The sequence below is a fragment of the Urocitellus parryii genome, chromosome 2 (genome assembly GCF_045843805.1).
Source record: "Urocitellus parryii isolate mUroPar1 chromosome 2, mUroPar1.hap1, whole genome shotgun sequence".
Lineage (NCBI taxonomy): Eukaryota > Metazoa > Chordata > Mammalia > Rodentia > Sciuridae > Urocitellus > Urocitellus parryii.
This window is the reverse complement of record NC_135532.1, coordinates 42531790-42603878: the sequence shown is the minus strand read 5'-3', so window position 1 is coordinate 42603878 and position 72089 is coordinate 42531790. Positions and strand designations below refer to the sequence as shown.

Here is a 72089-nt window from a genome sequence, read left to right as displayed (position 1 = left end):
ATAAACTAAAAAGTGTATTACTAGGTTAGCCTAATACCGTGACAGCAGCCATCCAACTTCTGCAAGAAAATAAGAAGTTCAGAAGTCCTGGTCAATTTGGAAAACAGCATCTTTCCACACGGACAAACGCATAGGAGCAAAAGGAATCCTGCCTTAGAAGCAGTCACAAGAACCTCGGTGATTATAAAAAAGCACTGAAATTAAGGCTAATTAAATCCAAGAATCCATGGCAAGTTCAAAACAAATATACCAAACATGCAAAATTGAATGCTAAGAGCTGTTGTATCATAGAGAAGCACAAAGATAAAGAGGAGGTAAAGGAATCAAAGATTGCACAGGTGCTGAAGTCTTTGCAACATTCTGCTGTACTTTTATCTTAAATGTCCCCTAAGGTCCATGTGTTGAAGGCTTGGCACCTTTGGCAAGTGGTGGAACCCTAGTGGAAGGAAGTTAGGTTATTGGGGTCATGGTTTTCAAGTAAAGAGTGGGACCCCACCCCTCCCTCTTCCTCTCTCTTTTGCTTCTTGGCTGTCATATAACCATGTTCTACCTCACCTCAGGCCTCAAAGCAACTAAACTAGCTGACCATGGACTAAAACCTCTGAAAACATAAGTCAAAATAAATCTTCCCTTCTTATAAATTGTTTACCTCAGGTATTTTGTTACAGTAATGAAAAGCTGACGAATGCACATCCTTTCTGAGTTCTTGAACAAAATGGTCTTACCTCAGGCATGCAGGAAAAGGATATTCAGCTGCCCTAAAGTCTCCACAGTACATAGGTCCACTGGGAACAGTGACCTTCTCTGATGACACCAGGGAAGGCAGGGCACTGGGAGAGGGGAGCTCTGTCATATCCCGTTTCACTATATTTCTGCAAATTCTCTTTGTAAAAGCCCGAAATAAGGAAAGAGAATCTTGCCTGCTAAATTCTGCGTCTCAGTAGATAATTCAGATGGATGAAACCACAAGAAAGCGTCATAGACTTTCTTGGTGCCCATATGACATTTTTATTACCAGGGCAACTCCACATGTTCTTGGAAGGGATTTTGCATAGTGGAATTATTTTATGGTTCCACTTTTCATAACCAGACATCTTAGACACCCTGAGGTTGTTTTCAGGAATTTTATGTCATTTGTCATACTTTTTAAAACCACCACAATTTCTGCTAAGATAAAGGTGGCATAAAAAAGAGATAAATGATATTCTGCTAGTCAATTCAAGAGAAGTTTGAGATGTAGAATAATTGGATGGTGAACCCATTATTGATTCCCAAACATCTTCTCCCTGCACCCTTTACTGGGGGTTGAGTGGGGCAGTCATGTGATATTGTTTTGATCAATGACATACCAGAAGGAGTCTGCTAGGGCTCTGGGAAATGTTTGGCCTTCCTGGTTGAGCTCATGAATAAGGCTGACACTGTCCTTATCCCCCTTCTTTCTGTCTTAAAGGCAAATTTGACAATTTCTTGTGATGGTGAGAAAAGATCAGGAAAATTGCCAAGGCAGTGACCTTGACATCACTGTGCTGCTGATAGTTGGCCACTCACCTCCAGACTTCTTGCTACATGAGGAAAATAACCCAGCATGTGCTAAAACCACAGTGAGTTGATTCTCTGCCACTCATAGCCAACTGCATTTGTGACAACACAAGATGTTCACAGGCTTCATGTGAAGGAGATAGCTTCGTCTTGAGCTGCTTCCAATAATATATAGCATTTAATTAAAGATCAAAATATTCCTAGCCATGAGTATCAGCATGGGAATGGCTGATGGAATGGCGCCTTGAAGCTTCTGGCAGACACTGAAATCCATCCACAAAAGGAAAATAAAATCACTCACTTTGCTTCTAAATTATTTGATTTATTGATTTACCACCAAGTATGTTTATAATTAATTCAGGGTTTCTCCAGTTTGATATATTGATTCTTTGGCTGTTAATCTTATTGAAACTTCATACCACTTCAATGAGTGGTATGAAAAAATCCCCACACTATAAATATCCTTTGGGGCTAGTGAAACCTTGCTTTCTTCAGAATGAAATAAGAATCTTATAATCTGTTTAATCTTCTTAATATGTCCCTGCTCCATTTCTTAGGAGCCAAAATATCTGAGACCCAAGTAAAATAAAAGATCAAGGCCATTGGTTTTGTTTTGTTTTGTTTTGTTTTGTTTTAGTACAGGGGATTGAACTCAGGGGCACTTGACCACTGAGCCACATCCCCAACCCCATTTTGTATTTTATTTAGAGACAGGGTCCCACTGAATTGCTTAACGCCTCGCTTTTGCTGAGGCTGGATTTGAACTTGTGATTTTTCTGACTGGGCCTCCCAAGCCACTGGGATACAGGAGTGCACCACGGGGCCTGGCCAAGACCATGTTTTTAATAACTCTGGGCACAAGAAAGAAAATTTGCCTCCTCTCAAGTTTTTTTTTAAAATACCTTTATTTCACTTATTTATTTTTATGTGGTATTGAGGATCGAACACAGGGTCTCGCACATGTGAGGCCAGTGCTCTACCCCTGAGCCACAACCCTAGCCCCTCCTCTCAGGTTTATTCTATAAAGGAGCCCATTTTTTTTAGTGTGCGCCATAAGCCAGAGGCATCAGATAGGTCACCTGGGAGCTCATTAGAAACACAGAGTCTGGGTACCACCCCACCCCCTGAGTCAGAATCTGCATTCGAGCAAGAGCTACAGGCACTTGTGTGCATGGTAAGGTTAGAGAAGTGACACTGTAGTGATCCTCAGCCTACTCTTCATCATCACCATCTGCTAAAGAGGAATAATGATCCCTCTTTGTCCAGGACAGGAGCTGATGCATTGATGTGGTACATCCACAGGTGAGGACAGGTAGAGACAAGAGGAGAAGAGGAGAAGAAAAACCTGGACTCAGGGTTGGAGCTGGCCTCTGTCCCAACCCTGTGTGGCTGTGGTTCTCTCCCTGGTTTGCCTGACCCAGAAGCTTTCTATGAGGCGACGTTCCTCAAACTATGGGCTGCATGTTTTTTCCCAGGGGCTGGGGGTCTCCTTTTTATGGTGGTAATATTTTACTTCAATTTTGATGAAAATCTTGAGAAAAGAATTAATATGATCAGAATCACGTGGAGCCCTGTGTACATCCATACAATATGTGTACTTCCAATGAAGATGCTATACGGACAAAAATTTTGCAGGAGTTTGAAAAGAGGAAAGTGCTGAGAGGGTTGATTCCCTAATCCCATGGTCAAAGTTTTACATTCAAAAGAATCTGCTCCACTGCAGTTGGTATATATTCCTCTTGTAAGCAGATCCCATCATTCTATGTACAACTTGCAAAAATCCATTAGCAGCAAGCATAATAGTAAATATACAATGAAACGTTCTTTTCTGTTCCTTATTTGAGCAGTAATTGGATTTGTTACCCATTTAATGCATATTCCAGTTGTACTGTGATATGTTACCTTTATCTTCAAGAGTATAAGACAATTTTAGCGAACTAATTTTAAAATTGGACAGTCATGGATTTCTTGCTGACAGTTTTGCTTATGTATGAGGGGAACTAGAGTGTTATTGAACTAGAAAACAACATCTGGAAAAATGTTAATATTAAAAAATATCCTTAGGTGAATAATTAGTAGTAGTACTGAAATCACATTAGTAAGTAATATTGAAGTCAAAAGAGAAAAACAAAAAGTATATAAATTTAGACATGGGGCTGCACTTGGAATTAAATTTCAACACACAGCAACCTTCTTTATCACATTAAAATAGTTGATCTGAATCTTATTTTTATAGCTTTACCTGTACTTAATTTGTAAATTTGTTTTTGCTTTATAGTTGTGAAATAAATATGAGCATAAGGAGTTTATACTCACTTTATGACTACATATTTATATAACATTATGATAAAAATACTTTAATAATAATAATAATAAGGCTTGTGGAAATTATTTTCTTCTAAAATAAAATTTTCTTTTAAAAGAGATGTCCAGAAAAGAAACAAAGATTAAACAAATAAATAAATGATTAAAAATAAAAGAGATGTCCATTTCTTAAATTTGAGAATATCCCTTAAAGGGAACTTCTCAAGTAAAGTAGTTTTCACCCAATTCATGCATCTGCCTTAAACATATGCTGAAAGGGTTCTTTAATGGGGTGTCTTATTAAGATAACAAAATGTTTTGGCTAAAATAGCTGAACTCACACTATAAAATAAGAACTGTTAGCTCATTTATATTCTGTCTTCTTCCAAAAAGGATTCAGGTAGTTTTCAAGTATAAATAAACCATTGCAAGATACAAGTAAAATAAATGAGAGAAGTAGGGCAAAAGAAGGCACGCACAGGAGAGGCAGAGGGACCCAAATGCATGCTCTGAGGTCCTCCCACCTCAAGGACTTCAGGGTTCCGGGTAGAAAAACATGGGACCCTTGCTTGTCTTATCCATCCATATACCCCTAGCCTTTTTCAGAATGGTAAATTTTAGGTATTCTATAACTGCATGAATAAAATGAATGAAAGAGATGGGTCACAACAGGAAGAGAGGGAACAATGTCATGTAGTAAGACAGAAATAAAGATAATTTTTCAGCAAATATATAACCCTAGCTGAAATTGAGAGAAAAATTTTTCCTGGGAGTAACTGACTTGAGGTATATACTTTCCTATGCAGTTGACTTAGGCATAAGTGTATTTCAGACATCCCATACAAATAACTGGAAATAAGACCATCAATATTTATAGCTTTAAATGACCATCCAAATATACTGATACTTACAGCTAACGCAATAAGAACAAATAATGATACTACATCCAGATTTCCATTGTACATTCTGAAATCTGGGAAAACTTATCATTAAACCTAAAGAAACTCCAAACGATTCATTTCTAATTTGGGCACACAAGTGTCAAGTGTGTGCCTATTGGTGTGAATTTAGCTGGAGAGCACTGGATAGGTCACAGAAACACACTTTCTTCCCCCATATGATAAAGATGGGCCCTGCATCCCCTACCATTTATCCCTTATCTCACAGCCTTAGCACCATACATCTTTTCCCGAAAAGTGAACTCTGTTCAGAATGAAAATCTGCACAACAGCAACCCAACTATCGGATGGCATAGCAAGTCCCAGGGAGTCAGGCTGGGGATAACATGGCAGAAGAGTTACAGAGCACTTGTAAATGTCTCTTCACCACTCCCTGAGGTTCTGCCAGAATTGTCAACCATGGTAGCGGGCACTTCTGGGCTGAGGGATGGTTGTTGGGTAAAGGCAGGACTATCTAGGGTCCTTTCTTGGGGTTAGTGTACAGATGCTAGAGAAGGAAGCTTGCTCTCTCTGCTTGAGTTGCTAGTTTTGAATGCTGAGGTCTGGGATTATTGGAAGCCATCTTGGATGGTTAATTTTATGTGCCAACGTGGTGGACCATGGTGCCCAAATATGTAAGCAGACATTACTCTAGTCTTTCTGTGTTTTTGAGTGACATTAAATGCTTAAATAGATGGACTTGAGTAAAGCAGATTGCCCTCTGTAATGTAGGTGAGACTCATCTATATTTTATTTGAACTTGAAGGCTGAATAGGAAAAAGACTGACCTCCCTCAAGCAAGAAGATATACTCTAGCCTGATGCCCTTGGATTTGAACTGTAACACTGGTTTTTCTGTGAGTCTCCAGCCTGCCGGCCTACCCTGTAGATTTTGGATTTAACGGACTCTAAAATCCTGTGAGCCAATTCCTTAAAATAAGTACACACACACACACACACACACACACACACACACACATATATGTATATATATTTATATACACATCCCATATCTTATTGGTGCTGTTTGTTTCTTTGGGGAGCCCTGACCAATATGCCATCTTTCCCATCTCTTGAAGAAGAGCACCAATGGTAGAAAAAATGAAGCCAACTCAGAAAGACGGACAAATGGATGAATGATCTGATGAACAGGAAGAAAAATCATACTTGAGATCCTAGATCCATCTCCCCATCTGGACTTTCAGTTTAGCAAGAGCCAGTAAGTTTGCTTTTTACTTAAGCCAGTTGGAATTGCCTTTATACTGTCTGAAAACAAACTTCAATTTCTCTTCATTCGAATTCATTGACAAAGGATATATACACTGATTACATTCGTTTACAATAAATTTCACAGAAATTTCCATCTAAAAATGAGTTTTCCCCCACCCCTTCCATATGTTCTGCCTATATTTGACATATAACAATACTGTCCTACATGGTATTGCATTTTAAACATTCAGGAAAATTTTCTATGTACTTTATTTGAACTTGAAATTGTTTTTTTGCTTCTGTTTCAGTTTTTGTTTGTTTGCTTGCTTGTTTTGTTTGTAGGGAATGGGGTTTGCTTGGCTTGTATGAAATGATGCTACTCAAATCCTGCACCAGCTAAAGATGCCAATCACTTAATCATAACAGTAGTTGCATCTACCTTGTGGAGTTCATTCATTACATTTCTTCATCCAGGGTTCTCAGCCTAAAAAGTGAATTTTCCAAAGGTTTTTGGAAAATATTTTTTTTCTTTAATATTTCAGTTCCTTATTTTGTGCTAGAAAGCAATCTCAGCCTTTTTCTCCCATTGTTGTTGGTTTATTAATACAAATGGATTTATCTTACCCATTGCCATGTTTCTCACCCTGCTGTTAAGAAGAACAGATTTCCCTGTTGTATTTCAAGCCACCAGTATTCATTAATGATGTGGATCGTGTTGACATTAGTCAGTTTTGAAGCAAAATATGCTTTAGAGAGTCCATTACCTTCACATGAGACGGAGAAAAGAAAAATTTTCGAATTGCTTATGACTATTTATTAGAAGCAAACCCTCAAAGACAGCAAAATAGAGCAACCAGAATCTGGTTTTATATGAAAAAGAAAAAGCACAAATACATCATATGGTTATATGCAAAAAGAACATTGAAACTTTGAAAAACTTCTTTATTCCTTTCTAACTCAAATTTCCTGTTTCTATACACATATAATAAGGCAATTATTTCTGACTTACATAGCATTTGCTGTAAAATAAATTTACTTAAGTACAGCATATGAATCTTGCCAACCTTCCTGTATTACAAATTGTTAAAAAGAATTCCAACAATCAGTTTTAGGAGTTTGTTTTGCCACATTCTAACATCACATCTGTTAAACAAATTGTTGGGAAGGTTATAGTCATATTTTTAATACTAGTTCATCCAGGTTGATCTTGGATTTTAAAAGAGTCTGAATTACTTTGACATATTTTTTTTCCAATCTGAAATCTATACTGTTCTGACTCACTTTTCCCAAGAGTTTATGTGGAGGCATTCAGACTGTGTACATCTGTGTAGAGAAGTCAGCAGGAGCTGCCTAAGAAAGCTGTGTGGATGGCCACACAGTTTTAAATTATTATAGCCAGTGTTCTAGAAAAGCAATTGCCACCCATCCTTCCTAATCTCCTCATCTGCTCATTCTTACCTTCTTCATCACACAGAATGCCCTATCACTCTCAGAACAGGTGTAATTTGTGGCGATAATATCTACATAATAATCTGATGTCCTCTTTACCCGAATTGTGTTCTCACTGCACTGAAGACCAAACATGGGTCAGACCCCAGCAATTTTGATACTGGCAATTTTCTCCACTTTATTGCAGGATGATTGATATCTTGACTTTTCAAGAATGTAACCCCTGAGATGTCATGCCACAAACATCATCATGAGCTTTTTCATCCAAATGCCAAAGGTAAAACAATTCCATAAAAAAAAGTGAGAACTGTAGTACCATTTTGTAGGTGGAAGAACTGAAACTTGACCAGAAACTCTATCAATATCTGAATTCTGAACAGAATCAGATATTATGCAGACATCCCATGAAAGACCAGATAACATACAAATTTCATGAACACTAATGAGAGTTTTTGAATATTGGTAAAAAAATGAAGAGCCAGTGGAGAGTCACATCTAAGAGTTCTGTTAATTCAACAGCAAGACTTTTTCCAAGCTGATGTGGGTGGTCAAAATAACGGCCCCCTCAAAGCCAAATGCTACCCTGGGATACCCCCACAGAACAGAGAGGAGAAATGTGAAGTTTAATCAAAAAGAACTCCTCAAGAGCTAAAAGATAGCATTTATTGCTTAATTGTAGACAGTTCAGAGCACTGAACACATCTCTTACGTCTCAGGCACACTTTGTCTGATTTTGGACTCTTCTGCACTGAGTTGGAAGTTGGATGTCTTTTTTTCTCCCAAAGGAGACTAACTAGACTGCTCAGTGTTATGGTTCCATTTAGGATTTCTTTTCCAGGCCAGTAGGGCTAAGGCCGTATGGCATTCCCCTCCCAATTCCCTTCAGTGAGGCTTCTTTCTAGACCTTTGGCACATTCGGGAATGGCACCAAATCCCAGCCTTAAAAGGTCACATGTGCCCACATGAAGACTGGTTCATTTTGGAGATTCAGAGAGAAAGATAATGGCGGCATGTGCAAATCCTTGCTGTTGATGTTTCCCCTCTTACCGACATGACTCTAAGGCAAGTTGAATCTGAATGCTAGGCTACCTCTCTCGATTTAGCAGAGCCCTGAGAATTTTCTGCCCTCTAGGAGCTGGAATACAAGTACGTTGTCTGGCGAGACTTGTGAATTATCTTGATTCTCCACTCTTTTCTGTGGGTATTCTGGTCATTTCCTTGGCCTGTGGAGGACAGGGAGGGGTCTCATAGCCAATTAGCTATAGTCTTTCATCTTTCCCACCAATTGATCCCCTGTGGAATAGGATGTTCTACACAGGATGCGCCTGAAAACTAGCACTTATTTCCTAGATTGTTCTCCACAATCTATTCTCCAATCCCTTCCACTTAATCCATCTCATAGAGTCAGGACTGTCCGTGGGTGTAAATGGACAGTGATTTGTGAGAACCAAAGGACCCAGCTATTCAAACTAATATTTCTTTTGAGTCTGCCTCAATATTTATATGTTTTCAATATTGAAAAAAACACTTTGGAACATGAGAAGACACAATTCCTCAGGGCACTCAAGGTAAAGTTCGAATGGAAACATTCACCCAGTTAACACCCACTAACATTTTACCACAGTCCAGTTGGCCCCTCATATAAGCTCGTGGTATTGTTAGCTGAGACATGGAATCAACCTCTGTGTCTATCAGTGGAAAAATGGATAAAGAAAATGTAGCATACTTAACACACTGGAATAGCATTCTGCTTTAAAAAGAAGGGGAAAGTCCTGACATTTGCAACAATGTGGATGAATCTGGAGGACATTAAATTAAGTCAAATAAGCCAGGCACAGAAAGAAAAGTACTGTATGATCTCACTTGCATGTGGGATCTAATAAAGTTGAATTCATGGAAGTAGAGAGTAGAACAATGGTTACCAGAGGCTGGAGTGGGTGAGGATTGGAAGGGAAGGAATGAGAAGCTGTGGATCAAAGGGTACAAAGTTTCAGAAAGACAGGAGGAATAGGTGGAGATCTCTTGCCCAGCGGAGTGACTATAGTCAATAATAATTTATTCTATATTTCAAAATAATCAAGAATAAATTTCAACGGTTTTGAAATTTGCTCTGAACTGTCTACAATTAATTTCAAGAAAAGATAAGTGAGGTATTGGATATCTTAATTAGCTTGATCAATCATTTGTCATTGTATCCACATATCAAAATATCACATTGTGCCATGAGTGTATGGCTATGATTTGTCAATCAAAACCAATATTGATAATAAAGAAGATTTTGATACTAATGAGTAGGAAGAATTTTTTCCCATTTTAAAAATTTGTTTCTTTTTAGATATACGTGACAATAGAGTGGATTTTGACATATCATATATGGAGTATAATTTCGCATTCTTGTGGTTGTACATGATGTGGAGTTACACTGGTCGTGTACTCATATATAAATGTAGGAAACTTATGTCTGATTCATTGAGGAGGAAGAACTTTAAAGCTTATGTAGACCTTGTGCTTTTCAAAAGTGGAAAATGAGACTCTGAATTTAAATGACATGTACAAACATTGAAGTTTGCAGTGGCGAAGAATCAGAACACAGGTCTTTTGCTCCCTGTCAGAGGCTCTTTCTATTTTTTTGACTTGGAAAAGTTTAGCACAACCAGAAGAGACTGGGATATGGTATTAGTTATACCACAGGGAAGGGGCAGGTGCCGGGGATGCATATGAGCTCTGGATAATGGGAAGAGTGGAAAACAGAGTCAAAGCCCACATCCATCTACATGGACCAAATTCTTCTCACAACACTAACAGGCTCTGTGCCTATTGGCAGTGGACACAGGGACAGATCAGGGGGTCAGTAACATACATCTGTAAGTCACGGCCCTGAGGGAATGGGAATCAGAAGCCATGCTACGTTTGGGAAAGATTATCAACCAGCATAGGAGATCCTTGGAGAAGTAAGACTCAGGAGAGCCAGTTGGGGCCTCGCAGAGTAAGGCTACAAGTGCTCAAATAAGTCACAGAGCAACAGAAGACTAATTTTTCTCCCATATTTTGGTCTAGAACAGGCCCCATTAGAGTCAAGTAGTAGAGATCCACACTGCTAATCTCAGAGTCCAAATAAGAGCCATACCAAACGCAAAATTGGGTAAAGTCCCATCCTGACGTTAACACCTTGATATTATAAAGCAAATTATGTCCATTTTCTCTTGATGGGTGTGTGAGATCTTTTACAATCTTCTTATAAAGTGGGTAAGTAGTGTAGATTTCAACTTATAGACAGAAAAAAAAATCAATGTGGCCAAACAATTTACCCAAGAATATAAAATGCTTAAAAGATGAGCATAATCCATGAGTTGAAGATATAAGTTCTTAAATCCTGGATCCTGTCCATGGCTAACCTGTGGTTCAAATGGAGTTCCAGAAGTTCCAACATGCTCTATTCCTCTATTGTGGCTTTCAAATTAGTTTTAAAAAGTGTTTTTCAGTGAGCTAGGGTTGTGGCTCAGTGGTAGAGCACTTTCCCAGCTTGTGTAAGGCACTGGGTTTGATCCCCACACCACACATACACATGAAATAAAACTTAATAAACAAAATAAAGGTATTGGACTGGGGATATAGTTTAGTTGGTAAAGTGCTTGCCTTGCATGCACGAGGCCCTGGGTTCAATCCCCAGCACACGCGCGCGCGCACGCACACACACACACACACACACACACACAAAAGAGTGTTTTGCAGCGTCTGAGCTAAAGCCCATTTTATAGTTCAAATTTGTTCTTTCTTGATATTTCTTCAAACATCTATATAATCTTCCTATCTCACTGGCTGCCACTTTCCATTCGTCTTTGCCAGCTCATTGTCCTCTTCCAAACCCCCAGGTGTTGGCGGGCAGTTCAGAGCCCCGGGATCTGCCCCGTGACCTTATGTATCAGCTCCATCTCCAGGATCCCCACCTTGAGTTCTTCAGGCCTATTTCCTCTCCCAGCTCCAGACTCATACCCAGCTTTTGCTTAGTAACCCCATGGGGGTGGAAAGTAGGCATTTCACAGTTCATCGGTGCAAAACAGAACTCATGGTTCCATAGCCACTTCAGTCCCCAATCCCAAACCCACTCCTCCTTGTATTCTCCCCCTTGGTAAGTGGCACCTCCATTCGCCCACTTGCTACAAACCTGAAAGTCTTTCTTGTGTGTTCTTTTTCCTCACACACCCACATTTGGTCTGTCATCAAATTCCATCAATTCTACCTTCAGGAGGCATCCATCCCTGGGACCTCTTTCATGGCCTTCAGCCCTACTCAAGCCAGGCTCTTCTCCCCTCCCCTCACCCCACCCTTCTGATTAGATTCTGCAGGGGACCACTGGTAACCTTAGCAGTCATTCCCCATGCCGTAGTCAGAGTCGCCTAATACATCATTTTACCCACTTCCCTACTCCACAGCCTCCAATAACTTCCCCTTGCCTTGATAACAAACCTGACTTTGTGTAGCAGCCTACCCAGCTCTAATGATCTGCCCGCCCCCAACCTGTCAAGTTCAGCTGAGTTGTTGCTCTGCTCTTGCCTCCTTGCTTTCCTCTCCTGGGTTGGCTCTTAACCTTTTCTGTGCCATGGACGCCTTTAGTCGGCAGAGCCTATGGATCCCCTCTCTGAAGAAGGTTTTTAAATACCTAAAATGAAAGGCACAAGATGACCAACGACACGATTGCAACAAGATCTGGTTATCAGAGGATTGAGAAACACATTTGTGTTTCAGTAATACGCGTGCATCTTCAATGTGTTAAATAATAATAACAGGGTTTAGCAGTAGCTCTCACCACTATCATCGTTTTGAAGTCATGATGAAAACAACATTTCCGGATATTGGCGACAAATGCAATAGGACACGAAAGTGTCAGTGAGAGTCACGGGTGTTGCTGATATTGCTGCAGTTTGTTTGCCCGCAGTCATTCCTGGAGGAAATGCTAAATGCTGGTTAGCACAGATTTATTTCCCATCAGATTTCCGGGACCTCTTGATTCTATGCGTGGACCCTCAGTTGAGAAGCTTAACGCACCAAGCTTTTTCTTTCTTCCAGAACTTTATACTTGCTATTCTCTTCCCTGGAATGCTCTTCCACTAGATTTCTACCTTACTCACTCTCACCTCACTGAAGCTTCTGTTTGAAGGTCACCTTCTCAGAGAGTCCCTCCCCTCACTACCCCCCCATTCATCTGACATGTTCCTTCCCTTTGTTCTCCTTCATCTTCCCACCTTATTTATCACTCTTTCAAGTCACATTGTTCGCTTGTTTACTGGCTTCCTAAAGGGGACCTTGAAGAACATGGTATCTAGAACTATACCTAATACAAGAAGGCACTGAGCAAATATTTGTGGGATGAACGAATGACAATAAAAGGATGAACACAATTTATACTTTTAGATACATGATACTGTCTCTTCTGGAAAGAGATATTTTGTTCTGAATTTCAGTCAAAAGGTACATATTTCCACACATTTTCAAAAATGTTCAAAAGTAAGACTTTTAACGGGGAGAGTTTCATATTTTCTATTCTTATAAATATGGTTCATGACACAGCTTAGGCTTAGGCCTGGCTGCCTACCAGAGGATTAAATGTGAGAGCCCCAGAAGGCTGGCAAACCTTTACTGCAGAGAGCGAGCGATTGCTTGGTTTGACTATGCCACATTCAAGTATGGCAAATTGCTTCTAAAACTAGCTATTTTGTTTTGAATTTATGCTCACATTTTGAATGTGGCTAACCCAAAAAAGGGGCTTTCATTGATTTAACATTAAACCTCACTCAAAAGCAAATGGCAAACACAATGACTTATCACAGTATACGGAGGAAAATGAACCTTGTTTTGCAAAATTTGACTTAATGTTGAGGACATTGTGTTTGGGCACTGTGGGACTTCATGGAATATCCCATTAGTTATTTAAAAATAAGGGACCTAGAAATCAGGAAAGTGAACACAGGTTCAGAGATAAATGGATGATATTTTTGCACAGGTGATGCTGGAGCATTGGTAGTGGGTGGATTTCCCAGGTAAAAGGTATAGAATTGTATAGAAAGGTAAAGAATTGGAGAAGGAGCTCACATCTTCTCCAAACGAACCCCAGAAGAGGAAGAAAAAAAAACAGGAAGACTTGGAATCAGAAATATTAAATCGTTCAAGTATGGACTTGCTCAAGTATAAACTGACTTACTAGTTGCCTAAGGTATGTTCATTTTTGACTAGTTCTTGAAAAAAGGAAAAGAAAGAGGGAAAGACAATGAATGCACTATGGCCTTTAGAGAGAGAGTGAGCGAGAGAGAGAATTAGTATAACATAAAACTAACAAGTAATATCTGAAAAATGTGAATCATTTCTATTAGCAAATTATCTTACAAAAGCAAACACCTAAATGGAAGAGTTGGCAAAATGTAGAGCTTGATAAAGAAAGCCAGAGGAAAATACTAGGGCAAACCTCAAGAGGATACAGGAATAACTCGGAGAGCTAAAAAGGAAAGCTAAAGGAGAAACAAAAAAAAAAAATCTTATTAAATGCCAACCTTATCCCTGCTGTACCAAGAAATTGTTGGTGTTCCCAGGGTATTTGTTTTAACTAACCAAAACAATATTTTTTTTTATTCAAACAGCTGTATTTTGAACAGAAAACTAAAAATGAAGTAAAGCAGAAATAATGAAAATCTGAAACCAATATCCATGTCCTATGAACATGTAGTGAAACAGGGAATAGGTATGATCACCTAACTGCAGTTATGCAAGTGCTTTGACCAACAATCATTGGCAAGTAAATTGATCATCAATAGTATTTCCAAGTGGCAGAGAGTACAAATCTAGGGAGCATAACCCTTGTTCCCCATGAAAATTAACTGAGAAAAATTTTCCAACATTTAAACAGAACACATTTATGTCATCCAGTTGAACCTGATTGAATCTGGCTGTGAGAGCTAGAGCTCTGTCTGCTGAGCCCCCCCCCCTTTGCCCTGAGCACCTATTATCTGCCCACCTCCAGTGGCTCCAGGTGCCACCCTCCTGGAACCTTTACGGAAACGCAGGGGTCTGTGCAGCAGGGTTTGAAAAACACTTGGTTCAAGAAGACAAGGGATGTGTAACACGCAGAGTGTTTTGCTCAGTGACTGGATCCTACATGAATGTATCTGCCTATTAACTGGGATTGCTGGAAGCATCAGAAGAAAGCCAGCTCGGGGCCCTGATTCCTGTGTCTTCTTCCCGGCAACAGCTGCCAAGTGCGTGCTCATTCTAAGATCTGTCAGAGCCCAGCACAGCAATGAGAGGAGAAAGGGGTTTGGTGGGCATTTTCCACTCAACTTTCTAGAGAAGCAAGGTGGGAGGTAAAGAAGGGAAGCCTATGAAGCTTAAGCTTTAGGAACCTCCCACACCCCCAGTTAATGAGTGTCACCAACCCAAAGAACACTGAAGATTAGTTATTATGGAAAAAAAACTTGAAATACCCTGGAATCTTACAGCTTACCTATGAAAGAAATTCACTGGGGCTTGTCCCTGCCTAAACATTTACTTAAAGGTGATCAATAACATACCACAAAGTCCCAAATTGTTATACCATCAATAATTCTAAAAAATCATTTCCCACCAACCATGCTGGAAAAAATAACTAAATTATCTGGGATTGCTACAGAAATTGATGCCATGGAATAATGATAATATAAAGAAGCAATTAGTCAGTGTGCAGCACAAAGTAAAGAAATAAAAGTGAAAAAAAGTATTAGAGAGGTGTGCTGGGCAGTGAAACTATAAAAATTATTCTGATACTTTTCTAGGTTTGTCATTTTGTTTTTATTGATCAACTTTTAAAATTGTTAAATGTGTTGTGATTTCTTTTCTCATTCTAAATACATATTTGTTTTTGTAAATGACTTTGTATTTGACATTTTGTATTCTTTTTATGAAGGATAGTGCCCCAAATGGTATAGGCTCTGCAAAACCTGGAATCTGTACCTGTCTACCATGGAGGTCCAGAGGGGCTGGCCACAATTGAGTCATATGTACTGTCCTATCCTGCTAGAACTTGCAGCTTGCGGAACGGATGGGGGAAGCACGGTGAATGAGAAAAGTCAAGGAACAAAAGCAAGTCTTAGTTTAGATCACATTCATAACAAAGGTCAAGTAATACCCCCTCCCCTCAAACTAACCAGACCCTTTAATATCCATTTATCACCGTGGACTTAGAAGAAGAAAATTACTCATATAGTGAGAACCTCACCTTGCATCTAAGGGGGGATTCAACTCTGGGCCTCAGTCATAAACTGCTGGGGTAGGCCTGTAATGAAAAACAGAGGAGCCTTCTGGGAAAGAACTCACCCTAAGGAAAGCAGGAGCCTAGTGTTAGTAGCTTGACTTTACCATGAATTCTTATCACTAAAGGGAATGTGAAGTCTTGAGTATGGCAGACTATCTGTCACTAGCTTTTGCTTTTGTCTAAACATATGCTTAATTACTCACCACCCTGGGTCCTTTAAAGAGAGGACCATACTCCTCAGGCTCTGAAAGACCAACTTCCCTGAAGGCTTGTGCAGGTAAGGTAAATCATATGCAAAAGAGTATGTATAACTCACAAGTCGCTCAAAGTGAGGATCTGGAAGACATTGTTGCTTTCCAGTTCTCCGGCAAGACATGCAGCACCAGTAGGTGTGTGCTGGGAAAAAAGAGAGGCCTGGTGGACACAGCACCAGTAACTGTAGGTACCCGGCTGGAGCGTTTAACCACAAGTATATGGAGAATCCAGAAATATTTGGGAGACATGCTGCAGAGGCCTGAAGAGATCCTGGCTTAGCGAATGTGGGCAAGAACAAGTGAAATTTTGTTTTTTTTACTCTGAACTTGGGCCAGCCTCAGATAGGGGAGACATGGGGGAAACTAGGGTAATGTATGTAATGATAGGGCAGAGGAGTTGGGGTAATCAGGGATAATAACAGTGCAGATGACCTGTGTGTTCTTTGCCACAGACTTGCTATGTGACTCACACCTCTGCAAGCATCAGATGGATGATCTGTAAGATGTCCACTAGCTCTGAAATTCCATGATTTAAAATAAAAATCTTTGTGAGTCTTTATTATAAGAGATTCTTTTTGGAAAAGTAAGCATGCTGAGGAAAGGCAAGAACAAAGTGTTACTAGTACAGTTGCCTCCTGAAGTTTTTGTTAGTCTCAATAATGAGCAAATACAACCATCAAATGAGGACCCCAATGTAGGTCTCACGGTCCCAACACGTGGCATCCACTGGAGATTTGTCATTAGAAGAAGGGCCCAGTTACCTTTTGTCAACGTAGTGCCTTGATATTTGGGGAAGCATCTCATTGTGGCCAGGTAAGGCAAGATCGACCAGGCAATGACACATATGTGACTCTGGAAACAGCAGAGGAAACCTTTGTGTGTGCAGACTTGCTGCTTCTGAAGAGAAAGACAATCTGTTTTCTCCACTTGTGAGTTTATGATGAGAGAGAGAGTATTTTATATGACTGTATTTAATTGTGGATATTTATATGATCGTATTTTATATGACAAAGTGTGGCTGCTCATTGCATGATATAGTGAAATACCTTATTCAGGGTTTTCTCCCTGGTTGTTTTCTGAGATGTATTGGCTTTTCATAAGAAACTGGGAAATGTGATTCTTCAAAGAAGCACCAAATCTGAAATGTTTAAGACAAAGGGCCCAAGAGAAGGATTCCACCTCAGATCTGGCTTCAGATTGACGTTCTCTTTATTTTATTAAAGAGAATATATTCAAATGGTTGTAGTCATGCAAATGACTGGACTCCCACAGGCCTCTAGAAAGGGAATTTTAGAATCATGCCAACACCTGGAAAGCCCCCCCTCAGTTTCCGGATGAACCAAGTGACCTGGGGAGCGAATGAGCCACCTCTCTGGCGCTGCCCTTCTCAAAAGTGCAACGTGACCAGAACCAGGGCCACCAAGGTGCTGGAATTCAAAGAATGGTGCTTCTACCAGGATGGTAGGAGATGGCAGTGGGGGATGGGGAGTGGCATGGGCTTCTGGGACCATAGAATGCTGTGGCAGTGGTGTCCCTAAAGTTGTGCTGGGTCACCTGCCCAGCCATACATGGTGCCCCTGCTCTGTCCTCCTGGTCCCAACTCAGAATTATGTCATACCAAGTCCTATCACTGGCAGTCCCAGGAAGAGGATGGGTGGAGACCCTGGCCAGGCCTCTACCCTGCCCACGGCCTCTTCCTCTCCTAGGACTGCATTTGCATTGGAGAAATTGCTTCCTAAGCAGTTGAGGACTTCCCCAGATGCCCTGCTATTAGACAAGGATACAAACACCGGGAAAGTTCAGATGAATTCTCATGTACATTGGAAAGGTTAGACATGACAACAGGAAACTCGGGGAACACAAGGAAAACTGAAAAAATCCTTAGCTAATTGAGGAAGATGACAGGCTAGAATTCTCTAGCCTCTCGCTTCTTTGCCAAACATAGTTACTGTTAGGGAGAATATGGGCTGAAGTGCCGCAGTGTCTCTTTGAAGACGGTGACCTCCAGAGAGTGGGGGTCTTTGAGAGAGAGGCCAGGGGAGGATGCCACAAGAGTACCCACAGAAGACAAGGAAGTCAGATTTATTGTAGAAAAACCCACCTCACTTTCCTCAAGCACAGCCAGACTCACTGACCTAGTGATATGGCAGAAAATAAGCCCAAGATTCTTTAGCCCTGCCCATATCCACGGCCAGGAAATAGAATTTGGTTTGGATATAAAGAACAAGCAGGCTTTGAACTCTTCTCCTACATTTTGCTCTTCCTGCTGATGTCTTGGGTTTACTCACACACACAGGGCTCCGCTATTCACCTCTAGGGTCCTTGCCTCCAATTTATCTCCTATGTTCTCCTTTGTGCAATGCAGATCCAAGCAGGAAAGAGAAGGGGCAAACAAGTTAAGGTTTAGAACAGTGGATCTCAACCCTGGCTGCACTTGAGAATCATCTAGGGGGCTTTGTAAAAATGCCCAGGGCCCTGGTTTCCAACCTAGACCAAATAATTCAGCATCTCAACCTGGAACACAGGCATTGATACATGTTCAAATACATGTTCAAATGTTCAAAGCATTTTTCAACTCTGAAAATTAAATCAGTGATTCTCAAAGTTTCCTCAAGTCCAAAACTATTTTCTTTGAATGTTAACCTTTTAGGAGCCCACAATTCTGTTTGCATATTTTAGAGCTTGAAAAAAGCTTCATGCCCAGACTGCAAGACTGCACTTTGAAGAAAGTAAACAAGAATTTCTGGGGGTGGGTAAGGCCGGGCATCCGTATTTAAAATATTTCTCAGATTCTTCAAAAACTGAGCCCAACTGAGAACCAATGGGTTACATGATAATAATCTAACCCACACTGTAGGATCTAGGAGGGAGAGAACTGAAAGATAGAATGTCTTCCAAGCCAGGGATAAGAAATCAAGAGTTTGGCTAGAGCAGGGTTGGTGGTATTAACAAATCTAAAGATAGAGCATGTCGACCAAAGCAGGATATCTACATGGAACAGAGAAAGTGGGGTCAGAGAGGGGGAGTAGATGAGTGACCTCATAGGAACAGCCAGTCCTGTTTGGCAGGCCCATCTCCAGAGAAAAGATGAAGGCATGAGCTTAAGAACATTTGACACCCTTTGACATTAGAACCATCCTCCAACGTCCCCTGGCCAGGCTGTGTACTGAAGCTACTTTCTCATTACGATTTGTCTTCCTGTTGAGTTTCCCACAGGGAGAGAACGCATTAGTCAAGGCGACACAAGTGTCCACTCTGCTTAAAAGTTCTTCTTTCTCATTGCAAATTAATAAATTGTCTGTTGGGTTTATGCAGCAGTCTCTTGAGAGCTTGAGTGACGTGAATCTGTCCCTGAGAACCTGACCTATTCTCACATGTTGATAAAGTCCAGTTTCCAAGACGGCAGATCAATTTCACCAAAGTGGCGCCATCTCCAAATTCCTGGGACTTAGCACAGAGCCTTTTTCATGAAAATTCTCTGCCAGGTTGGGAACCCCTGGCAGATAGTGGTCAGTGTTTTTTATTCTTTTCTGTGTCACCAGCTTAGTGCTAGGACATTACAGGCAAGGGCAAGACTCCAAATATTTACTCTGGTCAATGGTAGTACCCTCTCTGCATGATGCCAGTCCAAGTGCTGGAATAGAATCCTGGAGGTCCCCAGGGGGCCAGGTGCTAATCAGATAGGCATGTGGTCTTACAGGATTCAGGGGGTCCTGGGGAAGGGATTGGTATGTCTGTGGCAGAGGGAAACTTTCAGGATGTGTAGACATAGCCACACTGGTGCATGACAGCTGAATGTCAGTTCTAAGTAACAAACATCAATGGATTAAAGCATCCTTCTCCTAGCTGGTGGCATTCCTCTATCTGCTGTGGCATAGAACACTCTCTTTCCCAAAGACCTTGACTTCAGACCCAGGAAAGACTGATAATGCATGGTCTTGACTTTCCATCACATACCCTTAAGAACCAGTTGAACTTTGAAGGGTGAGAAGGGAAAGAGGTGTGACCTCTTTTCAGGATTAAGAATACAAATCACAGGGCTGCTTCAGCTTTCACTGAAAAAGAGGTTGCACAATGGAATATTACTCAGCATTAAAAGAAAATAAAATCATAGCATTTGCAGGTAAGTGGATGGAGCTGGAGAATGTCATACTAAGTGAAGTAAGCCAAGCCCCCAAACCAAAGGTTGAATGTTTTCTCTGATAAGTGGAGGCTGATCTGTAATGGGGGTGGGGTGGGGAGCATGGGAGGAATGGAGGAACTTCAGATAGGGCAAAGGGGAAGGAGGGGAAGGGAGGGGGTATGGGGGTAGGAAAGATGGTGGAATGAGATGGACGTCATTCTCTTAGGTACATGTATAATGACACAAATGGGTGACTACTTCGTGTACAACTAGAGAAATGAAAAATTGTGCTCCATTTGTGTACTATGAATCCAAATGCATTCTGCTATCATGTATAACTAATCAGGACAAATAAATTAATTTTAAAAAAGAAGTTACAAAAATCTACATCTTTTGCAGCTGTGAAACTTCTTTGACAAAAATCACCATTCTGCACCATGTAATAGGAAAGCCCAAAACCTGCTAGTCTAATATTTGTGGCAAGACCCCCCAATCAGATGAGAAGAAGACTTTAAAGTGGGACGGACCCCCATTCCCCAGCAAAGCACCTGAGAACTGCCTTTCTAGCACACAGCACTCTCTCCTCCTCTTGATATTCTGTGACAAGATTTGGGGAGGGATGTCACTAGGGAGAACACAGAGGAATACTTGTTTACCATGCCATTGCTGCTTTGTTATTTTGGTCTGTGTCCCTCCTCAGGGTGCATTAAGGAGACCTGTGCTGCAAGAGAAATAGAACTGGAGAGTTCTTCCTGTTTGGTCATGTTGTTATTGTGACATGCATATGTGTTGGTTCATAGTTTGTAACTTTTGAGATCTTTCCCCTCTATCTATCTCTTCCTCTTCTGCCCAATCTCCACTCTCTTAAATATTAGTGAAATGCATATAACATGTCATGCTGTTGAGAAATCTAATCTAGAGACGTATTTAAAGAAGGCTGGCCAAGCTCGGTGGTGGACTCCTGAAATCCCAGCGGCTCAGAAGGCTGAGGCAGGACGTTGCACAATGGAATATCCCCAGCCTCAGCAACTTAGCGAGGCCTTGAGCAAAATTAAAGAGACCCTGACTCTAAATAAAATACAAAAAAGGGCTGGGGATGGGGCTCAGTGGTTAAGCGCCCCTGGGTTCAATCCCTGGTACCAAAAATGAAAAAAAAAAAGAAAAAGATTGGTGGTGTTCTTCTTAACATAGTTTATACTCTCACTAATACATAAGTGATTTATTTCCTAGCTTTTAGGTCTATATGGCTAGTAGAATGAGGGTTATTTGGTATCTGCTACTGATAAAAATGTGTGAACAGATGGATGAATACCTATCATGTTATAGGACCAAAATACCTCCCGAACAACCCAGGATGAGCCACAACAGCAAACCATTTGTTTCCAAGTTACTATTTTGGTGTCATCTTCTGGGCATCTCAGAAAACTCTCGGCCAAGATAGAAACAGAAAGAATTTCATTATCCAAAAGGAAGAATCTATTCTACCTTGTGAGCTCAGAGTGCATACAGCACGTGAACTTTGGGCTGCCAGCGACCCTGGTGCCAGCTGGTTCAATGGGCAGAAGTGAGAATGTTAATAAACACCCTCACGAAAGGAAGTTGGTGGATGGTAATTAACATATGCCATTAGTAACTGTCCCTTTGGCCAGACACAGCAGACAGGCTGAAACCATACATACCAATGAGTGTCTGCCAGGACTGTGTGGAGAAGAAAAAGGGACGGTGTCATTGTGAGTGGCCAGTGTTGTCAGCAGCTTTAAATCACAGGGCCACTTAGTAACAAAAACAGGGAAGGCTTTTGTAATCCACAGCAATCAAGGGGCTGACTTTTTTTCTTTTTTCTTTTTTTTTTACATTTAATACATATTTTTCATTCATGTTTGCTTTTCTTTCAATTTAAAGCATACTGTTTTGGTTTTTAAGAAAAATAAATATTTTTTCTTCTTTCTTTTTAAATCAATGAGTGCAAGAGTACAACTTCAGATTTTATTTTTTAAGCCACAACTTCCTATTCTCTCCAGGAAGAGAGGCGAATGTGTGGATCCCATGGAGTGGTCTTTCTCAAGATCGACGTGGTGATGCATGTCTGTAATCCCAGCAGCTGGGGAGGAGGATCACGAGTTCAAGGCCAGCCTCAGCAAAGGTGAGGTGCTAAGCAACTCAGTGAGACTCTGTCTCTAAATAAATTACAAAATAGGGCTGGGGATGTGGCTCAGTGGTCAAGTGCCCCTGAATTCAATCCCCAGTATTTAAAAAAAAAAAAAAAAGTCTAAATCTTACCAGCATTCTCCTGAAACATGGAAACTGGACACACAGAGGTCAGTTGGCTTTTATGGCCTATTTTTGCCACTGAGAAGCAGATGTGCAAAAAAGTGAACGGAAGTTCCCTAAATCTCAGGCCTGGTGTGTTGACCATGGCTCAGGCCTTTCCGCATCCTAGGTCACCCTTGTCTCCTCACTAGCTTCTTTCCCATTTTGACAATGACTTGGAGTGATGGATCTGATACTACTTTGGTCAGAAAAAAAGAATGTGGCTCCCCTTTTGTGTTGACCTGCCGGGTTCACTCACAGGTAGGAGGAGACAGCAGGAGACGCAAAGCCTGGGCCATTTGGCTGTGAGGTATCACAAGGAGTTAAGCTACAACATCTCACGGGAACAGAGGATCACGAGAAAAAGAAAAGAATTAGAAATCAGAGCGATTACAGTAAAATATGAGTTGCCAAGGAAGACGGATACCACAAATAAGTAGGTAGAAGCCTCTGGAAGAGTCTAATGTGTCATTTAACAAATAATTTTCCTATTATAATTTGAGTGACTGCATTTGGGCATCTGGGGATAATTAAAGCTGGCTGAGGTTTCTCTTTGTGTTATCTTTGAAGAAAGAACTTATTAAACCAATTAAAGGATAAAGGAAAGTATAGAGAAATTAGTTCAACCTACTTAACAAAATAACTTTCCAAGCATTCTTCTTCTTTGTAATGCAACGCACTGCCTTTAAGTGAGTAGAATCTACCTGCTAACACAGACACTAAAATCCTTTATTGGTCTCTCTTCACCAGTGGTTAGTTCACCGTGGTAAATGAAAAATGAAGGGCTCTGTTTGGTGATGGATCAAAATGGCTTTTGTTTAAGAAGTCTGTGGAAAGAGCCAGGCTGGAGTGACAGTGTTCTTCTCATTCCCTGCACCTTGGGAACCTCTTATCCATCCACGTTCCCGTCCCTCCCCTTCATTCACTTTGTGTTTCCTTCGGATTCATTTTTGAGAGGTAGCTACTGTTAACCATTTAATGCACGTATTCTTCCAAAAATAACTTTGTGCCTTTTACATAAATATATTTATAAAATATCTATTTTAATATGCATGTTATATGTGCTTATTACCTATGCTACCTGTAATGTATACATATAAACAATTTATAGTTTTGTTGGCACACATATGCATTTATAAAGTTTTTCCAACACAAATTGTACAATGTCATATGTGCTTTTGTATTTTTCTTTTCTCATGAGACAACATATTATTTTATTTTTCCATGATGATACAATACGTTATAGGTACGGATATTCACCAGTTTATTTAATGAGTCCCAGTTGATGAACATTTGGTTGTTTTCTTTTTATGCAGCATTGGGGATTGATAGGGGTGCTTTACCATTGAGCTATATGCCCAGCTCCTTTTATTGTTTATATTGAAACAGGGTCTCATTAAGTTGCTGAGGCTGGCCTCAAACTTGCAATCCTCCTGCCTCAGCCTCTGGAGTTTCTGGGATTACAGGAGTGTGCCACTGTGCCTGGCCAATTCCTTATTTTGATAAATAACCTTCAATTAACATTAGTTAACTTTCTTAATTGTTCTCTCCCACTTCCCTGCTTTAGTTCAGTTATATAAATGTACCCCTGTATCTTGATTCTATGATTAAACTATAGAGAGCCAATGATTTTAAAAACCGATAGTCACTCACCACGGAGCTGAGCCGAATTTAAATGCGACATAAAGACAATGACAAATGCATGGCCATTTAACATAACAGAAGCGGTGATGGGGAACAGGTTGAAAAGGAGAGGAAGGGAATTGTGAGGACAGAGGAGGATGCTGGAGGAGCCGGGAAGGTGGTCCCAGAAGATGGTCCTCAGAACAGAGGCCTAAATGAAGTGAAGGAATGAGCCAGGCACCAATCTGGAGTGTGAGCGTTCCAGGAAGAGGAACCTGATCTAGAAGAGGAGGAACAAGTACAGGAGAACAAGCAGGGAGGCAATTGCAGCTGCCACAACACAAGTGAGAGGGCGAGAGGCAGGATCAGAGGTTGGTAGGATCCAGGGCCCAGATCACATGGGGCCTTCTATTCTGGGTGTGAGCAGATACCACTGAAGGGTTTTAAGTATAGGAGTGACATAATCTGACTCACAATTGGGATTCTTTTTTTTTTTTAATTTTTTTTTTTTTTAGTTGTGGGATGGATATTTATTTTATTTTTATGTGGTGCTGAGAATCGAACCCAGTGCCTCACACATGCTAGGCAAGCTCTCTACCACTGAGCCACAACCTCAGCCCCACCATTGGGATTCTTGTTTTGCAGATGGAGAATCTGAGGCTCAGAGATGTAAATAAGTCCCCCAGTGTCACACATCAGGTGAGTCTCAGAGCTTGGGCTCTCAGGTCATGTGAGCATGGCTCCAATGCTATCTTCTGACCACTGAGCTTCACTGCCTCTTTCACAATTGCAGATGGCACAGCTCACACCACCATCAGCTCCTGAGCTCACAGGAAACAATCAGTACATGAAGCAGACATCCCCTGCCGTAAGGGAAAGCCAGTTTCTGTGCTCTGCCACCGGAGTCTCCTCTTGACCTCTGAGGACTTTTTCTTGCCTCGACTTGCAGTCTTTTGTCTTACGATCGCCAGTAGCCAGATGCCCAGCCCCTGGCATGGCTCCCAGCTCTCTCAGTCGTCGACGGCTCACCCCAGCAACCGTTTGCAAGACCTGAGGAAAGTGACAATGGTATTGCCAATGACTCAGATTTGGTTTCTAGACCTGGCTCTGTTACTTATTGCTGGGTGACCTTGAACAGCAAGTCACTCAGCTGGCCTAGGCTTCAGTTTCTCATCTAACAAATGTGGACAATCCTACAATGCCTCATGAGGTGTTGGGACAAGTGAGTGTGACAACCAGCACAAAGCTCTTGGTGCAGCAACCAGAGTGAGGCAAGCACCTGGCAGGAGAGAGCCAGGAGCCACTCCCCATTGTCCTCTCTGATGTGGGTCTGGCTCTTTGCCCTGCCTCCTGGTGGCCCCAGGTGCCCCCTCCTACCAGACCTCATGCAGGGTTGAACGTTGAAGGGGGTGGGAGGGTTGGCTGGATAACCTGCGGAGATGTGCTTACAGAAGGAAGAGCAGAGTGGTTTTACTGGGAAAAAAGGCTAGGTGTCCATCTCTTCATTTTCATTGCAGATGATCCCCAAAAACACTTTACAGCCACATTCTCTTAAGTTATATAAAACCTTCAATTTGTAGGGGAAAAAAAAATGACATGTTTGGGGCTGGAGATGTGGCTCAAGTGGTAACACGCTCGCCTGGGATGCGCAGGGCGCTGGGTTCAATCCTCAGCACCCATAAAAATAAAATAAAGATGTTGTGTCTACGGAAAACTAAAAAATAAATATTAAAAAATTCTCTCTCTCTCTCTCTTAAAAAAATGACATGTTCTACAAATCTATAAAAAATAGGAAAAAACATATGTTGGACAGGAGTTCTTAGGATTGCTTGATGACCTCCACAATTCTTTGAAGGCAATTTCTAGAAGGCTACTTGTTTTTAAGGCGAGTGTACAGCATTTGGAATATAATTTATGTGTTGCGATTGGACTGAGAATGGTATACTGAGGAATACTTCCATGATTCTAATCTTTAAAAAAAGTAATTTTTTAAAATATTTTTTTTTAGTTGTAGATGGACACAATACCTTTTTATTTATTTATTTATTTATTTATTTATATGTGGTGCTGAGAATTGAACCCAGTGCTTCACACATACTAGGCAAGCGCTCTGCCACTGAGCCATGACCCCAGCCCCTAAAAAATGTAATCTTGGTATGATTGATAGAATTAAGAGATTAATTGTCGTGTTGATATATATATATATATATATATATATATATATATATATATATATATATATTCATCAGATTTTCCCAAATTCTCCACTGAGGTTCTTTTCTATTCCAGCACTGCATACTGCATTCATTTTCCAGGTCTCCTTAGTATCTTTCAACCTGCTATAGTTTCTTGGTCTTTCCTTATATTTTGCGACCTTAGCATTTTTAGACTCCAAGTCAGGCATGTTGTAGAAGTTCCTTCCTTGTGGGTTTGTCTGGTGTTTCCTCCTGGTTAGTTTGAGGTAATAGAATTGGGGGAACAATAACACATGTGAGGTGCCCTCTCAGTGCATCATATGAGAGAATATACAATATTGTCTCATTAATAGTGATGTTAACACTGGTCATTTGGTCAAGGGGACACCTGCCAAATTTCTTTCACATGCTGTTTCTCTCTCTCTCTCTCTCTCTCTCTCTCTCTATATATATATATATATATATATATATATATATATATATCCCCCTAATTTTAGCCCTTGTAAGTGCTAAGTACAACACACAGGACAGATTCTTGCCTATTGGAATTATCACTGCAATATTCTATTAGTTCTATTGGTTTCCTTCATTTATTGTCCATTTATTAATTTGAATTCTGGAAAAAAAGAGTTGTCCTTTCTTTCTTCCTTTTATTTACATCACTATAGACTCATGGATATTTACATTATTCCTTGTATTAAAGTTCAATATTATTGTTATTCATTTTTTAGTGCAAAATGTTCCAGTTTGGGCTACTGGAAGCTCTTCAGGTATCGACAAGCCCCATCCAGTTGTTGGGTTTTGTTTGTTTTTTGTTGTTGCTGCTGTGTAGGCTTTTGTGGTTGCGTTGTCCTACAAAATACTTCAGATTTATTTTGTATTTCCCTCTGCCTCAGTCCTGAAATCAACCATTTCCCTAAGAAGTACTAGTTCCTTTTACTGAAGAATGGTACTTAGAAACCAAAACCTGGGTGGGAGGTGAGCTCATTGCTCCTGGAGTGCCACTAAGTCCTCTCAGTGAGCAGAGCTGGGAAATTATATATGTATACTAAACTATGCATATACACACAGCTGCCTACTTCTAATGTCTAATTCAGTGGTTCTCCAATTGGGGCATTTTTACTCATACACACACCCCCTGAGGATATTTGGTTTCAAGACCTGGCTGTGCTACTTGCAGCTGGAGATATTCTGAGTGTTCAGAGGGTGGGCTCTACTGGCATCTTGTAGGTAAAGGTCAGGGATGCTGCTAAACATGCAACAATACACAGGTCCATCCCCAACAACAAAGAATTATCCCGTCTAAAATGTCCATAGTGCCAAACTTGAAAAGTTCTGCTCTCACTGTATACATATTTAGAAACACAAAAACATACATGAGTTCGAGCTGATACTTAAAATCCAGCCCAGCACATTAGGGCTCATTGTAGCATTCTTTCTTTGTTTATATGTGGTTGTCATTATCTGTTATGAATTTACTTATATAGGAAAAGTACTTTCAAAATTGCTAACCCATATCTTATGAGAGACAAATGCACTTTCTAGAGCACAGGGCTTGTGAACGTTCTCTTTAGTCTTTAGTTTTTACAGTGCCTACTGAAACTTCTTTCTGAAGTTCCCCAGGTTGGCCCCATTTCCCCCCACCATCCCCGCAGCATGGTATAGCATTCCCACTGTTAAAATTTGTTTGCTATGGTCTGCATACCATGTTAGGCCTCTGACTACCGAGATGATTTTTTTTTTCTTGTATTGAGTAAAATTTATTCTTTGGGATGTACAACTCCATGGATTTTGACAAATGCAAAGAGGTGTGTATCCACCACCAGAGTAACATCAGGATAGCTCCATCATCCCCCAAATTCCTTTGTATTGCCCCTGTGTAGTCAATCCCTCTTCTGTCCCGACCTGCAGCAACTGTAAACATCTAGGAGTGGATGCTGGGCTATGTGGTGGACATACTGTTTTCCAAAGTGGCCGGGCCATTTTGAATCCTCAGCAATAATGAAGTAAGATTTAGCTTCACCAACACTGGGTTGTTTTCTTATTTTTAAAAAAACCATTTGAAAAGGTGAATCTCATTGCTGTTTCAATTTGAACATCCCTGATGACTAAAGATGCTGAGCATCTTTTTTTTTTTATGTGCTTGTCTGCCACCTGAATATCTTCCTTGGTGAAGTGAGTGATCATCATCCTCTGCTCACCATTGTCAAAAATCTTGTCCCTCTTAGTCGGGCACGGCGGCACACGCCTGTGATCCCAGCAGCTGGGGAGGCTGAAACAGGAGAATGCGAGTTCAAAGCCAGCCTCAAGAATGGTGAGGCACTAAGCAATTCAGCAAGACCCTGTCTCTAAATAAATAAAACACACAATAGGGCTGGGGATGTGGCTCAATGGTCAAGTACTTCTGAGTGCAGTCTCTGGGTATTAAAAAAAAAAAAATCTTGTTCCTCCTCCAAAAACATCAAACTCTCAAACCTTCTTCTGCTTCTAAAAAGCCAGTGTAGAGGGGCTTTCATAACTTCGCCCCTATTGCAGTCACAGATTCTTCCAAATATCCCCATCAGCCAAGATGGCTTGTTAATTTCTACTTTTTGTAGTTTTTATCATGTGAGCATTTTTATTTACATGACAAATTTATATCTTACCTTTATATTGATCTGCTTTACCAATTACCACCCCTAAGATTCTGACATGACTCCTGAGGGGACATGGTTTAAGTATTTAGACTCCTAGTGACATGACCCATTAATATTGCCAAAAGAGTTGTGGAAACTCTCTTTGTCAGGACGAAGCATAAGAGGGGCTCAGTGTGGAGGGTTGGGAGAGTCTCAGCCCAGGGGTCCATGGGTGAGGGAAATGGCTACATGAGTCTGTTGGGGAGGAAGGAATTTATCAAGTCCCATAGGATTCCTGACTTAATTAGATCAACCTCACTCTTAAATTTTTAAAATTATAATGCATGAAATTCTTAATAATAATACCTACAATGTGGGAGTGCTTCATATTTGTTTATTCATTTAATCCTCACAACTCACTGAGAAGCTGAGGAGCTCATTTGGCAGATGAGAAAACCAAACCTCTGAGAGTTACAGGGCTGGTGAGTTGGGGGGCCAGGGCTGCATCTCGCAGCTGTCTGACTCCAGAATTTTGTCTTAACAGCAACATTTTACTGCCTCATGGATGAAATTCGTATGTAATGTTGAAAATACCTAAAGTGGTAGCAGTCTAGAGAGTCACAGGTACCCTGAAAACTGGAAGCCATTTGTGTTTGGGACTTCAGAAGGCCAGAACTTATTGCTGCTGGCTCTCACTGTGCTGTGTGAATCTGGAGAAATTATTGAGTACTCTTTTGTTTTTGTTTATGTCTCTTTAATAGTGATCTCTAAACTATTTGATTATAAATCTCATGGGGGGGGGAGTTTGAGCATACTAGTTCACTAAGTGTCTGCCTCTTTATAAAATGAAAACATATAACACTGCCTTAACATAGTGCAGATATTGAAAATATTTACAAAAACAGAAATTTTTCAAAAGAATGAGATAAAGTTACCATGACTCTGCTCTCATTAATATTTTTAGTTAGGACCCTATGACTGATCCAAATTGTCCTTATTTTTACCTCGTGACAGATAAATAAAAGAGGTGTCTGCTCTGCATCTTTCTGTTGTTAACTTGTGCTTATATTTTGTTATTAGCGTTACTCTTTGATTCCGTTGGAAAAATGTTTCTTCATTACCTACTTGTGTCAGATTTAAGTGTACTCGAACTTAAATGGTATAACCCATAAATTCACAAAACCTGCCACAAAGAAACTGTAGTTACAATATGTCCCAGTACACTGACAGCAAAACCAAAATATGGTGGTGATGCTATCAATCCTCCAAATGGTGGCATTTCCAGAGATTCTCTCCTCTGTTTTCCAGAACACCTGACCTCCTAATATGTGGACTGAGAAACCAATGTTGATCCATTTGTTAAACACTAGTGAAGCTTAACTTCTGTCTTATTTTACATTGAATAAAGCTAAATTTGGATATTTCCTTACTGTGAAGATGATCTTGCAGGTCCACTAGGTACAAGCACTTCATTTTAGAGACTGCTGATCTATAAATGTAGATATCACCCCCCGTACACACACATACAGGAAAAACGTAAGGGTCAATGGTATAAATTCCATTACACATTATGAACTACCCAGTAAACAAGTTAAAAGGCCTTTAAGAAAAATATTTTGGATCTTTCTACTATTTTTTTGCTCTAGGATCTGAGACAATTTAGAGTGTGGCTGAGGGTAACCAAACCAGGGAATCAGATTAAGAGTGAGCTCCCTGTGCTTCTGAAGAATCCCAATTCCTGCTGTACCTTTGACACTGAGGTCAGTCCTGGGACAGATGGAGAGGGTACTTTGTTGGAACTGCAGGTCAAGTAACCAGATAGGTCTCAGATCCATTCAGAACATTCCTCTCCGAATTCTCTTTCCCATATCAGCTCATCTAGGCTATTTTAATCAGCTTGCTTCACCAGCTGAACCCAGGTCTCTAACAGAGAACAATCTTGAGCTGACCCAGACAAGATCATCCTATGCCTTGGATCATAGAAGCAACCCCTAGAGAGCATGAGCTGAGTTCCAGCCCCAGCCCCAGGGTTTTGGATGGAAGTGAGTCAACTATAGGAATGCAGTGAATTCCACATTTAGCCCCAAGTTAGTCATCCTCACAAATAGCAATGGGGGCTGGGGCTCTTGCTCCACCTCCTTTATAGCTGCAAAGAGTGAACAGTGGCATAGGCCTGAGCACAGGGTAGGCCAGTCTGGATTAACCAGGGAAATTTAGGACTAGTTAAATCCCTGATCTGGCTCTAAGGACTGGCCAACTTCAGCGCGGTTGAAGTAAAATACTCTACAAAAAAAAAAAAAAACACAAAAACCCACAAAACACTGTATATGACATTTTGGCATAATTGGGGGCTCTCTTCAAGTTACAGCAAAAAAAACAAAAAAAAAAAAAACAAAAAACTAAGTCCTATGGCAAGTGGGGCGGCATATACCTTTAATCTCAGCAACTTGGAAGGCTGAGACAGGAGGATTGCAAGTTCAAGACCAACCTGGGTAACTTAGTGAGAACTTGTCTCAAAATAAAAAATAAAAAGGGCCAGGGATATATCTCAGTGGTAGGGTACCCATGAGCTCAATCTTCACCCAGTACCACGAAAATAAATGAAGACTTAATTATAGAATAATTAAAGGAAAAATGACATGAAAGAATCTACGTTTCAAAAAAGTCCAAGAAATACATAATCCAACAATAAAAATATAACTTAAGTGACCTGAAGGTAAGAAGTTTGCAAGTCTCTGAAGTATGGTTCATGCCAACTAGAACTCCTGTAGCAAGGCAAGCCAGTCCATGAACAAACATTCTTCTGCTGAAATAGTTCCATAGTAATTACTTTTTGGAATAGGAAATTCTTGCACACCGCCGTTTCATTTAAATTCAAAAGTTAAGACAGAGCATAGAATAAAAGTCTTCCTAACCACCTTGTTCCTCTCAACTCAGAGAGGGTGAGACAGTTCATCTTTATTGGCTGACAAATTAGTGAATTATGGGTGAGTTGGTTTGGCTTGTGAGCGAGGGCAGTAATCCAAGAACAAATTCCAGCAGAATGAAAAATTTGTTAATGAAGACTTAAAAAAAAATGCTTCCCTGAACATGCAATGTAACATCAGGAGCATTAGCATCAGAGATGGAGCAAGAGTGGAAACTAGAGAGTTTATCAGTGCTCAATAGAAAAAACACTGGCTGAGTGGGAAGAGAGAACTGGACTTACCTTCTCTTAATTTTCTACAGGACAATTGGGAGCTCTTGACCACAAAGATCTTCCTGTAAGTGTCAGGGTTGGGGTTTGGCATAAAACTTAACCTGAATTACCCAGGCACAGCTGGCCCTAATTATTACAAAATCACATGCAACAAGGACTTCCCTTGGCACTGGATCACCCCCAAACCATCGGGTATAAAATCTAGTATTGTCCATGATTTTTCCCTTTCTTCTGATGTACTTCTAGATCCTTCCAGCCACCAGACTGCTTTGCAAAAGAAGCTCCTTTATGTCTTAACCATTACTAGTCTAGGTTCCAGGAACCAAGAAATGATGTAATTTGAGGAATTGCCAGCAAATCTCCTTTCCCATGGGGTAGGTGGTGAGAAGGTGGTGAATTGTTCATTTAGTGCCTGTTATTTTCCATTTCTTACTCATTTAATAAAAGATATACGTCCATCCCTTTTCAATTTTCCATTTATTTAAGAAACATCATGAAATGAAACTATTAAAGCTGTGTATCCTGGTCCTAGCCATTTTAGAAATCTTTAACTTCAAAAAAGGGGAAGTGAGAGAAGTGATGGTATTTTACTAGGCAAAAATGTAAAAATATACCTTTATAAATGAAAATTTAAGAAATGTGAAGAGTCATAGATAGCTCCCAGCCCTAGTTTATGAATCTCTGAAATGTCTCCATTTTATAATGCTCCCCCATCACCCTCCTGCAAATAACTTTCTTGTAATTTAAATAATAAAGGAATGTGACTTATGCTATCTGGGTATTATGACACCAAGCAAATGGTAACATGGAAACTCACCGTGTCTCTGGTCAATTGACGATCTGGGGGTTCTTTTGACTCCCCAGATTCATTTATTCACACAGCACATCCATAACTTTTAAAATGGTATTTAGAATATTGTCTGAAAGTGGTATTGCTGATAGTTGGGTCAAATAATTCTATAATATTTGTTACAAAAAAATAAAAGCTGTCCTTCATTCCTTTGAAGTTATCATTTTCAATGCTTCTAAATTATTATTTTCATGTTTACCTCTGGTTTTTCATTTTAAAAATGAGTCCTGATATTTCTATTTGATTTTTTAAAAATGGTATCATCTATTGACATCCTACTACAGAAGAGTCAGAGTTAGCTTAATTTCAATATTCCCTACCCAGCTCCCACTCTCACCCCCATTTCCCGTCTTGCCCCATTCTTCCATCATAGACATTTGGGAAAAGTCAACATTTAATTGACATTGCATTCATGATATACACTCATTGACATCTGAGCCATTTAGAAAACTGCAATTACTTTTCCTATATGGCTACTTGTGTCCTTTGGACAAATCTCTGTAGAGTTAGTCATAGTATAATGGCTTGATAAGATTTTTTTTCATATATTTATCACTAATATGTCTACAAACTTTCTTTATTGCATAAATCTTCTCTCTACCTTCACACCCTTAGTAGCCAACAGTTTTATTTTCTGGAAGAATTTTATCCTGGAGTATCTTACCAGCTGGTGAGGAGGCAGGTTTCTGGCTGAGTGGAGTGGCAGAGGGTGCCCTACTCCTCTGTAAGCAGACTTTCAGCCGCAGTTGTTCTGTGTTCAATTTCACTGTCCCTCTTCTGCTTCTAGATGTAACAAGTGCTGCAAATTCCCAGGCCATTCAGAGTTTCTGGGTGCAAATCAAGGTGCTCCTCAGCTTCACCTACTGTGGCTTAGGATTCAGCTTTCTTGAATGTGCTGGGTAAGTTATCCTGTGTCCTTCTGATGACTTGTTCTAAAAATTTTGTTGCCATGATTGTTTTTCTCTTTCTATTTGTACTATTATGTGCTATTGAATATGTATGCTTTAAAAAAATCTCTTTTCCCATTTTTCTTTTCAGTATTGAACCCAGGACCTTATACATGCCAGGCAAGCTCTCTCTCACTGGGCTACATCCCCAGCCTGTTTTCTCTCATCTTAATATTGTCTGGACTGTTATTTACATAATTGTTTCTATGGTGACTTGTTTTTATATTTTTAATTCATCCTAATGAATAGTATTAATGAGATGATGGTTGGATATAGGGAGTTTTTCTAAAGTACATTAATACATTTTAAAAAGAAAAAAACATGTGACGTCCTACCAGTGATATGTACTTCACTTAGGAAAGCACATGATGGTCCAGTACAGAAAGTAAAGTCCAGGGAATTAAATGGTCTGGCTGTAGATTTAGCAAATGGCAGATGTGGGACATTCTTTGTGTCTCTTGAGTTCCCTACTGGCACTTTACCATGAAGCCATATTGTCCAGGTCTCTATCTAGATGTACCCATTGACCATGTATCTTACCATGTACCCATGTCATCTGCTACCATTTAACCTGTTATCCCGTTATCAAATTATCTCCCCCCACCTACCCATGTAACAGATCTTGCTTGAAGCTAATGGTTGCAAGTTTGCTCCCCTTTAACCTTGAAAAGGGAGATGTGTTGATGGAAAGATAATGAAGTCAGTATCCCTTCTACTCATCTGACAAGAATGGCTATTCATTAAGCAAGCAAATTTTCCAATGTGGCTTCCAAAAATCGTGTTCATTCCTAAATGAATATGGAAGGGCACCGAAGAAGTACATTTCCTTCGCTATGCCACATAGGGGACCTCCATGTCACAGACCTCACATATTTCCCTCACAGAAAGTAGTACTGTTTGTAAATGGCAGAATCCATTTGTAAACATAATTTGTTCCAAACCCATCATTTAAATAGAAATGGCTCAAATCCAGCATTACTTCAAGCATAGGAATTCTCACATCGTTAGTCCTCACCAACAAATTCCACAGTACCAAATTTAGCTGGGTGAGACCAGCATGATGCTGAAAATACTTCCTCTGCTGTTATTTGGCATTGTTTAATAAAAGAGGAACAGATGTTGAACCACAAAAAAAGGTTAAATTTTGAAATTACAAATGCCATTATAACTATTTAAGGCCAGAATAAAAGACACAAATTTGAGATGGATACAGTCATTGAAATAGCACATTAGAGTTTGTTTTAACAAGATTTGATCATGTAATATATTTCATACTATTTCTTTGTATTGTACATAATATACATATTAGCTCATAACAATCTTACTTCAAATAATCTTATTCCACTTTACAGTATAATAATTTTACAACAGTACACTTCTATTTCTTTCTTGCCTTTGCAACTATTGTGATGCATTTGCTTCAACATATGTCATGAAGCAGGGAGTGGAAATCCCAGTGACTCAGAAGCAGAGGCAGGAAGATTGCAAGTTCAAGGCCAACTTTGGCAACTTAGCAAGATCCTGTCTCAAAATAAAAAATAAAAGGGGCTGAGGATGTAGCTCAGTGGTAAAATGTCTATGGGTTCAATTCTCAAATATCCAAGTACTGCAAAATAAAAACAAACATACAAACAAAAAACCCTACAGTACACTGTGTTTATTTTTGCTTAAAATGATCAATCATCTTTTAAAGAAATTATTCATATGTTTGCTATCTATGGAACCCTTCACTCATTTGTATAAATAATTTTCTTGTGTAGCAGCTTGCCTGAAATTTTTTAATTAATATTTCTTGTGGGTACAGACTGCTAGTGATAACTTCTTTCAGCTTTTGTTTATTTGAAAAGTTTTAATTTCATTTCTATTTTTGAAACATTTTAGCTGGATATAAAATTCTAGAGTGACAATTTTTCTTTCATTACTTTAAAGATGTAGCTCCATTGTTTTCTGGGTTATGTAGTTTGGGTTTTTTGTTTGTTTGTGTGTGTGTGTGTGTGTGTGTGTGTGTGTGTGTGTTTTATTGGTTGTTCACAACATTACAAAGCTCATGACATATCATATTTCATACATTAGATTGAAGTGGGTTATGAACTCCCAATTTTACCCCAAATGCAGATTGCAGAATCACGTCGGTTACACATCCACAATTTTACATAATGCCCAATTAGTAATTGTTGTATTCTGCTACTTTTCCTATCCCCTACTATCCCCCCTCCCCTCCCCTCCCATCTTCTCTCTCTACCCCATCTATTATAATTCATTTCTCTCCTTGTTAATTTTCCCATTCCCCTCACAACCTCTTATATGTAATATTGTATAGCAATGAGGGTCTCCCTTCATTTCCATGCAATTTCCCTTTTCTCTCCCTTTCCCTCCCATCTCATGTCTCTGTTTAATGTTAATCTTTTCTTCCTGCTCTTCCTCCCTGCTCTGTTCATAGTTGCTCTCATTATATCAAAGAAGACATTTGGTATTTGTTTTTTAGGGATTGACTAGCTTCACTAAGCATAATCTGCTCTAGTGCCATCCATTTCCCTGCAAATTCTATGATTTTGTCATTTTTTATTGCTGCATAGTACTCCATTGTGTATAGATGCCACATTTTTTTTATCCATTCATCTATTGAAGGGCATCTGGGTTGGTTCCACAGTCTAGCTATTGTGAATTGTGCTGCTATGAACATCGATGTGGCAGCATCCCTGTAGCATGCTCTGTGTGTGTGTTTTGTATGTTGGAAATCTGCTGTTGTTGTTCCTACATATGTAAGGTGTCTCTTTTCCTCAGGCTGTTTTTAAAATTTCCTTTTAACATTGGTTTTCAACAATTTGTTTATGGTGTGTCCTGGTATATTTATCTCTCTGCCTTTCTTCTCTTGTGTGTGGTACTCAAGATTGAACCCAGCAATGCTTTCCCACTGAGCTGCATCTCCAGCCCTTTTTAAAATTGTATTTTGAAACAGGGTCTTGCTAAGTTCCCCAAGGTGCACTTGAACTTGTAATCCTCCTGCCTCAGCCTCCCAAATAGCTGGGATTATATACAGGTGGACCACACCTATAATATCCAGCTCCTTGGTATGCTTTTCTTAATGTTTATTCTGCTTAGTGTTTGTTGAGTTCCTTGAATCTGTTAGTTTGTAGTTTTCATCAAAGTTGGAACAGTTTTACTTATTATTTCTTTATATATTTTCTCTCTTTCTCATACCATTTCTTGGCCCTTTAATTATATACATGTAGTAGGCTTAGATTATACATGTGAAATCCACAAGTTACTAATGCTCTGTTAATTTTTTTCAGTCTTTTTTCTATCTCTGACTCAGAGAAATAGTTTCTCTGCCTCCAATGTTGCTTATGTTTTTTTCTGTGATATTTGATTAGTTATTTATCCCATTCAATATTATGCATTCAGATACTGTATTTTTCATCTTTGTTTTATCTGGGTGTTTTTTATGACATCAATTTATCTTCTAACCAAGTTCAGGTTTTCCTTTACTTTTTTTTTTCCTGCATTATGAGTTTATTAGTATCATCCAGGACTCAGATGTTCAGAATTCATCCTGAAATTACATAAACAAATGCAAATGGAAAGAATCCAAGTCAAAATTATTTAACAAAACAGCCCTTTATCACAAAAGTGTGTGAAATTACATGAACGCTATTTTAAAACACTGGCACTTTAGGAGAATAATAATCTCAAAAAACACAAAATTGTCAAATTGTTCCCTAATCTTCTAAGCAGATAAAGATGACTGTAATAAATGAGTTTGGATTTTGTTAAAATTTTAAAAAAAGAAAAAGAAAAAAAAGATCAAAAAGTTTGATAATTGGTAGAGATGCAAAGTTTTTTCCTCTTGTCTATTTTGATTTATAAAGAGGCAAACCACAATATAGGAAAATATACGGGGCTGGGATTGTGGCTTAGCAATAGATCACTTGCCTAATATGTGTGAGATCCTGGGTTCGATCCTTGCACCACATAAAAATAAATAAATAAAATAAGGTATTGTGTCCAACTACAACTAAAATATAAAATATAAAAAAGAAAGAAAGAATACCTTACTTCTAACTTGGCCTTGTAATTTTAAAAGTTGGCCCAATTAAGTAAAAATACTTTCAATGGAGTCTCAAGTTTCCTGAGCAGTCCATATTTAGATAAATGGGAAAAAGGCATTTATAGCCAGCACTTTCAGAACCTTAGCTGGGACTAATTTCAACAAAAAAATTTAATATGCCAGTCTTGTATTCTAAATCACGCTTTTGGGGATGCATTCTCAGCTCTCCTTTAATGTGGTAACTGCAAAATATAACTGCCATTACATGGTAATGGGAGTTAAGAATGTGGAGTCCTCAAGTAAAGATCAGAACATACTTCTCTATTAGTCCTTCAAGGACAGACTTTCAGATTGCTTGATTCTAATAATCCCATGCTGTGAATAGAATTGACTGCTCTTCACTTGGTAAGTGTAAGTGGGCTATGTGAAATTTGCTATCAACTGATCAAAGTTTTGGAGTTTCAGTGATGGATGAAAATGTCCTCGATTTAACTTTTATTACCCCCATGATGATATGCAGGGTGGGTAGACAAAAAGTTTTTATCATCTAACTGTTTGGTAAGTTAAACACTGTAACAATTCATGGGCTCTCAAATGGGCAGAAGCAAGACTAGCTTTCCCTCAAGAAGAAAAATTTTAGACCTATGAAAGGGACTACAATACTAAATTTTTAAAAATTGTATTTACTTAGACGCATTCAAAATGTCAACAAAACAGCTGCAACATTTTTTTGCAATTACAGAATGATATTAATATAAATTATTTCATATAACTGCATCAGAGACAACTGGAAGTTGAAAAAACTACCATCACCATATATAACGAACTGGTGCTATGCACCCACAAAAACCTGATTTAAACTTCCATGCCAATTTACAACCCCCATACTGTACCAGGCAAGACTAGTGGCTATTGAAAATACCACCAGGACAGGCCTGTCTAAAGACACATTCAGTAGAGTGTTAACTAATACCCCCCCACCAAAAAAAAAAAAAATACTGTACAGCTAAAAAACAAATCTTACGCAGCCTTACATTTTAATTTTTTTTTTCTTTAAAAGGAGTGAGTTGTGTACAGGGGGGTTAAATGCTTTAGAGACAAGGGGGAAAAACTGTGCTAGAACCAACTTATTCATCATCATCCTCTTCTTCCTCCTCTTCCTTCTTTTTCTTGCTTTTTAAAGCCTTGACAACTCCCTTTTTTGTTCCATCATGTTTTCCTCTAGCTCATAGGCAGTACCCCTTTTCTTACTTCTCCTTCAGCTTAGCACTTTCTTTTCATAGGCTGCTTGTCATCTGCGGCAGTGTGATGCCACCTCTCTCCCAGTTTCTTTCCCATTGGTGCTCCATCACCAGTGGCTAGGCCAGGATGTTCTCCTTTGATTTTGGGGTGATACTCAGAACAGTATGCTCAGAACAAGAAGAAGGTTGAAGGAAGCCTTTTGGGTAAATTGGTTTTGTTTCCCCTTTAGGAGGGATAGAGGTTTTCATTTCTCTTTCATAACGGGCCTTGCCCGCCTTTGCCATGTCTTCTAATTTTGCTTTCTCTTTAGCAGACATGATCTTCCACCTCCCTGAGCACTTCTTAGAAAACTCTGAGAAGTTGACTGAAGCATCTGGATGCTTCTTCTTTGTGCTCCTCCTGGTAAGTTTGCACAAAGAATGCATATGATGACATTTTGCCTCTCGGCTTCTTAGGATCTCCTTTGCCCATGTTTAGTTGCTTTTCCTCAGCGAGGCCCAGAGTCGCCCAGTGCCCGTCCAGCTCTCACTTGCCTGGGCGCTGTCTCCATGGAGCTCAAGGTGCTGCCATGGCTGTGACAGCGGAAGCCAGAGGCAGCCTCCTCACCCTCTCAGCTCTACCATATTATTCTCCAGCCAGTGCAACTCTTATTTTTTTCTTTACTTTCTTATAATTCAGCAGCATATATTACATTGATGATTTAATAATGTTCTTATCTGCAAATTCATCATTTCTATAACTTCTGGGTCTGCTTCACAATTAATCATTTTTAATCCTCATTGTGAGTAGTGATTTTCTGTTTCTTTGCATACCCAGTGATTTTTTAAAAATTTTTTGTTTAGTTGCTGATAGACATTTATTTATTTATATGTGGTGCTGATAATCGAATCCAGTTCCTCACACATGCCAGGCAAGTGCACTACCACTGAGCCCTAGCCCCAGCCCCATCCCTGGTGATTTTTGACTGAATACCTGATGTTGTGATTCTACACTGTTAGTTGCTGGATTTTGTTGTATTCTTTTAAATAATATTGAGCAATTCTGGAACAGAATTGTTACTTGGGATCCATTGGATCTTTCAAAGCTTGATTTTAATCTTTGTTGTGGTGAGTTCAGAGCTGCCTATTGTCTAGACTTATCTAGTCCTACTATTAAAACTAAATAAGAAGACTTCTCCCTCTAAGGGCTTTAGGATATCTTTCTACTTTAGCTATGGGAACATAAACCATTCTATTCCTAGTTCTGTGTAAGTTTCAGGAATTGTTAATCCTTTTGCTTTTGAAAGTGATTCTTTCCCCTCAGAGAGTTTCTGTGTGTGTGTGTGTGTGTGTGTGTGTGTGTGTGTGTGTGTATACATAGGTCAGTACTCAGCTAAAGCTTCAAAGTGATCCCTCTGCAGAGCTCTGGATTGTGCTCTCTCTCTCTTCCTTGCTCCCTCCCTCTCTCTCCAGCTTCCCACCCCCTTTTCTAGTGATTTGACTCATAGGTCTAGTGGTTTTGACCTCCCTTGGTTTGAATCTCTAGCTCTTCATCTCCAGGAGACTGCAGAACTCCATTTTTACCTCTTGCACGCAGGCTGGAAATTGCCTCCAGCAGCAATCTGGGACAATTGTAAGAATTGCCTCATTTTTTTTTTCCTCCCTCTTCTCAGATCAAAGTGCTGTGAGGCTTGTCACCCAATACATGAGAAGTATTATTTCATTTATTTTGCCCATTTTTATAGTTGTTTAAGGGAGGAGGAGAAATCTATTCTCTGTTACTTCATCATGGCTGGAAGCAGAAATCTCTTGATCTCCTACAATGAATGTTTGTGATTGAAAAAAAAAAAAAAACAACTTGGAAAAAAAATTCAATACCTTCCAAAACATTTTTACTTGTTTATCACTTTGCTTTTTACCACCAATGAAATGTGAACATTTTGTCCACTTCTGTATACTTTAGCGCTTATATTTAATCTTTCTTTTCTACCTTCTATCTCTCTATATATAAAATCAGGGGCATGTGTATTTTACTTCTCTCATAGTAATCTGTGAATAGGCAGCAACAACTATATGATATCATACAAAAACTAAACTTACATATGGCATAAGCCTGGTAAGAATAAACATGAACACATACCAGGATGTCAAAAGATGGCTTTTGTCTGCTCATGATCATTTTCCCTTGTTCTTAGACAATGATTTGGGTGTGGTTGACACATACTTTGACTCAAGAATTGGGCACATGATTTGGGTTAGGAAATCAGAGTAGTTGTTTTAAGGATGGACAGAATCTCCCCAAGATCTTCCTGGAATGATTAAAAAATCATTAAATTTAAATGATTAGAAATATCTCTACTTTATTTCTCAGTTGCAAAAATTCATCTTGGTGGGTATTGTTGCTACAGAGTAGAGAGTGAAGGCAATATTGGAAACATGGAGACAAAAAGAGAGTGCAAAGTATTATGATAATATGACTTGGCCTCTGAGATTCACTGCCTAGATTTAATTTTAGAATTCGTGAGAATCTGTAATTTCCCGTGTATGTTTAAATTTGTCCCAACTGGGTTTCCGTCACCTGTTAGTTTAGGCAAACTTTTAACCTGGAACACCAAGATGTGTGTGAAATACAAGGAAAATGGCTAGGTGCGTGGAAGGATAACTGGAGTCTTACAGCAGCCGCCTTCCCCCACAGCCTGCAGGCACCCCCATCTGTAGGGAGGCGGCCAGTAGGTGACCTGAGCCTCAGGGGATGGGCACCCAGGCAGATCCTGCCCCAACCTGTGGATTCCTGTCACTTCCAGGCAGTGCACGCTGTACCTCTGTGGCAGTGGGAGAATGGCAGAGCCACTTCTTGCTGACTTGAACACAGACCCCAGTCTCCATCTCTGAGCCCTTGGATCACAACCTTCCGAGGCCCCAAGCTGCTGTGGACCAGGCAGAGTGGCAGTTACACATCCACAGTGTTTCTGTGGCTTTCATCTCGATGGAAGTTGCCTCGGTTATTTCAGCTTCTCATTTCTGCCTTGGGCAATGAGAGGCAGGTGGATATGGGGTGCCTGGGGGAAAGACAACATCGAAGGGTTCAAGTGCTCATACACTCCTGAGGAAGACCCTTGCTGCCTTCATCATCCCACCTTGTTGACTGGGGCGTCCCTCTCCCAGTTGTCCTTTGGCAGAGGTACAGAACACTGGTAAGATACCCCTTGGACCATTTCCAGAAAGTTCTCTGATTAAGATAGTGTTGCCAAGGGTCTCCTGAGTCAAGAGGCCAAGTCTCAGTTCTGCTACTGATGGACCCCCAGGACATCTCCACAAACCTGCACCAAGAAGAAATCACCCCGCCATTCATAAAACACTCCAGGATGTCCAAAAGAGTGCAGGGTTTCACTGAAGTGTCATTGCAGTACAAGGATAATGTATTTTCCAATAACAACTCCCTTTCCAGGTTGCAAAATGGGTTTGGCAAGAACCACGTCACTGATAGACAAATCATGCTAAGGTATGCTTTAAAAGAAGAATTTTAGGGGCTGGGGTTGTAGCTCAATGCTAAAGCACTTGCCTAGCCTGTGTGAGGCACTGGGTTTGAGTCTCAGTACTGCATATAAATAAAATAAAGGTTCATCAACAATTAAAAAATTTTTTTCAAAGTAGACTTTTAAAAAATAATATTATTGGCTGGGCATGGTGGTGCACATCTGTACTCCCAGCTACTGTGGAGGCTGAGGCAGGAGGGTTGCAAATTCAAGGATAGCCTCAGCAACTTACAAGGCCCTAAGCAACTCAGCGAGAACCTGTTTCAGGTCTCAGTTGTGACACTCTAAAATCTCACAAAATCAGCCCCATTCTTTTGCCCATGGTACTCCTCCACTTATTTGAAAACCACTTCCGGTTGTTTCTAGAACCTTCCTTTCTGTTCTATGACATGAGGCCTGAGGAGCTGCTTCAGAGGGGAGCCGTCTATTGTCCATTCCTTCTTCCTCTCCAGCGGACCGGGGATCTCAATGCCATTCTCTCTGCACCAGTGGCTTCTGCCTCGAGCATCTTGCTCATCTCTGGGGTCTCCTGGGGCCACACTCACCCCTTAGCCCAGCGGGTCAGCAGGACTCCTAGACGCCAGCCCAGCTGGCCAGCCCCAACAAAGCAGAGTTCTGGTGGACGGTTTCCCAATACACATTCCTGCCTCGGCAAATTATCTCCAGGAACACAGAGAGGAGGAAGGCAGGGGAGGGAGATGCCAGCGTAAGAAACCAAGTCAGTCCTTCCAGACCAGCCAGTGCCTCCGGCTGGCTCTGGGTAGAAAGGGGAGATTGCAGCCTGAGCTTCTCCCCAGAGGGGGAAGGGGCAGATCGAGTTGCCTTTCTCTCTGCCCCGCCCTGAGGAATGGGCCTGGGGACACAGCGGCCCTTTCTCTGCCCTGATATCTTTGAGTCAAGGCGCCGTGTTGACCAAGCGGGTCAGAAACAGGACTGCAAAGCCATTGTCCGAACTGCCCAGGGAGGATGCGGCCAGCATTCCTAGGTGTGTTTGCGAGTGTGGCTGAGAGAGGAGGTGCCAAGGGAGACACTGGCACAGCCAGCCTGCCTTGGGAGGCCAGAAGTCCCCGGGGACAAGGAGGTACTTCAGATGAAATCCCTCCCAGGAGCACACCCAGTGTCACCCCCAACCACCGTCGAGGTCTGGCCCTGCGCTCAAGACCTGCCAGGTGACTTTCACCGTGACACACTGTTCATTACAACAGAAGTCCTCTGGCTTCCCAGAACCCAGTCGCATATCACGTGGCCAACTTTCCAAACTTTTAAAGATTCTAGAAAATTTGACTCATTTATTTATTGCTTATACATTATTCTTCCAAGTGATACCATGATACCACTGAAATCATTGAAAATTCCATGTGATAAATATCCATAAAGTTGTTACCTCATGGACTTACAGACAGAAGACAAGTAACAACATGGATTGAAAAAAAGAAAAAGAAAACAACCATATTAGAAGACAAACTAAGAAAGTTTAGCTCTGAGCTTGTACAATTAGATAAGAAAGAAAAAACAAGTTAGGTTACAGAATGTTTTCCAGGTATGGTGGTGTAATCCCAGTGTGCAGGAGGCTGAGGCAGGAGGATTGTAAGTTTGAGGCCAGCCTCAGCAACTTGGACCCTCAGTAACTTAGCATGATCTTGTCTTGAAAATAAAAAATAAGAAGCCATGGGATGAAGCTCAGTGATAGAGCTATATCCCATGGGTTCAATCCCTAGTACAAAAAATAAAAACACGCATATATCCCCTCTTTAATTAAAGAGAACATACAGATCCACCAGGAGATGTTGCCTTGGCAAATTTCAAAAAAAGGATCATTTACAAAAATAGAATTTACGTGCAACTTTTTAGAAATTCATCTACTATGTATATAAGACCTATGCTTATGCGTGAGTATGCCTTGTCTATTTGGAGGTACATATAAATCTCTCTGCCATCTACAGTCTCTTCTTGTATACGTATTTCACAGATTTCAATTGCAACTTCCACAGACTGCACGACCTCATCTGTTTCAGTGTGTAGCAATGGCTGCGTGTCATGAGGAAGAGTCGGGATCTGGTAGGAAAGAAGGTAATCCCACAACTCCTCTGCCCTCCGAGGTCGCCGAGCTGATCCTACACAAGTTTGGTTGTCTTATAATCTAGGGCCCTTGCCCCCATGGGGGGAAAGGAATGGTCAGTCTTGCTAAGGCCAAGACCCTAAGGCTGCGACCCAGAGGCCTGGAGAAAGCTCTTTGGCACCCAGATGTCCTGCCCCAGGATGTTTCTGTCTAAACCCATCCCATGGGCCAAGACTGGCATATGACTGGGCGCCTGCTCAGCTCCCATTTGGACTCCACTCCCTGCTGGCCCTGGAACCCTGCCCCAAACCACAGCTGCCTGGCTTGGGGCCTGACCCTCTGCCTCCTCCTTGCCAGAATACTCTCTTTTTTTCTGGAGGGCAGGAACTTGTCATTGTACTGCTCCTTCAGCTACTGTGAAGGGTCCTCCTTCCACCCTGATGACCCAGACAGCCTCCACCCCTATGTAGTGAGCCACTATTTTGTGGTCTCTGTCCCTCTGTCCAGAGACCCTACCTCTCCCACGTCTTCACCTCTTGGATTAAACCTGTTGGAAGTTTAGACCCAAGTCCACCAAGCCTGTGCGTGGTCATGATGCCAAGCTGTCCTCCTTAGAAGCCAGCCTTTCCCCACCAACTCACTGTCTTAAAAAGGTGATGAAAGCAGATGGACATGTCATCTTTCCCAGAAGGTGGTCCAGGCCCCTAACACCAGGGGGTTATTTATAGACAGTGCCCAGGGAGGGGGTGCTACTCCTCCACCCCACAAGCAGAATCAGGAGGAAACTCAAAAGAGTCGAAAGTTACCACACTGTGTTCAAAGGCACAAAGTTTTCTACTTCTCCTGGCCAAATTGCTATAAAGAAGCAGAATATATGTCCCATGGCCAACCCCTTAGAGACAAAGAGGTAAAATGACCTGTTCAATCCCAACCTTTATGATGGGGAACCCTGAGAAAGAGCTGAAATATTCCCTGAACCTCAGAGGCTTTCCAGAAGAGGAGAATACTTTGGAATCAGAAGAGGAGAATACTTTGGAATTTCTTGGGACAAATCCAAGGTTGAGGGGAGGTAAGAGGGTGGGACTGTATCAGCTGATTGTGTCCCATAGAAACAATTTCCAGGTACCTGCAGCAATGGACGTGGCTAACCAGAAGGGACCACATGTGATCTTTGAGAGGCTGTCAGGAAAAACTGCCAAGCCTGGGTTGTGGGGTATGTGCTTCCTGAGGCTGAGGGGTCCTAGAGGGTACCAACCACCGATGGTTGATGAATGGCGGCGTAGCCCTATGTTTGGAAGAAAGCCATGTCTGTAACTAAGTATGGGAAGCAGTTCTGCAGCGGCTGGTCCATAGCAGGCTCCCAGGGTACATTCACAGCTTCGGACACTGGAGACCCCACCACTGATGTAGGGACCGAGCCATGGCCCCTGGGGCTGGAAGAGACTGCCTGAGGTGGTCCAGGACTTCTCTCAGGTGGAAGCAAGCTCCTCTGTAGCTGCCATGCCTCTGGAGGGACTTTGAGAAGTCAAGGCTCTGTGGAGGGAAATATGTTCTCTTCTTTTCCACCTGATTCTGTCCTCCAAGAAAATGTTCCTATGGAAAACAGAGAGACAGGAACTTGAAGGTGGGCCAGCAGAGGCCGAGACAAGGCGTGAGAATAAAACATTGATGGGCCACTGTAGTTTTGCTCTTCAAAGTGCCTAGACCCCATTAGCTGGGGCCTGTCTTTTGTAACTTCAATTACAAGTGCCCAGGTATTTATTTTCTGGTAGTGATTAAAAAGTAGATAAAATTCATAAATAGCAAAGCTACATAGCTTAAGCAACCTTCAAATAGAGCGGTTAACAGAATGCAATTACATAAAGAAGTACATCTGATGTTAGATGTGCCAAAAAGCTAAACAAAATAGAAAGAAAATCCATCATTCCGGCCAAATAAAACAGGGAGTGATTATGGACAATTGAGTTCTTTTCTTAACACAAGGAAGTCCTAACCGGCAGTTTGGCCGAGTGCTTCAAGATGGGAAAACACCCAAACCAGCCTCTCCTGTACCTTCTTCAGCTCTGCAAAAACCCAGGCACAGACTGAGGTTTCTGCTGGGAAGAGACGGCTGTGTGGCAGGCGCTGCTGGACCAGGAGCTACAGAGAACTCGTGGTTGTGGTCTGCACTGCGGCTTAGAGGCCTGCTACCGGGAAGCCACAGGGACAGGCTTGGACGTGTGGACAGTGGTCACAGGAGAGGCGTCCACTGAGAAGGAGGAAAGGAGACAAGGTAGTTATTAAATAGCAAAAATAGTTTGAAAGCAAACTTTGCTAACTGTGACCGTCCCCTTGTGTTACCATAATAAAATACCATGCATTGGGTGGCTTGTCAGCAATAGAAACTTACTTCTCCCAATTCTGGAGGCTGGAAGTCCAGGATCAAGGTACCAGCAGATTTGGTGTCTGGTTCATGGACGACCCTTTCAAGCTATGCTCTCACCTGGTGGAAGGGGCCAGCTGGTTTTTTATAACAACTGAAATTCCATTCATCACCTCTCAAGGGCCCCACCTCCTGGGCAGGGGATGTGGCTTGGTGGTAGAGTGCTTGCCTAGCTTGCACAAGGCCATTGGTTTGATCACCAGCACTGCCAAAAAATTATGGCACCAAGGGCCCCCCATCCCCGTACCATCACGTTGAGGGTTAGGACTTCAACATACGGATTTGGAGAGTCCATAAGCATTCCACCCACTGCTCTGGAGAAGATAGCTGCCTTAATAATAGGTTTGAACAGTCTGTGTTCATTTTTAAGTCATTATAACATGCACTGGGACAACAATTCCCTAAGGAAGACTGAAGTATTACCTGTGCATGGGAACTGGGAAAACAAGTATTTTAGTCAGCTTTTTTGCTGACTAAAAGATTGGACTGGAACAATTTTAGAAGAGGAAAGGTTCATTTGGGGGGGGCTTGTGGTTTCAGAGGTCTCAATCCATAGATAACAGTTTCTATTCCTTAGGGCTCAAGGTGAGGCAGAACAACATGGCGGAAGAGTGTGGTTGGGGGGAAGCGGCTCACATGATAATCAGGAAGCAGAGAGAGACTCTGCTCACCAGATTCACATTTCACACCCCAACCATAACACAAGCAAAGGTCCTTAGCACTATCGATTTTCAAGGTGTGGTCTTGCTAATAGATATTTTTATTTCCTTATATCTCCCAACTCACTACAGATTTCCAGGCCCCCTCAGAATCACTGAGTTAGAATCTCCTAGGGCAGGGCCCATGGATTTGTATTTTAAAGCTTGTAAATATATTAATTTGGAAAACCATTCACCCACAGGGTAAAGGACCAAATAGTTACCATATATCTCACCCGTAATCTTGTAGTAGCTGGGCGCTGGAATGCACCTTGAATTTGGAATCCAAATGCTTGGGTTAAAATCATGCTACTTAGCCTTGAGCAGTTCACTTAATTTCCCATGACTCCAGATTTTCCCATTTACAAAATGGAAATTCTACCTAGAGTTGTAAACATTAATTGGCAAAGAACTTAAATGCATCGACACCGTAAACTCCAAAGGGTTCTATAAACTTTATGACCATCATGATTACCAGCCCTCGTGGTATCATAAGTTCCCATCCAGGCGTCAGCTCCTGGTTTAAGTTGCTGCCATTTCTTGTCTAGGCCAGACAGTAACCCCCCTAACATTGCCCCTTTCTTACCGTTTCACACTCTGCTGATTATACATCTGCCTTACTGAAGCCCTCCAAAACCTTCCTGTTGCCCTTGGAATGTGGTCCAAAATCCTCCATAAAACCGATGGATAGAGAGAAGGTAGCATTGATATGCAAATGATCTAGAATCTCATTGGCTGCTCAGTAAAAATATACCCAGTCTTCATTTTAATATTTGGGAGCCCCAGGCAGCCAAGACGCAGTGCAGAGGATGGTGCCCTGGCTTCAAGCAGTAGAGAGGCGGGGCAGGGTGACAGACAAGCCCCTGACCTCATAGGCCTGTGGGGCAGCCCATTGAAGAAAGATGTGAATGTGGTGTCAACATACCTTATATACAAACAGAGGTATGATAAATTGTGGTATAAAGGTGCATTAAGAATTAAGAATTGTAATGAAGAAAAAAGAGAGCGCTCATGTATAATGGCATAGTTTGGCGTGAACATACTTTATATACAGAGTGACGAAAAATTGTGCTGTGAATGGATACTTATGAATGTCATGCATTCCACTATTGTCATGTATGTAAGAAATAAAAAAGAAAAGAAAGAGAAAGAAAAAAACCACACTATCAAAAATGTAGATTGTTAGGGGCTGGGATTGTGGCTCAGCGGTAGTACTAGAGCTCGCCTAGTACATGGGAGGCCCTGGGTTCGGTCCTCAGCACCACATAAAAATAAATAAATAAAATAGAGGTATTGTGTTCAACTACAACTAAAAAAATAAATATTAAAAAAATATAGCTGTTAGACTGTGTGAACCTAAAGGCATTAATTCTAATTCATAGTGTTTATAGTAACATAATTAAATATAATTTAAAGGGCTAAAAGAACACATAACTTTTAATATACAAAGATACTTGCTAATAGATATTTTTATTGATGGGAGCATTTTTAATTTAAAAAATAACCTTTCATTTTACAATGGTATGTCCCTAGAAAAGTTGCAAAGATACCCCAGAAGTTCCCTTCTACTCCTGGCCTAGTTTCCCAAGCTGTCAATCTCACCTTAGCATATGCATCTATCAAAAGCAAGATGCCCATGTTGGTACAGTATTGTTAACTGGACCCCGGTCTTTATTTGGGTTTTCCCAGTTCCCTCCCGCTGAGGTCGGGGTCTAATCCAGGAGCCCACGCTGCTGGGTCCCCTCATCTCCTTGTCCCCTCTGGGCTGTGAGGCGTCCTGAGCAGGAGCCGGGTGGACCGTGCCTCCCTGGGATTGTGCGATGCTTTCTCAGGACGGCTGGACAGTGGTCTGGGGAGGCAGAGCCCAGAGCTGAAGGGCGGCTTTCATCACCCACGTGGAGGTGCCTGCCATCAACATCCCTTCCCACTGTCCATGTTGACCTGACCACTCGCCAGGGGGGAGGTGCCAGATGGCTCCCCATAAAGGTCACTTTTGTCCCTTTTCTGTGCGGTACTCTTTGGAAGCATGTCCCTAGCACTCTGGCCATGCTCCAAGCCTGTGAGTGCAGGTGAGGGGTTTGAAGCTCCCCTCCTGAGAGGAGGAGTCCTACCAAGGTGACTTGGAGTTCTTCTGTAGGGAAGCCTCCGTCCTGCCCCAGGCATAACCTTTACCTTTGTGATGCACACAGCCTCTTTCCAGGGGACAGATTAACTGGATGCTGACACTCTCTGTCCCAGTTTCCCCCCTTCCCAGGGTCTTCCTTATCGACATCATCAGCATCCGCACAGCACCTCACCGTGGCTGTCCCCCTCAGTTCTCCCACAATCCCTATGGCCTACGCAGGACTTCAAAGAATATTGGTTGAAAGACCGAATGAATTTAACCCAGATTTTTGTGTGTGGGGGGGGGGCGGGGAGTACTGGGGATTGAACCCAAGAGCTCTCTGTTACTGAGCTGCATCCCCAGCCCCTTTTATATTTTGTTTTGAGACAGAGTCTCACTAAATTGCCCACTAAGCTGACCTTGAACTCGCCATCCTCCTGCCTCAGTATCCAGAATCTCTAGGATGACAGGCTTGCACCACCCTGCCTGGCTTAGCCCAGAACGTTGTGCTCACCATTATGCGTGAGGGTTGTTCTAAGTGTTTTACGTGTAACAATTCCTTTCATCTCAACAACTACCCTGTGGGGCAATTACAGATGAGGAAACTGTGATGCAGAAGTAAGTTACCCTTTCATGTTATGGTTGGATCTGGAATGTCCCAGGAAGTCCCATGCATGCAGAGGTGGAGCTTTGGGGAAGTGATTGAGTCATAAGGGCTCCGACCTCATCAGGAGATTAATCCGTTGAGGCTGAAGGGACCACTGGGAGGTGGGACCTAATTGAGGTGGGACCTAGAAGGTTTTACATCTTCTTCCCAGCCATCATGCGCTGAAAGCTTCCTCGGCCGTCCCCTTCTGCCTCACCTCAGGCCCAGAACCATGGAGCTGGTCAACCATGAACTGAATCCTCTGAAATGGTGAGCCAAAATAAAATGAACCTTTCCTCTTCTAAGTCGTTTTTGTCAGGTATTTTGTAACAGCAATGAAAAGCTAATACACTTACCCTATATGCAATCCCTATGAAACCTCGTTCACCCCTATGGCTTCAAAGATTACTTGCACTGAATGACTCAGTCTTAAATGTAACCTCCATGAGACCCAAAATTTTCCTTGACTGTTGGGTTCTCCCACAAATCCCTATCACCCACTCCAGGACTTCAAAGAATATCAGTTGAAGAACTGAACAAGATTAACCTGGATTTTTCAATTTTTTCAACACTGGGGCTTGAACCCAAGGGGGTGGTACAACTGAGCTACACCGCCAGCCTGTTTTACTTTTTATTTTGAAACAGTGTCTTACTAAATTGCCCAGGTTGGATTTGAACTTGTGATCCTCCTGCCTCAGCCTCCCAAGTTGCTGAGGTTACAGACTTGAGCCATCCTGCCTGGCTTAGCCCAGAACTCTCTGCTCTCGAGGGATCCTAGCAACTCTATTTGTGTGGCCCACGGGCACTTCAGATTCAAAACATCCAGAAACAACTCGTCACCCCCAATTCTTCTCCACCCTCTGAATACATTCTCCGTTAGGTATTTTCTTTCTCTGTGACTCCATCATCTCTCTGTCACATAAGTCATTCCCCTTTATTTACCGTAGTCAGCCTGTCTTCAGGTGCCATAGTTCCACTGCTCAACATCTCTCAACTCACCTACTCATCTCCATTCCTACCCTAGACGAAAGACCCTGGGAGCAGGTTTCCTGGGTTTAAATGCTATTCCCTGCTACCTGTGGGGCCTTGGGCAAGTAATGTAAATGCTCCTCAGCTTCTTAATTTATATCATTTAAGATTAAGGTGTAGGGCTCCAAGTAATAGAACCCCATTTCAAACTGGTTTCAAAAAAGTAAAAAAGGAAATTTCTTGTTCATCTGAGTCATGGGTGTCCAGCTCGACCGAGGACAACATCGTGGCACTTCCTATCTTATATGGCTGATATACTCTGTATGGGGGTTTTAATTGTGCACAGGCTCTTTCTTCATGGTAGCAATATGGCTGCCAGAGCACCAGTAGTACATCCTATCCTCTCAAGAACTCTGGAAGAAAGACAACCATTTCCTGTTTTCTTTCTTTCTTTCTTTTGGTAAAACAAACAAACAAATAAACTCAGGACTGTTTGGAGTTGATTAGGCAGGGTCTATCACAGGGCCTTCAGACCCAGAGATGGGATCAATCTCATGCAACCACATGGAACCAGTGTAGGACACAGCAGGCCACCAGTGAAGACCCGAGTGTTGTTTCCAGGAGAACCGTGAGGCATCAGCCCTGTGGAAGCCTGACCCGCGTCCAGGTGCACACACGTCATGGCCTCCCTGTGTCCTGGCTGGATGTCCTTCGGCAGATGATTCATATGATTGCTGGAAGGAGCTTTCTAAAGCGCAAGTTCACCAGCTCAAGCCTCCCACGAGGACAACCAGCTCCTGCTCGGCCTCAGGCCTCAGCTCAGCCAGGGCCTGGCGAGGGCCGAGGCTTGGGAGGTGTGTGGACGCATGACCTCAGCGGAGCCTGACCAGCAGCAGGAGTGCCAGGGCCCAGGGGACGACTCAGGTCACACGTGGCAAAGAGAGCCGGGAGCACCACATACGCCGTGAAGCTAGGAGCCACCAGAGTGGGCCACGCGGCGACGGGATAGAGAGGCTCATGGGCAATGACGGGGGTCCCAGCTGGGCCAGGAGGAGGCTGCAGGGGGAAGCCCAGTCATCAGCAAGGACAGGCCGACCTTCCTGGAGCCAAGGGTGGAAGGGAACCAGGACATTGCTCAGATTCCAGCAGAGAAAGCAGATCTGCAGATAACTCAATCATGTGACAGGCGCATGCCGTCCCCAGGGCCCTGGCCCATGCTGGCCCTGTGCACCAACGCCGTTTATGTCACCAGTCTCTTTATATTCTTCAGGTGCTGGCACTAATGTCACCCCCTTGGAGAGGTGTCTAGGTCTTGCTATTTAAAGCACCACTCACTGCATCATCACCATTTTGCTTCTTTGTAGTGTTAACACTCTCTGAAATGATCCTGTTTACAGGATCTCTCTTCTCCCATTGTCCTGATCCTTCAATATTTTTTAAACCAATGATTTAGTAAAGGGAATGACTCTTCTAGCTTGAGGCTGGTAGGTACATAACATGCTTTAAATGCATCTCACATGACATCTGGCACATAGCAGATCCTCAATAAAAGGTAGCTATATACCCAATGGAATATCACTCAGCCATAAAGAAGAATGAAATTATAGCAGTTGCTGGTCAATGGATGGAATTGGAGACTAATAAAAGTTCATTGGATTAGACATAGGGGGATGAAGGGAAGGGGAAAGGATAGGAATAGTAAAGAATGAGACATAGCTTTCCTATATTCATATATGAATACATCACCGGTGAAACGCGACGTCATGTACAACCACAAGAATGAGATCCTGTGGCTGGGGTGGTGGCTCAGTGGAAGAGCTCTCGCCTGGCATGTGTGAGGCCCTGGGTTCGATCCTCAGCACCACATATAAATAAATAAAAAATAAAGGTACATCAACAACTAAAAATCATTTAGTTTTTATATGTCAAAATGCACTCTACTGTCGTGTCTATCTAAAAAGAACAAACAATTTTTTTTAATTTAAAAAGCTAGCCATATAATGACTATTATTAACAAATGTCTTGAATATTGGAAGCCCTGAGTTTGGGCTTGGCCCAGAGCCCATCCGGAGCCACGGGGTGAGACAGGTGGAGAGAGGGAGGGGCTCCAGACCACGGCTGCTGCTGGCCCAGGTGGAAAGCAGGTGGCTGGTGGGAGGCCCAGGAAGGTGCAGAGCAGGGGACATTGGGGCTGGGGTCCCTGGGACTTCCATGGAGTGTTGGAGTTGGGTCGTGGAGGCTGAGATAGGGAAGGAAGAAAGTTCTGATCTAGATCTCATCTGCCGTCAGTTGAAGACTCAAGGTCTAGCTCAGTGCACCTGCAGAGTCCTGGGCGACATCTGCCGAGCACTCACTATGTCGGAAGCTTCTGGTCAGAGTTGACTCAGAGGGGTCCCAGGCTTCTTAGGAAATGCCTTTTCTTGGGGAGGAGAAAGTGGGTCACAGTCGCTATGACATCAGACGTGCCTGATAGTGACACGCCGTGGAGCGGGGTGGGCACAAGAAGGGTAAGGGGAGAGCAGCTGGCAAAAACAGGTGAAGAGGCTGGTGTGGGGGCTCAGGCCTGCAATCCCAGAGACGCTGGAGGCTGAGGCAGGAGGATCTCAAGATTCTGACTTTGAGGAGGAACAATCAGAAAAAGCGCTGTCTCCTCATCAGGAGAAGATAGCCTCCGTTTGGACTTTTCTCAGGACCTTCACCTTGAAGGGTTGGATTTTTTTTTTAAACCATCTACGGCCCCTCGTCACCACCCTTTTTGAAATGAAGAATGTCCCTTGAAGGAAAATCCTTCAGTCCCTTGCTGAGCCGCTTGGTCCCTTCTTGGGGAAAGCGCTGGCCCCCTCTGTGTTTGGACCCTGCTCACCCATTGGCTGAGGTGGCCTCTGGGTGCTCCGGATTCCTCGCTGGGATCCATTTCTTCTCCCAAGAATGGAGCAAGAGCTCCCCAGGCTGGTGGTGTTCAGAACAGGAGATGACCCCGGGCGTCAGAGGACGAGGGGATCTTGGCTGGGTCAGGGTCTGGGCCAGGCCGCTTTCCAGGGTTCCCTGGGGACAGGCAGCCTAGGTCAAGGAGCTCTGCCTGCAGCTCTGCTCCCCACCTCCAGCCAGGGGCTCATCCCTCATCTCTCAGGTGACGGGAGGCGAGTGCCCCAGCTGGAGAACAAGGGACCCAAGGGCCCAGCTTGGCCAGTAGTCCTCCAGGTCCTCCTGGTCAGACCCGACCTCCAGGGGCCGTTTCAGGGACGGAGCCACCTGACCCTCCTGTCTTCAGGGAGCATCGTCCTCCTCTGCTTTGGGAGGGCCCGGCCGAGCCTGTGCTGAAGGACGGAGCAGGCCTTGTCTCGTTGGAGTCCCGTAAATGGCTCTGGACCGATCCGTTGCAGAGGTTGCCTTTGTCTGGTTTCGAGTCTCACCACAGAGTCCCAGGAGGAGTTCTGGTCTCAGAGCTGCGGTAGGGGACAGGCCTGGGCCTCACAGGAAGCCAAGAACCTTAGTTAGTTTTCATAAAGGTCACCCAAGGCCCTGAAATAGGTTCAGGGTACCTGTCTCTAAGTGGTTTCAAGGGTCACTCCGTCCCCAGGGTGGGGATATGAAGGTGGTAGACACTTAGTGTAAGGTGATCAGGTCATTGGGAGAGTGGTCCTCAGAAGAGATGAGTAGAGTTCCTGTGGGACCCCAGTTAGTTCTCCTGGGAGGGGACTGTTATAAAAGAGCAAGACTGGCCACTTCCTGACTCATCTGTGATCTCTCCCTCTCACACACACTCCTACCATGATACTATCCATCATGATGTGAGAGAGACAAGAGGGCCCTCGACAAGGGCCAAACCATGGGGACTGCCCGATCTTGCACTTTCAGCCTCCAAAATGGAGCTTAGTGAGCTTTTTTTTGCTTTATACATTACATAGCCTCAGGTATTTTGTCATAGGGACAGGGAAAAAAGACTAATACAGGTCTATAAATGAAATCTTTCTCATTATTACCAAATATAGAAGGTAAGCAAGAATTGACCATGTAGGGTTAAGGAAAACTGAGGAATAAATGGTGGTCCTGTTGAGAGTAGGGAAGGACAATGGTCAGGAGTTTGACTTTGATGTTATATTCGGAGTATGAAACAATCTCAAATGCAGAGTCTCAGGGAGCCAAGGGAGGAGGGCAACATTTAAAGATTCTTCAAGCAACAAGAAATCTCAAATGGGTCAGGCAGAGGGGAGTTGAGACATCAGAAGAGTCTACAAGGATTTAGTAGAAGCCTGTCCCAGAGCTAGGGTTGAAAGCTGGTACCACCTGGTGAGAAGGCAGACCCACCTGTTGGCTGGGGTGTACTGAGCTGCGGTACCCACAGAGAACCTGGATTTGAAGATCCAGACTCAGCTCTGTTAGGCAGAGTAGCTGTGGGGTGGGCTGAAGGCCACGCACAACAGCACTCTGTCTGTCTTTCAGGCACAAATCATAGTTCCTCCTTCGCAAATAGGAATAGTATGGATTTTAGTCAGGACTCTTTTTACTGCAAGTGGGAAAAACAACTTCAAAGTCTAAAGTAAAAAAGAAGTCAGTAGGGCTAGATCACCAAAAAGTGCGTGAGTCAAACTTCAGGAATGGACAAATCCAGAAGTCCAAATGACGGCAATTCTGGATGTGTCCTTTCTCATTTCCTGTTTCCCTCTGTGTCAACAGTTAGTTCATAGTCCATTTCAATAGTGCGGGCTTTGTGGTGATAAGGTGGCGGCTAGCACGCCAGCCTCACTTCCTAACTTCCCTACTTCCTCTTCTAGCGAAAAGAGACTCCCTCCCGTGAGGAAATCCAAGAATCAAGTTTTTATTTGCCTGATATCTTCAATTCATCCCTGAACCAGCCACAATGCCCAGAGGAATGCCGTACTCTGGTTGGCCATCTTTCTATCACACTGGGCAAGCCCCATCCAATCAGATGGAGAAGAAGTAGGAAAGAGATGATTCTCCATGGAAAATCGGTGCCCATGATCGGAGGAGGGGATGTGAATGGTGGACAGGCAAGAGCAAAAGAGGGCACAGGGAGGCCTTCATTAGTATTGGGCCAGGCAAGGTCTCCCTGGCCTGGTTTCAGGTAAGGCTGAAATGTCCCTCCATGTTTGGGGGCATCCTTGAGCCGACGGGGACTCATGGTGCGGCCGATGTAAGAGAAAGTCTTCTACGGTCTTATGTTTATTGAATGATCGTTAGTGTTTTTACCAAGTGCTTTTCTCAAAGATTATGTTATTAAATCATATTTTCTTAAATGAGCTGCTTAATAAGAAAAACATTACATTCACCACGACGGGGCTGCCAAAATCGAGGCTCTGAATCAGGCTTCTGCAAATGTTCCTCGGGTGAGCTCGGGGCTGACATCTCATCTCCAAACCCATGGTGTTGATTTCTCCCCAGCACAATATGCTTGAGAAAAAAAAAAAATGCTTCTGAATGTCGCAGAAAGTTTGGACTCTTTCTCCATGAAGTGATAGCTGGGGTCATCCATGGGACAATGACCTGAGTAAAGAGGTCAAGGACGATCTTGCTGGTCAAGAGAACAACACGGAGGTGTATTTTCATGGTGTGAGGCCTGGGTTCAAAATCTGATAGAAATAATGCGTGTGTTCTGTGAGCTCTTCACTGTTCACAGTTTTTACATCTGGGTGCATTTGTGAGTTACCTAAAATGCTTTTTGGGTGAAAACAGGAAAAAATTCCATCGCGGTATTATAGAGAGAGAGAGAAAAAAAGAGCAATCCTAAAAGCGAGTTTTGGAGAGAAATGGGAATTTTAAATAATTTATACTAGTGATCAAAACAGTTGATCTGGCTTGGGATGTGGCTCAAGCGGTAGCGCGCTCCCCTGGCATGCGTGCGGCCCGGGTTCGATCCTCAGCACCACATACCAACAAAGATGTTGTGTCCGCCGAGAACTAAAAAAAAATAAAAATAATTTTTAAAAAAATTCTCTCTCTCAAAAAAAAAAAAAAAGCCAGTTGGTAGGTGATGCTTTTATACCGGTAATGTGATATCAAATACAAATTTAACTCTGCACATATGTGAAATGCACCGAGTTTTCGTTGGATTGTGGAGGTGGCTGCCTCACTCGGCTCGTACCTTCAGACAGGTGGCGGGAACACTTTCCATCCCTGCAGAAGGGTCGCAGAGATTTACTGTTGAGACAGGGGGAGGAGAACTCCTGAGGGAGGGCAGCCCGACCCCCATCAAAGCCTTCACAAAGAACAGATGTGGATCACGGACAGCTCTGTGGTGTTGTCTCCTAACCCACCCCAGTTCCCCACCAGGAAGGAGCAGTGAGCACACCCATTAACCAGGGGACAGTTTATTCTTCTGGGTCAGCTCCGACAATGCAGGTTCTCCATCTGAGCTCTCCTGTTTCTATGATAATCATGAGGACATATTCATTGCACTTGAAACTCTACAGCTATGTTGAAAATTTTACAGTCTAGGGTGACCCAGCAGGGAGTCAAGTTGAATGAATATTTGCATATTTAAAAGCTGTTCAAGGTAAGAATAATACTTAAATTATAAAATGAGTCCTTGACAATAGAACCACAGGTTGAATCCTCATTACTGAATATGTTCATTTTTCTTCTTTGGATTTTAGCCCCTATCCAACAAAGGGCTTGAGGTGGTAGAACTTTCCAGAATGGAGTTCCTCATCGTGTTGTTCTACAGCATGCAAATTAGATATTTCTTGAGGCCAACTGTTTGCGCCTTAAAGCACCTCGGGATCTCTGTCTATCTGCAAAGCTTCTGCTCTGAATCCTGCGGTCAGGGTGGATATTTTAAGTGACTGTGCCTTTTTAATGGTATAAATGCCATCCTTCTTCCTTTCTAGAGTAAGATCTTCAGCCTGGTGAGGATGATCTCTGATTTCCTTTTTGGTCGAGAGCATTTCCTCATGATAATTGCCACTCCTGGGCTATGCTTTCTGCTAACTTGAGACCTTACGTGTAATTGGGGTAGGCTCTGATGTCACCTAACTTTTTAGGCTATGTGTGTGTGCGCGTGGGGGGGAAACAACTGTGAAGCCTTCTTTTCAATCTCCCCACAAAACAAAACACTATTGTTTGCTATCTGACCCCTGAAATTCCAGCCTTCCTTTAAACCATGATAAGTAGCTTTCAACATAACTGCCAACCTTGATTGGTAATGACAATGGTTCTAAGACCAAATTGAGGCTTGGCAGGAAAAAGTGATATTGGGAGGACATTGAACTCTGCTATCTTGCAAGTCCCGGGATGAAAAAAAAAAAATCCTCCGAGCTGCTGACAGCCTCTTGCACCTTAGCGGGACTGAAATTCATAAAGGAGACCAACACTGGGAAAAAAGGGAGCCGACAGGAGATGCGGACTCCAGGGAGGAAGAGTTATGAGTGGGGGTAGGAGGAGGTCAAAGACCTTCACCGCTGCAGCCAGCTGTAATAAAATAGGACAATATGTTATCCTAATAGAATTGTTAGAGAGTATTTCAAGGCTGGATTTGAGGTCACTGCAGGACAATGACAGTCCATTCTTGCTGGCCCCAGCATTTATTACAGTCCTTGCAATCCAGTGAAAGCTCAACAAATGTTATTTTTAACAAATGAATGTTTGTTTGTGTTTTTTATGCATTTAAGAAAAAGCTATTTTCATTGGCAAGACACAATTCCCCTGGCCAATAACTTGTAAGAACAGACACGTTTGAATCAAAGTTGGGGAGGGGTGAACACAGGCTTCAGGCTTTGCAAAAATGAGGATGGGGTTCCCAAGCAACCTTCCCTGGGTCCAACCAGCTGGAGCAGTCAGTCGAGGCCGCCAGGTGAGGGATGGGTGAAAACGATAGCAACAGGAGCCTGCTTTGGCTTATTTCTTCATTGCCCTTAACATTCAACACATAATTGTGCCCCTCACAGAACACCTCTGTCACACCAAGATCCGCACCTGCATCAGTCCTTGATTGCCTCCCTACAATCACATTTTTCAATTAACAAAGAGATTATCTATACCAGGAAACCAAGGCTCGAGAGCTTCGGAATGCAAACTCCATGTTCTTCCTAATATATAAATAATAAAATTCTGGAAATATTGTCGGAATGCATAGTCCCAACCTACCTAGACTTTTGTACATCTCAGAAGAGTAATAATGCTGAATATATTGAAAAGAAAGATAGTTAAGTGAGCTGGGTATGATTGCACACACCTGTAATCCCAGCGGCTCAGGAGGCTGAGGCAGGAGGATCCAGAGTTCAAAGCCAGCCTCAGCAAATTCGAGGCATTAAGCACCTCAGTGAGATCCTGTCTCTAAATAAAATACAAAATAGGGCTGGGGATGTGGCTCAGTGGTCGAGTGCCCCTGAGTTCAATCCCTGATATCGCCCCGCCCCCTCCCCAAAAGAAAGATACTTAAGTGGAGTGGACCCTTCAACTAAGGGGCCTTGTAGAGGGTCAGTGGGGATTTCAAACTGTCTGAGTGCTTTGCCTTCTCCATGCTCTTGCTTCTCTCTACCCAGAGCACGGTTGTTCCAAGGTAAGGTGTTGAATTCCTTGTCATTTTAGAAGTATTATGCAGTTTTCAGTAGAGATTATGGTATAATTGATCAGGGACAGAACTTTTTATCCACCTCCCTCACATTTGCTATGTGGTCCTAGGCATTAATGCAAGACTCTGGGAAGACATAAATATATTCTAGGGCACTCCATGGTGCTGCGATGTGGAGATGTACATAAGGACTTCTCCAGACTCCAGGGTGAGTACCATGTAGTATCATGAGACAAAAGAGCCCACAATAGGAGATAAAATCACTGGTAAACCCACAAAGACAAAATCTAATTGATTGTGAATGTAACACAAGGAGGTTCTCTTCTCATTTCTTTAGATCAGAGATCAGCAAACTTTTTCTGTAGAGGGCCAGATACAAAGTACTTTAGTTTTGCAAGTGATAAATCCCTCAATTTATCACTTACAATTCCACTGCAGCAGAAATTTACTTAACAAGATATAAATGAATGGATCTGGCTGGATTTGACATAGAAGCCATAGTTTGGTGACTCCTGCTCTTAACAATAATCATAATAAATAATATTTTAAGTGCTCTATGCCAGGTATATTATTTTACTTCATCTTCATGAAGTGAGCGCTGTTCCTCTCCTATGAAGTGGATACTATCATTTTTAGTCTCGATTTACATGTGTGTCTTAGTCCATTTTATGTGGTTTATTTTGTTACAGCAACGTAACAAAATAACAGTTTTTTTTTTTTTTTTATCTGCATGAATCCATTCTCTAGGGCTGTGCTCCCATGACCTAGTGACCTTCCACTGGGTCTCCTCTCTTAAAGACCCACCACCTCTCAACATTACCACATCGGGGACCAAGCCTCCAGCACATGAAACTTTAAAGGACATTCAACATCTAAATCCGACCCATATGTAAAATGTGAGTCTTCCAGAGATGAAGGCAAGCTGCTTTCTGTCCCTGGCTAGAAGGCAACTTCACCAGCACTTGATCCCAGAATGGCCAGAGAGAGAGAAGTTGATGTGTAACGGGCAGAGCTGAGAGGGCATTGGGAAAGATGATCACAGATGGAAAGAGAAGGAAACTGTTAACCTCTGGCCAGGGTTAATTTTCCCCAGTTGGACTTGACACGGACCAGCACCTCCTTTGAGACTGGGACCTGCGTAAAGCCAGTCAGGTCTACTTCAAATTCTACAAGCAGGTAAGCCGGCAGCTGGCCGAGCCTCTGAAGTGCTCTTATCTTGTTGCCTGGAGAGGTAGGTCATGGCTACTGGGAAAGGCAGTCGTGGCATCAAGTATTTTATAACTGAAGAGTACTTTACAGGCTTTCGTCTGAGTCTCACGGTGTCCGATCTCTGCGCTTTGTCTCAGGGTCTCTCTACTTGAGAAGGGCCTTCTTCTAATCACCCGCCTTCCAGGTCTCCTTCCAATGTTTCCACTTCTTCTGGGTTTTCAATAATTGTTCCCCAAAGTCCCATGTGTGAAAAGCATGGTCCCCAGGGTGGTACTACTGGGAAGGAGCGGAATGTTTAGGAGATGGAATCTGGTGGGAGGTCCTTTGGTCACTGAGGGTACCCCTGGAAGGGGATTTGGGGACCCTCATCTCCTCCTCTTTTTCAGTTCTTCCTAACCCTGAGGTGAGTACTTTGCTTGGCCATGTGCTCCCCACCATTGTCATCAGAGGCCTGAAGCAGTGGATTTTCCCAATCTCAGACTGGAACCTCTAATACAGTGAGTCAAAATCAATCTTTTTTTTTAAAAAATAAATTAATTATCTTAGGCATTTTGTTATAGTAATCTGAAGCTGACTTATACAGCTTCCACAGTCTCTCCCAGTAGCACCAGTCAGAATTAGTGCTTCCTTTACTTGTATTTGGATCACTCTGTGCCCCTGTCGCCAAGAGGATATGATACTTTCTACTATGAATATATGTATACTGGTCTTTCAACCTGTGCTGGTCCGTAAGTTCTGTGAAGGCAGGAGGGTTGTTTCATTCTTCATCTGTGCCCACAGAATTTGACATGGCTTAGTGAACACTAAATATTTGATGAATTGAATTAAATTTATTTATTCTCATAACAACCTGGTAAAGACTGCAATGAAACTGTTCTGGGGTTTCAAGTTCCTTGTTGTAATAGCCTTTCCACGGCTATGGTGAAGTGACGAAAGTTAAAATTTAAGCGCTTAAAACCTGCAGAAAATTGTTGCTTATGACATTTCTCACAGCAACAAGCATTGCTTGTTTTCTTTTCTTTGCACAACAAAAGTACACCCCTCCCAGGTATGCTGGGAACAGTAATCAATACATAAACCCACTCAGGATATGCTTAAACTCTCCTTAAACTTAACATAAGTTCATAAACACAAAACATTTTTTTTTTCTGATACTGGGGATTGAACTCAGGGGCACTTGACCACTGAGCAACATGCCCAGCCCTGTTTTGTGTTTTATTTAGAGACAGGGTCTCACTGAGTTGTTTGGTGCCTCACTATTGCTGAGGCCGACTTTGAAATTGTGATCCTTCTGTTGCAGCCTCCTGAGCTGCTGGGATTACAGGTGTGTGCCACTGCACCCGGCTCACAAAACTTTTTTTTTTTTTTTTTGTGGTGCTGGGGATTGAACATAGGGCCTTGTGCATGAGAGGCAAGCATGCTCCCAGCCGAGCTATATCCGCAGCCCCTCACAAAACCTTTTATCGAGGTATAATTTACAAACAATATTCAGTTGGGTAAGTTTTGACAATGGTGTATGCCCCACATAAATACATAATTTCTTGTACATCTGAATTTGTGCATGTGTGTGGGATAGGAAGGTATCTCTGAGACTGAGACAGGAAGAAGGACATGAAAGAAGGCACAGAGAGTGGCCAGGGACAGTGGCACATGCCTGTAATCCCAGCAGCTCAGGAGGCTGAGGCAGGAGGATCACAAGTTCTAAGCCAGCCTCAGCAATTTATCAAAGCTCTAAGCAACTTAGCAAGACCCTATCTCTAAATAAAATATAGAAAGTGATGGGGATGTGACTCAGTGGTTAAGCACCCCTGGGTTCATCCTCCAATACCAAAAAGAAAAAGATAAAGAAGGCCCAGAGAGAGACAACATCAAGACCCGTGTGTGCAAAGGACCAGGGGTTGCTCACCGATTCTGACCCGGCAAAGTGGTCCAAGAAGTAACAAAACAAATGCCACACCACCTAAATAGTTCCTTCAGAAAAAGAGGTTCAGCGCGGCTGGGGGATTCGGGGATGTGTGATCTGGAAGGAAATACTCAGCTTCTGAGTTCAAAAGCCAGCTCCTTTCTTTGACTCCTCTACACACACACACACGCACACACACACACACAGCAATTCTTAGGAAGAAAAGGCAAACAATTGACAGGCACATTGCTGAAAAGCCATCCGAAGAAAGGAAAGAACCTTCAAAAATGGCCTCAGGAACCAGACTCACTTCCTCAGGCCAACTCAGCTTCTGCCCCTTTGGACAGGAGCAAGGTGACAGGCTGCTGTTTTCTTTCTTTACTCCAAGCTCTTTTGTTGTTTAAACACACATACACAACGACCTTCAAGCTTTCAATTCAACTGAAAAAGCCAAGCAAGCAAACTGTGTTTCTATATTCCATTTTTCACATGCCTGGGGACCAGACTGAGTTACTAAGGCGTCAATCGTGAGGAATATTCCAGCAACACTGGCTGTGGATTATACCATGGAATCTGAAAGTGTTTTGTGACTCAGGAGGCCTTATCTTATCTGGGTTGCAAGTTCCCTGGGCTGGTACAAGACTTCCTATAACTAAGACAGTCCTTGTGGGCCCCTTGCTCATTGACCTCTGTTTTACAAAATCCATGGTGGTCAGAACTGCCATACTGAAAGGGATCACTTTTCTGAAGTGCCTGAACAGAATGCCATTTAACCAAATAAAAGCTATAAGTCAAACTGATGCACTATACATCGCTGTTTCTGTTTTTCAAATAACCCTGCTGCGTAAGTCTGGATTCTACCACTCCTTTGGTTGTGTGGCTTTGGGTAAATGACTTAACCTCTCTGTGCCAATTTACTAACCTACCAGGATGCTGTGGGGAGTCAATGAACAACATCCACGCCTTCAACTAACAAACATGTATTTCTTGAGCACCAAGGAAGTGCCAGGCAGTGTTCGAGGCTCCAGAGAACCAACAGTGAACAAAACAAGTAAAAGCAACTGTGTTCCTGGAGGTTACATTCCGATCAGAGAGACAGGCGATACACAGGAGGACGAGGACACAGAACCTGTCGGGTGGTGGGGAGAACTATAGGGAAAAGCTAAGCAGGGTAAAGGGCCAGGCATTGAGCTGTTTAGGGGTGTGGGGACTAGGATCACTGAGGTACCATTCGACTCTCTGATCGATGCCTGGTGCACTGGAACTGTTCAACCAGGGTTAGCATGGCCAGTGTGCTTGTGATTAATTAAACGCGTACTTAACTCATTTGCTTATGAAAGCTTCCAAGAGGAACTCAGGAATGTTAAGTCTCTGCCAGGGAGATGAGAGTCACTCTCCAGCACCACCATCAGCATCCCTATTTGCTTTGGCAATTTACAGGCTGTGCTCTCTCCTCCTCCCACCCCGGTCCTGCCATCTCCCCCACATTCTTGACATCACTGCATAAATGTCACCTTCCCCAGTACTGAAGCCTGGGAGATGTGAACTCCATCTGCTGCACTTTGGATGTGGTTGGATCTCCCCGCAGATCTGTGCTGGAGGCCTGGTCCCCGCTGCCATGATGTTAAGAGGTGGTGAACCTGTAAGAGGTGGGGCCTGGTGGGGTTATTAGGTCATTAATAGGGTAGTCCTCATATGGTTCTGGTTAGTTCTCAAAAAAGGGTTATTCTAAAAGAGCAAGACTGGCCCTAGTGTGTCACACCATGGGAGCTCTCCCACCCACCATTGTGATACCGTCCACCATGATGTGACACAGCCAGGGTGGCGGGGAGGCCTTACCAGAGCCAGCACCATGCTGTGTAAGCTTTCAACCTCCAGAAGCATAAACTACATAGATCTCTTTTTAAAATAAAATACCCAGCCTTGGTTATTTTGTTATAGTAATGGAAAACAGATTAGTACATCTTCACAGTCCCTCGTGTCTTTTCTTCTTAGCATTTATGTTGCATTAATCATGGTCTGATTTATTGATGTCTGTTCCCTCACTAGACTGTCATGAAAGCAGTAATGATCACCTTTTTCTAAATGGTACCCACCCCTTATTTGGCATAGGAGATGGATGAGTAGTTAGAGGCCTCCACTCATCCGTGCCTGTAATTCGGCATATGCAGTTGGCACACCTGCATCTTGGCATCTATATCAGGTATCTCCTGGTGTGTTTCCATTCAACATGTTTTGAACTTCCCATTATTTGAACTATAGACAACGATCAAAGCCAATTTACACAACAAACAGTCTTTGAAGAAATAGGTGATAAGTGGCCCAAATAAAGAACCAAGCTTACCATTCTAGGGAACCAGGAGAAGTGTGCCCTGGGGTAATGGTAGTCTGTTTTGGGTAGCCGGGTATTTAACCTTCTGGGCTGAGTCTTATTTATAGTTACCATTCTGAACTAGCCGTAGGCATCTTGCCAAGGTAACGCAGAGATGGTAAGTCAGCACCGCAGCTGTGTGAGTGTGTGCACACAGGGAAGGGCTCAGGGGACAATTCGAGATGATCAGAACAGGTCAGGTTGAGGGGGGCAAATGTGTGTGTTTTGATTTTTCTCTTCAAAGCCAAGTTGCTAGGGAAGAATAATAACCTTACCATTATCTCCTGGGGTCGGGGGGGTGGGTATCACAGCACACGCATCAGAGAAGTGATAGGAAGAGGAGCTCAACACGGAACAGAACAGAGCCAGGGAGACATTGTCACGTTTCAGATTTTCAGGTTCACCTGCGTGGTGGTGGGGTCTCGGCAGAGCTGGGAAATGAGCAAAGCAGCGCAGCTGAGGGCCGTCAGTCTGCTTGACAGCGCAGCTGAGGGCCTTTACTTCCCCTGCCTGCACCTCCTTGTCATTGTCCACAGGGCTGTCTTATTAGGCTGCTTTGTCACAACAGAATACAACAGAGTCATTTGTAAATAATTGAAGTTTATTTGGTTCAAGTTCTGGAGACTGGGAAGTCCAAGATCAAGGGGCTGGTGTTGGGTTAGGGTCCCCAATGGCATTGATAAATGGCAGAGACGTCATCTGGAGGGAGAGAGTATGGGAGAGACAGAGAGAGTGGGGGCTGCACTCACCCCTCCATAACTAACTCGCTGCCACGTAACTCACTCACTCCCAAGGGACCAGCCTTAAGTCATTCATGAGGGCAGGGTCTGGAGACTGAATCCCCCAGCTCGACAATGCTGCCCTGGGCGCCACGTTTCCAACACATGCATTGGGAGGACACATCCGGATCCATATTGCTTGGTTGCCAACAGTTACTCCAAGGGAGAGGCAGAAGGTCCCCAGGGTGGCAGTTGACTTAGACACAGTCTTCACTTCCATAAGCTGGTTTTGCTCCCCTGCTGGTCCTGCCCTCCAACACTATCCTAGGTGAGCAGGAACCAGCCATCTCCAGCCCACTCTTCTCCCCACTGCTACTGCAGGGCTCTTCACTGCCTCCAGCCCATTGCTCTCCTCTATGGAAGATCACGTGTCCTGGGTGGAAAGGTGAAGGGAACGGGGGGAGGGGGCCAAAGAAAATGGCCAGCGTTCAGGATCTGACTCACCCTGGGAAATGGAGTGACTGTCACTGGCACTGGTTGAAGCAGAAGATGAGGACAAGGTACAGGCTGGCACTAGGGAGCAGAATAGACGGTGAACAGCCTGGCCAGTGTCTTTATGGTAAATGAGAATCACAGAGCAGGCTGCCCACCAAAAAGGGGAGCCCACTGGAAAGGGCCCTGGGGAAGTTGGGGGTAGAAGGCTGGGGTAGACAGGGCCGAGGGAAAGAGGAAATCAAGTCATTGGCTGTATTTTCTGGAGTAAGGTGAGACGTCGGTGCCCCTGTGCCAGAGGAGACCTAGCCATGACATGATTGATGTCACACCCTGTAAGGGAGCATTTCAAAAGAAGCCAGGCTGGTTTTGAAATATGAGGCCACGGTGTGGTTGACTGTATATGTTTGGCTATTTTTCTTTCTGTGAGGCAATTACATTAAGTGCTTAACATCAATCCAGAAGGGGGAAATGAGGGTACCGTGCTTTGAACAGAGGATTTGATGAAGAGAGGTGGGGTGCGGTGGTAACACTGTCTCCCCACCCAATACGAATGCAGCAAGTGCAGAACACAGCCCCTGCAGCCCCTGAGTTCCAGTGACCGTGACAAGGGACACATAAATGCCCCAGAGCATGAGGTAGTATTAGTTGTGTCAACAGCAGCATGTTACAAATGCCGCAGGTGAGTGAGACTTGCCAACCGTTAATGGAACTGCTGGAAATGAAAGACAGCCGGGCACCTGCTGCAAGCCGCCCTCCCCGCCCACCCCACCTGAGCTGCGGCCCGAGCCAGCTCGCTGCCTCACTCTTTTCTTCTTTCACATTGGATCCAAAATAAAGCTTGTTCCTAAACATGTTTTAGAACCTGGCTGGACCCCACAGAGGTCCCTCCAGGTGTGAAAAAAGTTCACCTGCAGGTACAAATGCCACCAAGAGGCTCCTAACTCTCACTCCAACCTCTCCTCCCAACAGTGTTCTCCCATCACAGAAGGGCCACCCGGGGAGGGTCACAAGAGCAGCCAGGAAACAAGAGCACTCAGCATTCTGTGGAACCCTGTTCAAAGGACAGAGGGCAAGAGAGAAGTCCAGGCAAGTACATGGAAGAGCCAGGGAAATATCAAATAAGGAGAAAGGTGCCTAGGGAATCACCAGAAGAATCTATACACAGAAAGACATCCATTTAAAAAGGGCTGAAAGCCAGGTGAGCTGGCACACGCCTATGATCTCAGCCACGTGGGAGGCTAAGGCTATTGCATTGCAAGTTCAAGGCCAGCCTCGGCAACACTGTCTTAAATTTTTTTTTTTAAAGGGTTGAGGTTGTAACTCTATATTAAGTACCCCTGGCTTCAAATACAGTACAAAAAAAAAAAGTTCTGAAGGAATAAACATAATTGTATAATCCTTTTATTTTTTAAAACATTTGTTTTTTAGAAGTTGTTGGACACAATACCTTTATTTTATTTATGTATTTTTATGTGGTGCTGAGGATCGAACCCAGGGCCTCGTACATACTAGACGAGCCACAACCCCAGCCCTGTATAATCCTTTTAAAAATAGACATTTTCAATGATTTAGAAAAGCAGAAAGAACTGTCAGAGGAACCCCCGGGTGTCTATCACCTAAATCTACCCAACATGAACATGGGCCCTTCTTACTTTATCTGCTCCACTGTCTTGTTACCTGGACTATTTTGTGTGACTCAACTTTCTGTTACTATAACAAATATCTGACTTAATCAACTTATAAAGAGAAAGGTTTACTTGGGCTCTTTCAGTCCCTGATGGCATGGCCCCATTACTTTGGGCCTTTGGGGAGGCAGCACATATGGCAGGAAGCATGTGATAGAGCATATAATGCCAGGAAGCAAAAACGAGGAAGAAAAGAACCTGGGGGTCCCACTATCCCCCCAAAGAGTGTACCCCTAATGACCTAAAGACCTCCCCACTAGTCCCCAGCTCTTAAAGTTTCCACATGGAACCTAAGCCTTTAGCACAGGAACCTTAAGGGGACATTAAAGATCCAAACTGTAGGATATTTTTTAAAAAATCCCAGAGATTTCATTTCACCATAAATATTTCAGAATATTCATAAAGCACTGTGTCTTTTGCATTTTTGACAGAAATTTCCAGCTGAAAGATAGAGAACTTAAAGAGGAAATTTGAAAGAAGAGGAAGGTCTTAGAGAGGCAGTAACAGAATATTGTACTCTACTGTGTGCTTGGCCCTGCAGTGATCCCCAAGGCCCTGGGTAGGTGTCCTGTACCAACACCTTTTTATGTGACTTCCTGAGCACGGACTGATTCCTTTTCCTTGGAAACTGACCAGTAGTAATCTCTGCTCTCTGTGATCCTGCCCTGCTGGCCCAAGAGGTGATTCCAAAGATAGAGACTTTGGGCCAACATGGCCATTGAGATTCTGTGCCGGGGATTTGAATTTGGAAGAAGAAAGTCACAGGTAGGCAAAACTCTAGATTAAAAGAGAAAGCCTCTTTGCTCTTACTGCAGAGACTCTAGAAACCACCCTTCTTGAACTTGGGGAAGCTTGGGGAAATTCTTAGCTTTCCCAAAGTTTGGGGTAGAACATTTGCTTAGATTCTGTGAAATACCCCATAATCTTTCAAATAAATTTCCCTCTGATGGCACTGCTAGCCAGAACTAACTTTTATTGTTGCAGCCAAAAGAACTTTAATTACTACAGATCTCTCTAGAAGGACTCTGTGGTCTAGAGATTCAAGCAAACTCAAAACTAAAATAGTGATGAAAACATTATGAAGCAAACCTTGTATGTTAAGTTCACTGCTATTTTCCCAGTTAGCACTGTCCCCAGCACACAGTAGTCATTCACTACGTAACTATTGATGAAGGTGAATATCAATCTTTCCAGCAGAGAAGAGATGGTGTAATCAGCCCACTGTGGAGCAAGTCCAATCGTCTTCTAGAAGCATGGGTTTGGCTCTGACCCTGGCACTTCCTGGAGGGAGTCACTCAGCCTCTTTGGACCTCAATTTTCTTTCTTTTTTTCTTTCTTTCTTTTTCTTTCTTTTTTTTTTTTTAAAGAGAGAGAGAGACTTAAAAAAAAAAAAAAAATATATATATATATATATATATATATATATATATATATATATATATATATATATATTTTTAGTTTTTCGGCGGACACAACATCTCTGTTTGTATGTGGTGCTGAGGATTGAAGCCGGGCCGCACACATGCCAGGCGAGTGCGCTACCGCTTGAGCCACATCCCCAGCCCTGGACCTCAATTTTCTCATCTGTGAGTTGGGGAAATAAGTTCAGCCAGATTTACAGAGTTATTTCGAAGATCAAATGAGGTCATACTTTGTAAACTATAAACCGTTTGCAAATGAAAGGTATGATTATCTTTTCTAGCTGTGGATTCCATTCTACCTATATCAGCTTTTCAGCCTGAGAAGCCTTCAGGGCAAAAGTGGATGATGAAGTCTCTCCTTCATCATTTTTTTTGTTGTTGTTGTTTATGTGTTTCCATTCTAACCATTTCTTTTAGCTTCTACTTTGGAGATTAAACCACAAGAAGCCTGAGAACCAAACTGATTCTTTTTTCCAAAACCTATTGCTTCTGCATTCAGATCATCAGGTGCACGATGACTGGCATCCATCTCTGAGCATCAATGGTATGCAGATGGCAGCCTGATTCATATATATTACCCCTTCTGAGGAGCCTCACTCACTCACCCCTGGGGAAAGACAGGGAGGCAGAGCAGCAGGAGAAATAAGTAACTATCAGTTTCAATATGGTTTCCAGGCTCCTCCAACCTGCCTGAGAGGCCACCAGGTTGGCTAGAAGCAAGTGGGTGTCCTGGGACCCGAGGCATGAAACAGCTTGAACTTTCCCATTACCCGAATGGCTCAACACTTTTAGAACATTGCTGTATTGTTCTGTGCCCTTAGGTTTCCGCTTGGCAGGCCAACCCCAGGCGTTGCCAGCAAGCCCATAGCTATGATGATTCGTCTCACCTCCAGCCATTCATCTCCCTGAGTACACCAGGACATCATCTCACAGTGTTACTACCCAAGAGAACAGGGGCGGGGCGTGGGGGAAGGGGATTACATCATCATTATTATTGTTATTCACTTATCAGATGATTATTAATTACACTTCAATTAAAGGCTTGCAGTCTTTACAAGCATGAGCTCATCGGACGCACAATGCCCAAAGGAGGTCAAGAACCAGGAGACTGGCTGATGTGTTCAGGAATGAGCTGACTTAAGTTGCAGAAATCCTGGCATTTGGTTTTTTTCCTCTCTCCAGTCTAGCAGGTGAGGGTCTCTCAATCCCCCCCGCGGATGTCTCCTGGAGTTTGTCAAAGTGACAAGGATAGAATTAGCCCTTCTCAATACTTCCATGGAGTTAAAAGGAAAGAAAGCAGAAGAAGCCAGTTCATGACCAGGCGCTGAGCCGCAGCCAGCTCACCCCCAAGATAAATAAGCCCAGGGAGTTAACTTCTTGGGAATCCAAGGAGCAACAGCTGGTGTGGTGGATTTTAAATGCGCAGTGCTCTGTGGAAGGTTCCGGGAAGGTTCTGGCTGGGGAGGTGGTGGGGCAAGGCTTTAGATATCAGGAAGTCATTTTGTCACTGGAGGCCAAAGAACAGGGCCGTGGTGCCCAGAAACAGCCAACGGTGAGTGGTATCCAGAGCCCTCAGGAAAGGGCTGCAGCCACAGACAGAAGCGAAGCCCAGGGCAGGAGCCACAGGTGAACCCCTTTGAGGGATGCAGGTCCCACCCCTGTGACAGCATCTCTGTGACCTGTCATCACACCAAAGCCCCAGAAGACTGTTAAAACCCAGCTCAACCCGACTCCCCCAGGAAAGGTGTCCCTTTAAAATAAGTAGCAGGTAGAACAACTGCATATGGTTTTTTCATTTTTTCTTTCTTTCTTTCTTTCTTTCTTTCTTTCTTTCTTTCTTTCTTTCTTTCTTTCTTTCTTTCCTTCTTTCTTGGGGAGTGGCATGGAAATAGGATGGAATCTGCTAAGAGGCAGAGGTAGGCACCAGGTCCCTCAGTGAGCCAGACACCCTATCCCACAGTAGCCACCTCCAACCTGGCTACAAAGTTAATAAAACCTGAAGGCGATGGAAAAAGAAGCAGAAACCTGAGGCAGTGGGTCCCTTATCTTGAAAGAAAATCAGTGCTTTAGTTAGCCAGAGAGGTCTGCCAATTAAAAGGCCCTTGAAAGAAGTGAATAAATAAAATCCCAGTTAGTTCTCCTGTGCTGGGTGGGGAGGGAGGGAGGGTCCTGGTGCTTTGTTCTATAAAGGGCTTGGGCTTTACAGGATAGGGAGTTAGGGC

At 42.7% G+C, this 72089-nt stretch overlaps 1 protein-coding gene and 1 long non-coding RNA gene across 4 annotated transcripts; one reads left to right on the top strand and one right to left on the bottom strand.

Moving 5' to 3' along the window:
* Positions 1 to 24866: 24866 nt before the first annotated feature.
* Positions 24867 to 33703, bottom strand: LOC144250142 (uncharacterized). 3 transcript variants are annotated; one of them, XM_077792623.1, is made up of 3 exons: positions 33550 to 33703; positions 28423 to 28493; positions 24867 to 25076 (listed from the first exon to the last, which is right to left on the bottom strand). In XM_077792623.1, exons 1-3 carry the CDS (start codon positions 33701 to 33703, stop codon positions 24867 to 24869), a joined length of 435 nt encoding a protein of 144 aa, XP_077648749.1. The 3 variants fall into 3 exon arrangements, 1 of the variants encoding a protein (XP_077648749.1); XR_013342405.1 differs by lacking the exon at positions 28423 to 28493 and having other exon boundaries at positions 24992 to 25076; positions 33550 to 33631; XR_013342406.1 differs by lacking the exons at positions 28423 to 28493; positions 33550 to 33703 and adding an exon at positions 32045 to 32110 and having other exon boundaries at positions 24992 to 25076.
* LOC113199081 (uncharacterized) lies at positions 33699 to 42286 on the top strand. The gene is made up of 3 exons (XR_003302926.2): positions 33699 to 33784; positions 39436 to 39524; positions 41905 to 42286. It is a non-coding gene; the product is annotated as an uncharacterized LOC113199081 (long non-coding RNA).
* The last annotated feature ends 29803 nt before the right edge of the window (positions 42287 to 72089 follow it).

Bases quoted from the DNA above. Each gene is read 5' to 3' on its own strand.
- LOC144250142 (XM_077792623.1), bottom strand. From the start codon at position 33,703: ATGGCCTGGGAATTTGCAGCACTTGTTACATCTAGAAGCAGAAGAGGG. The intron at 28,494-33,549 runs GTAAGATACTCC...CTCCTGTTTCAG, and splicing joins ACCTGCCTCCTCACCAGCTG to CCTCCCCAGCTGCTGGGATC. The intron at 25,077-28,422 runs GTGAGCAGAGGA...CACTTTCCTCAG, and splicing joins GGACAAGATTTTTGACAATG to GTCTTGCAAACGGTTGCTGG.